General features: G+C 45.1%; 8 protein-coding genes across 8 annotated transcripts; all 8 read left to right on the top strand.

Annotated features, from left to right (window-relative positions):
* Window positions 1–22,083: 22,083 nt before the first annotated feature.
* On the top strand, window positions 22,084–26,486 carry LOC119231580 (keratin-associated protein 9-4-like; the record flags this gene model as incomplete). The annotated part of the gene is made up of 2 exons (XM_037493285.1): window positions 22,084–22,610; window positions 26,360–26,486. Coding segments are annotated over exons 1-2 (654 nt in total), but the record flags the coding sequence as incomplete, so codon positions are not given.
* A 7,258-nt stretch (window positions 26,487–33,744) lies between these two features.
* On the top strand, window positions 33,745–34,410 carry LOC119231579 (keratin-associated protein 4-1-like). The gene has a single exon (XM_037493284.1). It carries the CDS (start codon window positions 33,745–33,747, stop codon window positions 34,408–34,410), a length of 666 nt encoding a protein of 221 aa, XP_037349181.1.
* Window positions 34,411–43,714: 9,304 nt separating this feature from the next.
* On the top strand, window positions 43,715–44,371 carry LOC119230874 (keratin-associated protein 4-3-like). The gene is made up of 2 exons (XM_037492426.1): window positions 43,715–43,818; window positions 44,080–44,371. The coding sequence occupies exons 1-2, from the start codon at window positions 43,715–43,717 to the stop codon at window positions 44,369–44,371; spliced, it is 396 nt and encodes a 131-aa protein (XP_037348323.1).
* Window positions 44,372–48,096: 3,725 nt separating this feature from the next.
* On the top strand, window positions 48,097–48,767 carry LOC119230876 (keratin-associated protein 4-3-like). Its single transcript, XM_037492430.1, has 2 exons — window positions 48,097–48,344; window positions 48,398–48,767. The coding sequence occupies exons 1-2, from the start codon at window positions 48,097–48,099 to the stop codon at window positions 48,765–48,767; spliced, it is 618 nt and encodes a 205-aa protein (XP_037348327.1).
* A 3,831-nt stretch (window positions 48,768–52,598) lies between these two features.
* Window positions 52,599–53,222, top strand: LOC119230878 (keratin-associated protein 4-3-like). Its single transcript, XM_037492432.1, has 2 exons — window positions 52,599–52,776; window positions 52,891–53,222. Exons 1-2 carry the CDS (start codon window positions 52,599–52,601, stop codon window positions 53,220–53,222), a joined length of 510 nt encoding a protein of 169 aa, XP_037348329.1.
* A 5,138-nt stretch (window positions 53,223–58,360) lies between these two features.
* On the top strand, window positions 58,361–58,885 carry LOC119230877 (keratin-associated protein 4-3-like). The gene has a single exon (XM_037492431.1). It carries the CDS (start codon window positions 58,361–58,363, stop codon window positions 58,883–58,885), a length of 525 nt encoding a protein of 174 aa, XP_037348328.1.
* Window positions 58,886–61,595: 2,710 nt separating this feature from the next.
* LOC119230875 (keratin-associated protein 4-5-like) lies at window positions 61,596–62,219 on the top strand. The gene has a single exon (XM_037492427.1). The coding sequence runs from the start codon at window positions 61,596–61,598 to the stop codon at window positions 62,217–62,219; it is 624 nt and encodes a 207-aa protein (XP_037348324.1).
* Window positions 62,220–68,625: 6,406 nt separating this feature from the next.
* LOC119231578 (keratin-associated protein 4-11-like) lies at window positions 68,626–69,270 on the top strand. Its single transcript, XM_037493283.1, has 2 exons — window positions 68,626–68,786; window positions 68,904–69,270. The coding sequence occupies exons 1-2, from the start codon at window positions 68,626–68,628 to the stop codon at window positions 69,268–69,270; spliced, it is 528 nt and encodes a 175-aa protein (XP_037349180.1).
* The last annotated feature ends 467 nt before the right edge of the window (window positions 69,271–69,737 follow it).

Below are 69,737 nucleotides of genomic sequence, written 5' to 3'. Positions count from 1 at the left end.
CTCACCATATGCAGGGTTTTTTCCCCTTGGAAGATTCCTAGGTCATGGGTTATTCAAAGGCACACATGCTAATTGCATCATTTCTCAACTCCAACTTTTTCCTTACTTAGTTTTGTTAATAGCATTTATTAGGAGGACAAATTCACCTACATGGTGATATGTTTTGAGTGGAAATACTTAATGCCTTTTGACTGTCAGTAGGTACTAGGCCAAGGAGGCCTCACAAGAATGTTTGATTCATATGATACCTGTGACATTGTGAATTATAAGAAATACATGTTTGGTTTTGTTCAGGGTTATTGGATCACAGCTTTCTAAACTCTTGAAACATTCTAAATGTTGAGAGCAATAAATGAGTCTTTTGTTATGTTAATGAGCAAGGGTCAGGCTGGTTGCCTTGGAGTCACATGATTGGAGGGACCTCCAGTCTCTGGGGGTGGTGGTGGATAGAGAGGCTGCCAGTGGGGCTCTGTTACCGATGATCAATGATTTGACCACCATGTCCATGTGATGAAACCTCAATAAAACCCAAAAGAAGGGGGTCTGGAGAGCTGAGTTGATGAAAATGGCAGATGGGAGAAGAATGGTGCATGTGGAGAGAGCGTGGCCAGCCCTTCCCCTACACATCTCTTCCATCTGGCTGCTCTTGAGTTAAATTGTTTTAATAAACTTGTGATCTAGTAAGTAGACTGTTTGTCTGAGTTCTGTGAGTCACTCTAGAATATTTAATTTATCCCAAGGAAGGAGAGGGTCATAGGAACCTGATTCATAGTCAGTTGGTCAAAAGCTTGGCTAACAATCTAGGACTGTGACTGACATCTAAGGGTGGAGGTGGGCGGTGATGAGGGACTGAGTCCTCAACTTGGGAACACGATGCCATCTCCTGGCCGTAGAGAATTACTTGCTGTGGGGAAAAACCTTCATTCATTTGGGGACCAAAGGAAAGACTTCCAGGGAAGAAAGACTTAAGTAAGGAAGAAAAAAATGTAGATTTTCCCACTTACACTACCAAAGAGCAAATCTCTTTTGCTGTCTCTTTTTTGTGAGGACAAACTGGGCTATGGTGGGGGACTGTGGGTACCTTGGTGGTGTGCGCGATGTGGCAACATACATCTGAAGAGATGTGACCTACCATCTGAATTATATCCAGTGTTTCACCTAATGTTACCCCAATAAAAAAACCAATACAATAAAGTTCCTTAAAAAAGATTAGATTGGTTTACTAGATGCCATCATTTAGTTCACCTGCAATTCATCGCTTGAAAATATTTAGGATATGTGTCTTTACAGGTAACAAGATCAAGCAAATACAATAAATTAAAAAAATACTTTGGTGCAGATGAGTTAAGACAGGTTCAGATAGCATCTGAGGCAAGAAAATGCTCCCTGCACTCCTGAAAACTCTCAAATGTTGCCCTAACATGTAGGTACTGATTGCTGAGCTATGGGACACTGACTGGGGAAGAATTTTATAAACAGATGCTCTGCGTATATGTAAGAGAATATTCCTTCTATGGCTAAGAAGAAACTGAAGTGTACATCTAGTTGGATTTCAGACCCAGGAGTCTTTCTTGCTTGTCTTATACGAATGTAGGTGGTCTTAGGCAGGCACAGAGGTCCCAGTCTCCATCCGACTCTGTCCATATCAGCGAGAAACAGCACATTTGAGATTTTCCCATATGAACAATGGAGGGTGTGGGGCACAGAATGGGTCATGCTCGTGGCATGCAGCAAGGGTGTAAATCCTCACAGGGGGCATGCTCAACAATGAAACCAAGCACAACTCAGGACAAATAATGGCACAGGGCTTATTGAGGAACGCAGGTGAGATGCTCTGCATCTAGGGAGACAGGGAGGGTGATGCTGAAAGGAAGAAAGCAGAATACAAGCATCAGGAGAGCCTTGAAATAGAAAGCATGGCCGTGAAGACTATTTGATAGTTGTAGAAATCGATGTAAAAGTTAGGAGGATTGGTTTTTCTAAGTTCCTTAGAGGAGAAGGATGAAGATCTAGAATTCAGAGTCAAAGTAGAATCCATAATTCTGTATTGTGTGTGCAGGAAACTGGCGCAGGATCCAGGAACATATGGAAGAAGAAAACGAGGATGAAGTTCCCCTCACCCATCCAGCTGGCTTACAAAGTTTTAAACAGGGAGATGTGTGGGAGGAATTTGGTAATAGCATGTTGGCTTTCCACAACATTGGACAGTGAATTTGTGCCCCAAATAGCAAATGAATGTTGTGTTCTGCTGGTGGTTCATGGGCAAGGTGATCAGTGGTAGGAGGGACAGCAGGAGATGGTCCAGCAAGTGACCTGACAGCAGACTGGGCAGCAGCAAGGCTGGGAGCACCTAGACCCACCTCTGGACCTGTGGCAGGTGGCCCTGCGGCAGCTGGGCTGGCAGCAAGGGGAGCAGCACGGCATGGTGTCTGGGATGGAGGGTGGGTTCTACTGAGAGGTGATTTCCCCAGAATCTGATGATGACTTTCCTGTTCCGGGCCTAAAGTTTGAACCAATAAGCAGAACTGTCTTTGTTTTGTTTTCCATAGTTATTGGGGAAAATTGTAAAAGAGGAAGTTCTCTAAATGGTATGAGTCTTTGGAAACCAAGTGTTTAATGGGTTTCTTAATTGCGGGTAATTCCTAGAACTTTTTGCAGGCAGGAGGAAGTCATCTCATCGGCATGCTCCGGCTTGCTTGCCATCGGACACGGTGCAGCTCCCACTGGCCTGCAAGGCTCTGACAGGCTTCACTCTCCAGCTCTGTTCCTTGGTTGTGTATAGATTGGGGTGTCTCTGGGGAGGGGCATGATGCTGTGTCCAAGTGCGGAGCTGAATGCATGTGAGTCCAGGTCTGTGACCCACAAAGACCTGACAGAAGGGGTGCAGGCATCTTCTCTGTAGCTGCCTCCCTCCCCTGTATCCCAGCTCTCCCAAGGGTGCTGGGTATAGAATGTTTGCCAGCATCTCTTTATATGGCAAAGGAGAATTAGTGTAGATGGATAGCTATTCCTTTTTTAATATCTTAAATAAATTAAGATGTTATTATTTCTTCCTTGAATATATTGTGATTGGTAAGATATACCAGCTGAGCTGGTGTTCGGAGGCCAAGTCTCATACGGGTGCAGACAGGCTTCCCTGCACCAACCAGCAGGGAGCCTGAGAATTCAACTCGGGTCGGATGAATTCTGCCCCTATCTACCTGGAGATAAGATTTTTTGCAAGTTCACTGACAACGAGATGAGAAGAAAACTTCATATGCTTTGGAGGGGCTTTAGGTGATATTTAATGGGTTGGGGAACAAATCAAATATGAAAACATGTGGGTTGGCAGAGCCTGCTCGGTGGCAGTCTTGACTGTGGTGTAACTCAAAATTGGGTCCAGGACAGGAGCAAACAAAGCTGAGCCCCCTGCCGCTGAGCATTGTCGATTTAAAGACATGCCAGGCCCGAGCCTCCCTTCCCGGGGCTGGTTTTTGTTCCAGGCACTAAGAGGTCTGCTGACGACAGCCAATGCTTTTGAAAGACAACTTGCCAACTTACAATCTTTTTCCCCTTATTGAAAATACATAAGGACATTTTTGTCCCATTGTTTCACTCTGGAAATCCCATCCTCCTGTTCTTGCAAGATAAACAGAAACAGGGCACGGCCACATGACCGCAGGGCTGAAAAGCGAGGGCCAGACTGTCTGGTGGTTAAGGTCCTGTGTTCATATAAAAATCTTTATATTTTTCCATTTCTTTTCCTTTTTTAAATCTTTTTTTAATAGTTAGACATTTTTTACATCATTTGTCATTTTAAAACAATGTTTGCTCCCCTCCTTCCGCCCCAGCTGTAGTCCCCATAGAATTTCCTTCATCAATGCATCCGTGCACCATCACCACAACAAAACTATTCACTTAAAGGGCCTCCCTGGTGGTGCAAGGGGTTAAGTTCTCAGGCACTATGAAGCTATGACAAGCCACTGCAGCACCAGTTCAATCCCTGGCCAAGGAGCTACCCACATGACAAAGCAGACCTCTCCTGTTTCACCTGCTGCTCCTCTCAGCGGTGTATTTCAGTAGATCCGCCTGTTCTGCTCCCCACTCTGTCTCTGGTGAATCCTCTCACCCTCAATCCCCACCTCTGGCCTATACCCCAGTTCTTCTATGTGAAAATAAATAAAATCTTAAAAAAAATAACCCTCTCACTTAAAGATGCAGACTTTGCTACAGTATGCGGCCAAGCTGTCCAACCGCCATGAGTGACTGTGAAGTCAGAGCCTCGGTGTCATCTAATCTAGCAAAGATTATGTCTTCTAATATAAATAAATTCTATTTTTCTCCCATGGGGCCCATTCACTTGCATTACTCAGTCAGAGGGTCAGAGGGCGTCTCGTTGGCCACTGCCCATGGAGCTGTCTTCTCTCCCAGTCCTGTTCCCAGGAGGCCACCGCCAGCCCACTCAGTTACCTGCCTCCCTGGGATACAGGATGAGCCTTGGCTCCTGCACAGCCTGTCACTGCTTGGGGGTCATGAACTTAGAGGCAGACAAGTCTGTCAAGTTTCTTTTTGATTTGCCAACAAACTTCTTACATGTTAGAATCCAGTTGCGAGTTGCTTCCTAGATGTTTAAGAATGTCCTAATTGCCGTTTTAATCGAACACAATCCCTATGAAATATCTGGTGTTTTCCACTTTCAAAAACTAGAGGCTATCAATGAGCGCTGCAGGGGCTCTGAATTTAAGGGGGGAAGGGGAAGAGAACAGGGGTGCAAGAGATGCAGGTAGGGATAAAAAAAGACTTTTTACTAGTTGGTGCCATAGGACAGTTAAAATATGACTATAAATCCAAGGTGTTACTGGCTTGAGGATCAAAGAGTCCAGCAACCATTAAAAATCAAATCAAGCATTTTGATTGCCGCCCCCCTCATTCTGTTTGCATTATTTTGTGAACTGCTTTGAGATCAGTTATTGCCATTAACCAGGCTCTTCTGCTCATGTCTGTTTTAATTTTTACACACCTTACTCTCGGTGTAGTTGGAGCAGACAGCGGTGTGTACCTCTGGGATCCAGGGGGCGGGAACCCTGCTGTAGAATAGACCCCAAGTCCTATCCTTCATAGGGAGTCCTGGGGCAAGTTACTTAGTGTCCTCAAGCCTTGGCCCTAATTGGTTTCTTTTATAAATTTTTGTCTTCCTACTGTTACAGAGCAGTAGCTCTTTTGTACTGTAAGCAAAACTGTGTTACTCTGGTAAGTCTCCATCATGTTTCTTCTCTTCAGTATCACAACATCAGCACACATCTCTTATCCTTTCCACTCCAGAGGAGTGGAGTTTCTTGTTATGCTTGTCCTTGGGAAAACACTAGGGACCAGGGTCCTGATGGGTTCATGCCTTCTGCGCCCCTGCGTAAGCACAGCGACTGGGCCACAGGCCTGGGCGGGGAAGGGAAGGTGTGTGAATATATAGCTCATACACCTCTTTTTTTCATCTTTTGCTTTCACATGCCAATGGATAATAACAAGATAAATGTGATAAGGCCAAGTTATTTCTTTTCATGTGCAAAATATTGAGGACTGTTCAGTTGCTCTTTGATCTCTCCTTTAAGTAAAACAGTGCGGTAGACCGGCTGCTCCCTGGAAGCCAATGAAGTTGTTTACCAGTGGCGCAGGCTGGCGAGTTGGTGCACGTCCCTTTGTGAGCTGCATTTACTCTGCTTGAATGCGGCCACAGCAGGACCCCCTTGCAGACTTGTGTGAGGAGGAGATGCTGCATGCAAAGCATAGCATGCCATACAAACTCTAGCTCAGTAGATACTGATAAATCATCTCAAGGGCTCTCTGCTGCGAGGTACTGGGAAACCTGATGCTTAGCAGGCTGGGTTGCTTAGCAGGCTCTTCAGAGAACTGTGGACACAGGCTGGAAGGTGATAGTCTCCCCCCTCTGTCACCTTGACCAAGCAGGCACCTGGTCCTGAAAACTCCTTTTTATTTTGAGGCAGCAACATCCCACAAAGCCCAGGTGTTTGTGTTCTTGTGCTATTTTTCTTTGGAACATCTGCCCCCTCCCCTCACCACTACCCTCAGCCTGCTGTGGGTTTTGGAGGCGTGCAGGGGATCCTTGTTTTCTTGTTCCCCACATTCCTCTACTTGTGCCTAGAATAGTGCCTGGCATGTGAAAGCGATTTCCCCTGTCAAGTAGCCAGAGGCAGCGAAGTGCATCTTCCAGGTTAGTTCACTTGAGTATGATGTAAACCAAGATATCACTGAGAAAATAATAAGACCAGCTCTAAGCAAGAAAAGCTTCTCACCTAGAAGTTGCCCAAGTTTCGGCTCTGAGCACTGTGTGAGACTGTGAATCTAGGAAGGGATGATAGAAGTGAAATGCAATATGAATGCAATATGAACCCCCAACCTCATCAAGATAACGCAGTAGGAACAAACAAACAAAAATGTAGGAAAAGTTGCAAGGTAACCTAGGTTTTATTAGGAAAGATACAGGGAAGACTCCCTGTTATTAGCAAGATAATCACTGAGGATGGTTAAGGAAAAATCCATAGGTTTTTGTTTGATTTTTTTTTTTTTGATTGCCTATTGAAAAAGGGAGAAAATCACATTGCTATGACAACAAGGTCAAGACAGATAAAGAAAACCAGACAACTGCCCAACAGGTAAAAAGAAAATCAAAAAGTAGTCAAGTACAATCCATCAAACAGGCTTTCAAGACCATTCGCAAGAAGATGACCAATAGGGCACATGATGATGGCAAACCCTGGAGAGAAATTTTGTTGCAGCAGGCAGGTTGGTGGATGGAAGTTAGAAAGTAATGGGTGGTAGGTCTTCAGCAAGAGGATCAGCAGCAGGAAGGCTGACAACAGCTGGACACACAGCAAGGGCGGCAGCAGGGGGTGCAGCAGCAAGGTGGGGGGCAGCAAGGCTTGCAGCAGGGGGTGCAGCAACAAGGTGGGGGACAGCAAGGCTTGCAGCAGGGGGTGCAGCAGCAAGGTGGGGGACAGCAAGGCTTACAGCAGGGGGTGCAGCAGCAAGGTGGGGGACAGCAAGGCTTACAGCAGGGGATGCAGCAAGGCTTGCAGCAGGGGGTGCAGCAGCAAGGTGGGGGACAGCAAGGCTTGCAGCATGGGGTACAACAGCAAGGTGGGGGGCAGCAAGGCTTGCAGCATGGGGTGCAGCAGCACGGTGGGGGGCAGCAAGGCTTGCAGCAGGGGATGCAGCAAGGCTTGCAGCAGGGGGTACAACAGCAAGGTGGGGGGCAGCAAGACTTGCAGCAGGGGGTACAGCAGCAAGGTGGGGGGCAGCAAGGCTTACAGCAGGGGATGCAGCAAGGCTTGCAGCAGGGGGTGCAGCAGCAAGGTGGGGGGCAGCAAGGCTTACAGCAGGGGGTGCAGCAAGGCTTACAGCAGGGGGGGCAGCAAGGTGGGGGACAGCAAGGCTTGCAGCAGGGGGTGCAGCAGCAAGGTGGGGGCAGCAAGGCTTACAGCAGGGGGCACAGCAAGGCTTACAGCAGGGGGTGCAACAGCAAGGAGGGGGACAGCAAGGCTTACAGCAGGGGGTGCAGCAGCAAGGTGGGGGGCAGCAAGGCTTACAGCAGGGGATGCAGCAAGGCTTGCAGCAGGGGGTGCAGCAGCAAGGTGGGGGGCAGCAAGGCTTACAGCAGGGGGTGCAGCAAGGCTTACAGCAGGGGGGCAGCAAGGTGGGGGACAGCAAGGCTTACAGCAGGGGGTGCAGCAAGGCTTACAGCAGGGGGTGCAGCAGCAAGGTGGGGGACAGCAAGGCTTACAGCAGGGGGTGCAGCAAGGTGAGGGGCAACAAGGCTTACAGCATGGGGTGCAGCAGCAAGGTGGGGGACAGCAAGGCTTACAGCAGGGGGTGCAGCAGCAAGGTGTGGGGCAGCAAGGCTTGCAGCAGGGGGTGCAGCAGCAAGGTGGGGGGCAGCAAGGCTTGCAGCAGGTGGTCCTGCAACAGGTGGGCTGGCAGCAAGGGGAGCAGCAGGAGTGGGTCATGGTGTCAGGTGTGGAGTGTGGATTCCTGATCTGAGGTGAGTTTCCCAGAGTCTGATGAGGCCAACTTTTTCTGAGACTTTTATATGGTGGACCCCAAAATTTGAGCCAATGAGTAGAAGTTTTCCTTGTTGTTGTTTGTGTTGTTTTCCTTATCTGTGGGAAATGGTTCCATGAGGAAGTTGTTCCCTAAGTGTTCTGAATCTTTTGAAATTGTTCTTTGAGCAGTTAATTGTGGATAATTCATTAGGAATATCTAGAAATCATCCTTGGCATAATTCTGCTCCAGTAACATGTGACCATGTGATAGTGCCTATTGAATTGGGGTGAGCATAGCAGGTGTCTACCCCCAGTTATATTCCTTTGCCTGTACATATATAGGAAGTGTCCCTGAGCAGGGATGTTATGCTCTGCTCAAAATTATGTTTGTGACAGATCCAGTTGCATATTTAATAGTAATCATTGTCCATGTCCATTGATTTTGGTTATTCCTTTGTAAAAAGGGTCCACAGTTCATTTATGAAATCTGTATTCTGTTGTTAATAGATATCTCCCCCTTTTTAGGAACTTTTGTGAATAACGTTCTTATGAATATTTAGTCCACATCCTGGTCTACAGATTGTGCATTTCTGTGGAACATGTTCTCAGAGTGAAATTTGAATTATGAATTGTGCAGGTGGACAATATTAATAGAAATTTCAAGACAGTTTTCAAAAAAGTTGTAACAATTCATGTGTCTTTTTGTTCTTGCCTATGTGTCTTTTTGTTCTGTGTGTGCCATAGACATGTGGAGCACCTGCTCTCTGTGTAGATCTCAAGCTCACAATATAGTATTTAACTGTAGTCATTATACTATAATTCCATCCCAGAATTTATTCATCTTATAAAACGAAAGACTTGACCTGGTCCTGTGACCAGCATATCCTCATCCTCCCCGACTCCCATCCCCTGGAAACCAACATTCTACTCTGTTTCTATGGTTTCAATTTTAAAAAGGTTTTTCAAGATTCCATATAAGTGAAATCATGTGGTGTTTGTCTCTCTTGTCTGGCTGATTTCTATCAGCATAATGTCTTCTAGGTGGATCCATGTTGTTGAAAATGGCAGGATTTCCTTATTCCTTATAGTGCATAATCACATTTTCTTCATTCTCCAAACTAGTGATAGAAAATCAGGTTATTTCAAGATCTTGGCTATGGTAAATAACATTGCAGTGAACATGGGTGTGTGTGCAGATATCTCTTCAAGGTAGTGATTTCATGTACTCTGGGTATATACACAGGTGCCCAGGAGTGGACTGCTGGGTCATATGGTAGCTCTATTTCTTTTCTTTTTTTTAAAGATTTTACTTATTTTTGCATAGAAGAACTGGGGTGCAGGCCAAAGATGTGGGGTGAGAGGATTCACCAGAGACAGAGTGGAGAGTAGAACAGGTAGATCGCTGAAATACACTGCTGAGGGGAGGAGCAGGGGATCCAACTCAGGCTGTAGGGATGACAGCACTGTTAATCCCTACGCCACCAGGGAGGCCCCAGAGCTCTATTTCTATGAGCCGCCATGTTGTTTTCCATGGTGGCTGCGTCATTTTACATTTCCACCAACAGACCCTAAGCTCCATGTTCTCTACATCCTTGTCAGCTTTTGTTATAGTTTGGGTTTTTGATAAAAGTCATCCTAACCAGAGTGGGATGGCATCTTATGGTGGTTTGGATTCCCCTTTTTATGATTACTGATGTTGAGTTCTTTATCTACCGGTTGTCACTTTGTATGTCATCTTTGGAAAAATGTCTTTTCAGAGACTTTGCCCATATTTCAATTTAAGAAAAATTTTAAAATGTGTTACTGAGTTGTGTAAGGTCTTTATACATTTTGAATGTTAATCCCTTATCACATAGGCGGTTTCCATTGGTTCCCTTTCATGTTGCAGGAGGAGCTTGGGCCGGGCAGAAGCTTGGGTTTGAGGCAGTCCCTCTTGTTGATCTTTGCTTTTGTTTTCTGTCCTTTTGGTGTCATATCCAAAAAAATCATTGCCAAGACCAACATCAAGGGCTTTTTTCCTTCTGTGTTTGCTTCTAGTTTTATGATTCTCAGTCTTAAAGTTAAGTATTCAATCCATTTTCACTGACACTCTTTGTATATTCTGAATACTAGCCTTTGTTGAGGGTGTATTTTACTGATGCCATTGCAGATGTGACTTCCCTTTCCCTCTCTTAATGATTGTTTTCTGTTTATAAACACAGATATTTAACTTTAACCAGTAAAACCAATCAATCTTTTTAGGTATCTTGTTTATCAAAGATGTGCCTACCCTAAGATCACATAGATATTATCCTATAGCTCATTCTAGAAATGTTCTTGTCTTACTCCTTAAATTTATGTGTACAGTGTACCTAGAATTGATTTGCATCTGTTTTGACATGGGGGTCAAGTTTCATTTTTACCCCCCACCCCAACCCCAGGTGGATATCCAATTATCCCTGCACTATTAATTGAAAAGATCAGTCTTCTGCCCATGATCTGCTGTGCCAACTTTGCTTTAATTAAGTGATGTCTGATGAGTGACTCTTTCTGTTCTGGGTCAACCAGGCCCATGGGGAGAAAAGAGGCACCAAAAGCTAACTTTTTTCCCTTTAATGTTCTTTCTTTCTCAGATCTTTCTTCATAATTCTTTATGGTCTTGGTAGCACACATTACATAATAAAGAATTACTTTATATTTTTAAATTCATGAAAATATTTTGTTGTTGTCATCAATTGGATCACTGTAATAAAACATCTAGTAATCTGTCTCTGATATTTAACTTTTACCGTTTGAACAGAGTAGATAAGACAGGCAAGGGAGGAAGAGAAGACTGAAAGGAAAGCACCTTAACAAAGTACATGGCCAACCCTTTTTCAAAAGCTCCTCCCTTTCCATTTTGGGTTCTAACTCATTCCATAAACTTGTACAACTGAAGTACATTCAGGGGATGGGATCAGGCCACTGTGTCTTCTTCTGCAAATTGTGAAAGTTGCTTATTCATTCATTTACTTAACAAATATTTGAGTTGACCACTACATGCCAAGGACTAAGATGTTCAATAATGAAAAAAACAACAAAACCTGAAATATTGTGCAAGAAATATCTAGCTTTCTTTCAAGAAAATATCATCACAATTGTGAACATAGGATCGAGAAGTTGACAAGGATTCATAACCTAGTTCTATCACTTACTGCCTTTGTGATGTCAACAATTCCACTTCCTCTACTATAATACAAGATAATTTTATCCAGTGTGATGGATAAAGAAGCCTTATGATGGTCTTGATTTGCATTTCCCCGATGACTGGCCAGAACAAACATTGCTTCATTTGTTTATCTGCATACGTGTTTATCTACTATGAAGTTTCTAGTTGGTTGTTTTTCTAAAAATTCATTTTTAATTGGATTTCATGTGCTTTCAAAACAAATGATCTGCATCAGTGTTTTCCCCTGGATACCAACGCTTTATGTGTTTCTAAAACCACCCCAACTTTGCAATTTGTTTTTTTCATTTTTATTAGCATGTCTTTCCTGAACATAAGTTCTATATCATCAAATTTGGCATTTTTTTCCTATTAGATATAGCTGATTTTTCTTGGCTATGAAGTCTTCTGCTACTTTAAAGTCTAAAAGATAATCATCTGTATTTTGTTCTAAGAGCCCTAAAATTTTAAATTTAACTGTAAGTCCTTAATCCAGTCAGATTTGATTTTATATCTGTGTAATAATGGCTCAATGTCATCATTTTCCAGCTCCACTCATTGATTATTCTCTGCTAATCCATAGCTAGGTATTTTTTTCATTCACAATATTATTTAAGTTTGTCTTTTCTTTTTTTCTGATCAGTATTATAAGAAGTTCATCAGCTTTAAAAATGATTGCCCAGAAACAAACTTTTGATTTTGTTGATCTTTATTTTATATTTGTTATCTGTTTCATAGATTTCCATTCTCGCTTATATTTTCTCTTCTCTTCTTTTTGTTAATTTATGTCCTTTCTCTAAATTTTTTATATTAATAATATGTTCATTAATTTTACAGTTTTCTTCTTAGCATAGTTAAGGACTATACATTTCTTTCAAAATAACTTTTATCACCTCTCACAAATTTTGACATGCACTGTTTCAATCTTTCAATATCTTAGCTGTTTTAATTATGTTATAAAATCTTTAATGTTGGTATTCCAAGTCTGTAATTCTTTCTCCAGTGCTATCCAGTCTAGGATTTGTTATCTCTAGCTATTATTTATATCACATTTATCATTCGACTTAAAAAATTAAATATATCTTTCAGGCAAAGAAAAGTGAAAAACATTTCCATTTTATAACATAAGAGAAAACTGAGGTTTGGAAGTTGTGCCAACCATTTAACCACCTTCACTATACCCAGGAGGATAAGGCAGCAAAAGGAGATAAATAGTTTCTGAAATGAAAGACCCAGTTTTCAGATGGATTCAGGTTTCTGTGCTGCTTCCTGGAGAGGGCTTTCAGATTTCAACTCTCAAAACCTTTTACGAAGTACAGAATTGGGAAGTTAATCAGGTTAGCAAAGTTAGGAAGAGCTGGCCATCAATTTGCAAATGCTCTCATAGCCTAAGCTGGCAGAAGATACTAATGCAGCAAGGAAAGAATGTCGGCCTCTCTGTAAACAGTCTTAGAATCTTCACTATCTCATTTCTACAATTTCAAAGTGTACTGCATGTGGAATGTTCTGGAAATATTTTTATGCACCTAGTAGGAGGAAACATACTCTTCTCTTTGTTTCTTAATTGCCTCCCACAATTCCCAAATAAGTTAATTCCAGATACATCAAACTTGTTGGTGTCGGTGGAATAAAGGAATGACACCTCAAGATGTCCATATCTGAATCCCAAAAACCTCTAAATATGTTATCTGAAATGACCAAAAGTCCTTTGTAGTTGTAAGTTAAGGATCTTGAGAGGGGAATATTAACCTGTATTATCTGGATGTGTTCAGCATAATCATAAGCGTCCTTATGAGGAAAAGAAGTAGGGAGTTGATGATTGATGACCCGGAGTTATGTGTGGCCACGAACCTAAGAATATGACAGGCTCAGGAAGCTGGTAAAGCAAGTAGTGGATTTTCCCCTAGAGCCTCCAGAAAGACCGTGAACACCTTGAATTTAGCACAGGAAGACATCTGACCTTCAGAACTGCAAGACACTAATTTTTTTAAAGTCACAATGTTTTAAGTCACAATGTTTGTGATAATTGGTTACAGCCACAAGCTAGTACTTCCTTCCTGTCCTTCCGTGATTGAACTTGACATTGATGTGGCTTCCATAATGACCTTCCTTGGAGATCTCTCATACTCCTATGTTACTGCAGAGTTTGGGCTTAGAGTCCAATATTTCTTCTCTTTTAAACACACACACAAAACCTAAGTGTGCTGTTTCTGAAAGCTGTGTCATACAGAGATTTCCAAGGAGCAATTCTCTTAACAACCAAATCTGTCTACTTTGAGAAGGGTTGACTAAAACAAGCCCAATTATCCCAAGTCAAGCCAGGCATTTCCCACAATTTATTATGTTTCAGCAGAATTCTCATCTCAGGCTTTGCTTTACATTCAGCTCAGGTCTCAGAAAGGACTTGTCACAAGTCACTGATGGGAAGTGGTGATGAAGAAAGTGAGTCACACAAAACTCTGGCCATGTCAGATTGTCAGCTCTGAATGAAAGCAGTAAGGGCCCAGGAGACTTGTTAAGAAGGATCTCCAGCACTGATTTTCTATTTACTTTTCAGATTACTCTTAGTTTTAGGATGGGCAAAAGAGTTACCTAAACAAAATTAGAAGCATCATAAGTGATGCTTATATGTGCATCATAAGTGATGCATTATATGTGATGGTAAATTAAGCTAAAACATAAAACTTACTTGTGGATCTTCATGAGGCAATGCTGTAAATACCTTCCTTCCTCAGGTACCCCATGCCATTCAGCCACGCCATGAGGCGTGTCTGGTTTGGGTGTCGGGGTGAGTGTCTAACAGTGTGGTGCCCTTTATGAAGCTGACCTCATCCAAGCCTGGGGTGGGACCAGCTATACCAGTGGCCTAGACTCTACATTGGTCCTGGGAGGAGCACTCCATGTGGGCTTAGCCTGGAGTCCCACCTTACTGTCTTATTGCAGGGATTAGGTTACCATGATTGAAGATATTTTTTTTTTTCTTCAGAAGAACATGCATGCAGCCTTTTAGTAAGGGAAAGCCAGTAAAGAGAAATCAACTTTTGGAGCAAGACAAAGCACCCAAGTAAATGCTGATCGTGTTGCAATATGGCAAGCACTGCACTGGATGCTCCTGTGTGCAGTGTCTTCTTTTCATTGGCAAGATCCATTGCAAAATTTATGCATAGTAGATGCTTTCAATGTTGAGTTCTTTGAACTCCCTATTCCACTTCTTTAAACAAAGAGTTTAACAAAACAAACTTGTGGCTGATGATCTCTTTTTCTAGGTAGGTCTGCCGGTGCCAACTCCAGTTTTGGTCACAGCTGGATTGTTGGAATCTCTACAGACTATCCAGAATGAGTGCATCTGGGAAGACCACCCTCCTGCTGGCCCTCTGCCCTGCCAGGCCTACTGGAGGACTTCTGTACTTCCCAAGGAGATTCCTCTGATCACTGATATTTTTTTTTCTTCCCAGTAACAGACCAGCCCTCATATCACCGAATGCTTGATCTCGCTATTTTCTTTCTCAGAAGATCAGGTTTTCCCTTTGTAGCTCCACCCTCAACCTGCCATGCCCCCTAAGGATGCTTACTCCTTTCTCAGTTTCTTCCCCACTTTCCTGCTGGATCCAGAAACTGAGGCTCTGATCTTCTGTTTATTGGTGTTCCTGTCCCCAAACTCAGGGTCCTGTTTTATTCCTTGAGGTGGTCCAGGGACTGTACATGGGTGAAAGGCACATGTGCCCGCTGCACTGTTACCTGGCTCCAATGATGGATTGTCACTTGATCTACTCAATAGTGTCTTGACCTGGAAACAAGTTGTTTCCAAGTTTGGGTGCAAGTAAAATTTGACTGTGCTTCACAGAGTGTGACTTAATCCCTTATTGCTATTTGTCTAGATTCCCAGAAGGAGGACGTCCAAGAATGTCATTTTCATGACACTAACAGATGTTTCTAGATGAGCCTCCCACACCAAAGTCCCAGGTCTGTCTAGAAGCACAGTCGATGTCCAAGTACTTCAAGGAGATGATTGCACCAGTGGCTGAAAAGAGATAAGCCCCATCATTTACTGGGGCTCTTAAGATGTGAAGACTGGTACCCCAAGCATGGAGAATGGATTTGGGAAGAGTTTTTCTAACAAAAGGTGATTTGCAGATAAAAGGCGTGGGTGTTTCTCCTGCTCATCTGCCCAGGACTCAGTAAGCTGTGAATGTAAGTGCTAGAATCCAACAGCCTGGGCCCCTGGGCCCGATTCTGTCCATCCTGACCTATAAGACAGTGTGTAGATCATTTTACTCATCTGATTCTCCCAGCTTTAGGGTTATTGGAGGACTTGAGCTGACAGTGTGAAATGCAACACAATCATAGAAACAAAACACAGCTCTAAGTAGCATTATGGCAAAGACTTTATTAGGAAAAAAATAGGTAGTGAGTGTCCTTTCAGGCAGGGAGACAACACAACATTGCCATGAAAGACTCACACAAGGAGGATTAAGTTGATGGATATATTGATGCAAAATGATTGAGATGCATCATTTAAGACCCTAAAAAACAATTGTGTTTTTCTTTTCTTTTTTTATGTCTAACTTCCTTAGAGTGTCAAGGTGAGACGGCAGCTGTGGGGAATGACACGGCTGACCAGCATCCAACTCAAGGAAGAAGAACATCAGTGAAGAAGACTGAGCTTGGTGAGCAACATCTGCGAACAAGATGAGCATGTCTGGTGACTGTGTGTGTTATCAGCAGGGAAAGGGGAGAGAGTGTGCCACAAAAACAGTAGTTCTGAGGGTGAGAGGTTACTCCACCTAGGTAGTGGGTCTGTGGCAGAAGGATCAGCAGCAGCAAGGCTGGCAGCAGCTGGACGCACAGCAAGGGCGGCAGCAGGGGGAGCAGCAGCTGGTCACACAAGTTGGTGTGCAGCAGGTGGTCCTACAGCAGGTAGTCTGACAGCAAGGCAGGGGGCAGCAAGGCTTGCAGCAGGGGGTGCAGCAACAAGGTGGAGGACAGCAAGGCTTACAGCAGGGGGTGCAGCAGCAAGGTGGGGGACAGCAAGGCTTACAGCAGGGGGTGCAGCAGCAAGGTGGGGGGCAGCAAGGCTTACAGCAGGGGGTGCAGCAGCAAGGTGGGGGGCAGCAAGGCTTACAGCAGGGGGTGCAGCAGCAAGGTGGGGGGCAGCAAGGCTTGCAGCAGGGGGTGCAGCAGCAAGGTGGGGGACAGCAAGGCTTGCAGCAGGGGGTGCAGCAGCAAGGTGGGGGGCAAAGGCTTGCAGCAGGGGGTGCAGCAGCAAGGTGGGGGGCAGCAAGGCTTGCAGCAGGGGGTGCAGCAGCAAGGTGGGGGGCAGCAAGGCTTACAGCAGGGGTGCAGCAGCAAGGTGGGGGGCAGCAAGGCTTGCAGCAGGGGGTGCAGCAGCAAGGTGGGGGACAGCAAGGCTTACAGCATGGGGTGCAGCAGCAAGGTGGGGGACAGCAAGGCTTACAGCAGGGGGTGCAGCAGCAAGGTGGGGGGCAGCAAGGCTTGCAGCATGGGGTGCAGCAGCAAGGTGGGGGGCAGCAAGGCTTGCAGCAGGTGGTCGTGCAGCAGGTGGTCCTGCAGCAGCTGGGCTGGCAGCAAGGGGAGCAGCAGCTCATGGTGTCTGGAGTGGAAGGTGGGTTCCTGTTCACAGGTGAGTTTCCAGAATGTGATGCTGATGATTTTTCTTCTAGGGCTTTTATACACTGGACCCCCAAAGTTTGGACCAATGAGCAGGACTTTTCTTGTTATTGTTTATGTTAATTTCTCTATTCCTAAGGAAGTGACCAAGGAAGAAGTTGTTCCCCACGGGTTGTGAATTATCTGCAGATAATTGATTTGTTGGCTTTCCTGATTTGTACGGAGCTATTTCCCTGAAGTGAGAATCAGCTGTCTTCATTCCTACATCAGTTCTGCACCCTTGTCACATTGAGTGTTGCATCTGGTCACCTAAGAGTCACCTTAACTTGGTGAGAGGTCAGAACATCATCCATCTCCCTCTGGCCCCCTTGGTGCTACCTATTTTTCAAGAGAGACTCCTCCAGTGGGGGATGGCATTGATAAGTCCCAGTGATGAATCAAAGACAAGTCAGGGAGCTTCTGACTCATTTGTGACCCCAAAAGGGTCCGAGAGGCTTCTCCCCATGTTCCCAGAGCAGGCTCTTGGCCCCTTGGTGTGGGAATTAGAGACCAACTGGCCCTGTGAGCCTCACCGTCATGACTTCAGTGCAGACTATTTTGTGTTGAGAGCTTTGAGGCCTCGAAGGCCAGGAGAAGCTTGTCTTGGCCTAAGTCCTTCCCTTCCCCAATCCAGAAGATGCTATCCTGCCCTAAGTTTTTACCCTTGTCTTAACCAAAGAGCAATCACTGCTTCTCCTTTTATGACCTAGAAAAGAGTAGTTTGGGGGCTCATCCAGATAAGCTTTTATCAGCAATTTTATCAACGCGTTTCCTCTCAGAATCTCGTATTTACTGAGGTTAACGATGAGGTGACCCCCATTTAGGGCCTGTCAAGTGACATCTCATCCCTCTCCTGGATGCCTCAGGTCCCTAAGTGCAGGAAAAGCATCCCTGTGTTTGCTCCATTGTTCTTTGGAACAACTTACAACCACATTGGTTATTAAATTGATTGTTTGCCTTTGCTAACCTGCTTGAGGCTGATTTGATTTTCTTTTTTTCTCTTATGCCCGGACACCTTCCTCCTATAAACAATCACGGAAGCTGGGAAATACATAAGACCACACTTTGCAGGTCGGGACAATAGTGGAAGCAAGCACAGAGCAGGTTTTCTGCCTCAGTGGCTTTTTCAGGCTTTAATATTCTTTCCACACTAATTGATGTCGTGCTAACCTGCAGGCTGGCAAGGCCGGGAGGCTGGAAGGCTGGCAGGCCTCCAAGCCCCCAGAGAATCTTTCCTCTTTCTCTCTGGGCTCTCTCTGGTGTTTTCTCCCTCTTGCAGCCATCACTCGTCCTCTAGTGGCCGTGCTGTAGCCATTTTGCTGCTGAGTGCTGCCGCCTTTATAACCTCAGTCTCCAGGCTCAGGTGTGCCCACTTATGCATGCCCACACCATACTCCACGTGTCCACCATCAGGCATGCGTACCCTGTGCCCATGTTCCCAAGTGCCTCCTGCATTCAAAGCCATAGGTGATAGCCACAGAGGCCAGAGGCGTATAAGCCTGAGCAACTCACTTACCTTGCAGACAATAATCACCTTTGGGATGTGATCCTTGTAGAACAGAGACAAATGCAGTGAATCCCAGTTTATCTCAGATTCCCCCCTTGATTTGTTTCCCAAATTACAGTGGAAAAAGGACTAAGCAAGAAGACAGAGATAGAAGGGGGTGGGAGCCTGGGGGTGTTATACAGATGTATTCTTTCAGCTTGGAATGTGAAATTTGATCATCAAATTTCCTTGAGTTTCTTAATTTCTACTTGATGTTATCAGTCATTTCTTTTAAAATAACACTTCTTTTGTTTCATTCAGGAAATATGGATTTACCTTAGGACCTGAAAGTCATCAACATTAATTATGTAGTAAGGGTTTTAATATTTTGCTTTGATTTTCAAGTTATGAGTCCTTCTGGAATTGGCTTTTTTGTGTATCAGGTGTTACTGGAGTCATGTTTATCTTTTCCACGTGGCTATTTTTTTGCCAGCTTTGATTAGGAACATTCTGCTCTATTCCTAGATGTGTCTTAATTTTCGTCCAGAATATTACTTATTTGTGGTTTTATCTTTTCCTTGGTCAATCCTGCCAGTGGCTTATCAAGTTTGTTAGGTTTACTTTTTAAAAGAAAGAAAATTTTGGCTTTGTTAGTCTTCTTTGTTATATGTTATGATTTTGTTGAATCATACTTTATGCTTTTTTTTGCTAATTCAATTTTTCTTTTTCTAAATTACCAAGATGGACACTTCATTCACTCATTTTGAGGTTTTCTACTGGTCTATTAAGTATTTCAACCTATAAATTTTAGTCTACACCATTTTTTTCAAATCCCACAGGTTTTGATATGTAGTATTTTCATTGTCACTCAGCTACACATTTTCTCCTTTGCATTATGAAGTCCATGGTTTTGATCTTTCAAACCTCCAAATTGTATTGTCAGCAGTTTATCTCATATTGGGATATTTTAATGACCATGTGTCCTACTAGTCATTTTGTGCCTAATTTTATTCTTGGTTCTTTCTCTTTCCCTAACCATAGATTTGGTTTTTGATTCATTTTTAATTTCAAAATATAGACCTAGAGAAAAGTTGCAAAATAATACAAAGGATTCCCATACGCTTTTATTCAGATTCCCTCAATGTTAATATTTTGCCATGTTTCTTAACATTTCTCTACACTTCTTTTCTTGAATCATTTAAGAGTAAATTACAGGTATAATTTAATCTCACCTTATCACTATTTCATTATCTCTAAGAATTCAGTGTGTTTCTTTAATTACACAGGCCAATTATCAAAGCCAGGATCTGAACACTGATGCAATATTATTATCTCTTATTAATGTTTTCTTATATTTGTTTATGTTGCTATAACTTCCCTTATTGCTTTTAATGACTTATTATATTTAGTTAAAATCCAGTTGAAGACTTCCTGACCAGAAAGATGTTTTCTATATTCTTCCAATTGCAACTAAAACTCCTTGAACATTAAACACAAAACATACAAAGACCCTGAAAGGTGGCGAGAAGAAGGAAGACTGACTAGGGCCTGAGGAATGATAAGGTGATAAATTACTCAGATTTTCCTTTTGTCACATGTATCCTAGACTTGAACTGGAGAAGCCAACAACCCAGAAACTCTGAATGAAAAACTTAACATACAAGTATCACAAAGATATGTAATCAGATGGAAAAAAGATCAATAAAGGCCAATATTAAAATTTAGTGCTAGACTATTTAGAATAGCTAAGCTTTGGAAACAACCCAAATGCCCAAAAATAGATGACATAGATGACTGGATCAAGAAGATGTGGTACATATACACAATGGAATATTGCTCAGCAATCAAAAAGATAAACACATGCAATTTGCAGCAACATGAATAAGGCTGGAAGGGATCATGCTCAGCGAAATAAGCCAGAAAGAAAAAGAAAAATACTGGATGGTCTCACTCATAGCAGGAATCTAGAAAACTTAAATAAGGGACCAGGAAAAAGAATAACTATAAGAAAGAAAATATCAAAATCAACAAACAACTATGAACCAGAGACACTCTATGGAGAAGTGGGGGGTGGGGAAGGAGGGATTGGGGTCAAAATAAGGGGGTTGTAATTGTATGGGGAAAATAAAAATAAAATTAAAAAAAATATTAAGTGCTACAATAACCTGACAAATTTTAAATTCTTGCTGGAAATACTTCAATGAACAATTATTAATACACTTTAAAAAAAGAAAAACAGCATCAGCAAAGAAATAGATGCTACAAAAAAGAACTAAATGTAAATTTTAGAACTGAAAAATACAATAAATAGTTCAAGCAAATATACAGAAGACAGGAAAAATGAGAAACTTCAAGTACAAATGATTTATATAAGACAATTAAAGGAGATTGGGTTTTAAAAATGACCCAACTGTTATCTATAAGGAACTCACTTTAAATAAAGTTATATAGGTCAACTAAAGGTGACAGAAAGAGATTTATAATGCATACATTTATAAAAGGAAAGCAGGAGTAACTATATTAATATTAAATGAAATATATTTCAGAGCAAATAAAATTGCCAGACACAGAGAGGATCTTTATAAAGTGATAGAAGTGTCAGCTCATCAAGAAAACATTGCATTCTAGCATGTATATGCCTCATCTACAGAGATGCCAAATGTGAAGCAAAACCCCATAGAATTAAAGAGATAAAATCCACAATTAAAGTTAAAGACTTCAATATCCCCTTTCTCAACAATTGATAGAGCAAGTAGACAGAAAAAGAACAAAAACATCCAAGAACTCAGTACTACCAAGAACCGAGAAGATCTGATCAGCATTTATAGAACAGCCCCCCAAAACAGCTGCATACAAATCCATCTCAAGTGCCCATGGATTACTTGGGTATCCTAAGTCATTATTCAGAAAAAAACCTTTTGGTTGTGATTTAACTTTTCATAGTTATATCTGTAAGAAGAAATACGCCAATAAAGAAAACGAAAGAAATCTCTATGTTCTTTCTTTTTTTTTTTTTTAAAGATTTATTTATTTTTATACAATAACTGGGGTACAGGCCAGATGTGCATGAGGGTGAGAGGATTCACCAGAGACAGAATGGGGAACAGAACAGGCAGACCAACTGAAATACACTGCTGAGGGGAGCAGCAGGCGAGACAGGAGAGGTCTGCTTTGCCATGTGGGATTCTCGCCAGCCGGACGGGATCGAACTGGTGCTGCAGAGGCTGCGGACAGCTTCACAGTGTGGCGCTCAATCGCCTGTGCCACCAGGGAGGTCCTATGTTATTTCTTATATAAATTATATATAATTAGGAGCAGCCAAGGGGTGGAGCTGAAGAGGAAGAGTGCTCTGACCTGCCCACCACGTCTGCGGGCAAGATCACATGACCAGATCATGTCACATGACCAGATTATATCACATGACCAGAAATGCTTCTGGTGATGATGTGCTTCTCATTTGAGGAAAAGTTTCCTCACTAGTGCTCCAAATTAAGAAAAAGTTCACCCACTAATTTATAATGTCTTAAAACACTAAAGAAGAACTTCCTCTTGGGCATTCCACAATGACTACAAAAACATTGTAAACAAGGGAAGTCCTGCTTATTGGTGTAAATCTGGGGGTCCCATGTATAAAAGCCCTAGAATAAGAGGTTCATCATCACATTCTGGGAAACTCACCTGTGAACAGGAACCCACCATCTACCCCTGCCACCATGAGCTGCTGCTCCCCTTGCTGCCAGCCCAGCTGCTGCAGGACCACCTGCTGCACGACCACCTGCTGCCGGCCCAGCTGCTGCACCCCCTGCTGTGCCCCCTGCTGCACCCCCTGCTGCAAGCCTTGCTGTCCCCCACCTTGCTGCTCCCCCTGCTGCAGGCCCAGCTGCTGTGCCCCCTGCTGCTCCCCCTGCTGCAAGCCTTGCTGTCCCCCACCTTGCTGCTGCACCCCCTGCTGTAAGCCTTGCTGCCCCCCACCTTGCTGCACCCCCTGCTGCAAGCCTTGCTGCCCCCCACCTTGCTGCACCCCCTGCTGCAAGCCTTGCTGCCCCCCACCTTGCTGCTCCCCCTGCTGTAAGCCTTGCTGTCCCCCACCTTGCTGCTCCCCCTGCTGCTCCCCCTGCTGCCGCCCCAGCTGCTGCTCCCCCTGTGGCCAGCCTGCCTGCTGTACTCCTGTGTACTGCCACAGAACTTGCTACCAACCCACCTGCTGCCGTCTGGTTGGGTGCCTCCCAGAGAGCCTGGGGTGCCCCTGTGGTCAGCCTTGCGGCTGCTGATCACCTCACCCAACAGCCACTCTCTGTACATGACTCCTGTTAACTGATTTGTTGTTTGGGGGCATTATTGCTTCCAAACTGTGATGGCAGCCAACATGCTTTCCCCATGACGCTGCCTCTCACCCTGTGTAAAAGCTGTGAAGGGGCAGAGAGCCTGAGGGGCAGGGAGGACCCCCCTGATCTCTCCCCTCTGTCTTGTGCATCACGTGCTGCTTCATGATCCCCGACGTGGGAGCTGGCCTTGGTGAGACTCTGAGGTCAGGATCACCCACTCCCCCTCAGTGACCAGGAAAGCAGACCTCACAGCTTTTTCATAGGCTTTGCAGCTGATCAATAATTGTCACAATTCTATTTTCTTTATCAACGTGCTCATGGTTCAACCTGCTTTCTTCCTTTCATCATCACCTTGAGTTGTTTCATAGGTGAGAGGCAGGGAGTCTCACCTGAGAGGCAATATATGCTTCTTAATAAATTCTATACCAGTTTCATCTCACATTGTTTGGTTTTATTGTGGGTATGCCAATCTGGTAACATATACACATGGGATACCACATTCCTGATCCAACCTGAGTTGCCAAAGAGCCCACCAGGAATTAATTTCCACATTTTTAAAAAGATTTATTTATTTATGATTATAAGAACTGGGGTACAGTCCAGAGGTGAGGGAGGTGAGAGGATTCACCAGAGACAGAGTGGGGAACAGAACAGGCAGACTGACTGAAATGCACTGCTGAGGGGAGCAGCGGGCGAGACAGGATTGGTCTGCTGCACCATGTGGGTAGCTCCCTGCCCCGGCATTGAACTCACACTGCAGAGGCTGTGGACAGCTTCATAGCGCTGCACTCAACCCCTTGCATCACCAGGGAGGCCCTATTTTCCACATTTTTTAAAAAGAAAATTTCATGTGTAATGACCTGGAAATAATAATGGGCAGATCTAGGTCCAGGGCTGGAGTTTTTGCCTCTGCTCAAGGCTTTCCACGTGAAAGCCAGTAGGGATGAGACTGAGTACTGAGCGCTGCAGGTGGCCCACTACCACAGCAGAGGGAATAACCCCTCGTGCATCATGCCTAGTGAGCACCAACTACCTGCCAGGGCAGCAGGGGCTGCCTTTAGAGCCCTAGTGAATGCGGGAGCCATCCCGGCTCAGGCGCTGCTCATCCACCCCTGCAGTTTATCGCACTGATACATTCCAGCCTCCACTCAGTCCTCACAGGTCTCGCCTGTGGGAACCTGCCTCTCAGGATCCTGCATACAAAAACCTAAATTGCCTCTTTCTCCTGAGTGTCTATGGACACGTGGGGATTTAGTGATCCCTGCCAAAATATGGACTATATATTGTACTCCCCCAAATTTATGGCAACTTGTCCCCCTGATGAAAGTGATTTCATAAGAATAAATTGAGATGAAAGCTGGGGATTGAGAAACGCAAGAGGCTGGTGTGGCTCTGGGCAACCCGTGGCCTCTGAGTCATCTCAGGAGCAAAGCAGCTTCCTATGCTGCCTGAGGTAAAGATGAAACACCTGAGGGAAATTAGAACCCCTGAATCTACGGAGATCACAAGGAAGCAAGAGAGGAAAGTGGAAAACCCCGTGCTTTCTCAGGACTCGTGTTGGGGGGATTTTAATGGGGATTTTAATGAACAGGCTGCGGTTACAGCTGCTGCAACAAAGTGCAACCTACATTCCTACCCCATCCTTTGCCAACGACCTACATCCCTTTACCGTCGCCCAGGAACTCACAGCAGTCAGACAGCCGGCTGCTGAGGCAAGGGTCTGATGACTGTGTCCGGTCAGCCTGTGGTTGCTGCCCCTGCTCCTTAGAGGCCAGCACAGGTGTGGACACAACACGTGATCTTCGGTGAATCCCGTGAGTTCCAGAGGGAGCTGCCCCCACCTCTCTGTGATTTTATCCCTCCCTGAGGAGTAACTGCTTTCCCCGATGGTCCACAGACACCAGTCCACATGAAAGGGTGACAACTAGAGAAAGCCTCGCCAAGGAGTACGGAGAAGTCTAGTTAGTGTGATGGAAAGAATGCACAGAAAAGACAGAAAGCTGCCGACTTCCTGGTGAGATATCACAGGCCGTCTCCTGAGGCCTGAGGGCCACTGCGCCCATGGAAACTCAAAGCCCATAAGATAAAAGGCCGCTGAAATGAAATGACCGTCATCTGTCCATGATGTGCCCGTGCCTGTGAAATCTGCAATAAAAATGTCTTCACGAACTATTCAGATATAAGGGAACTTGGTTAGAAGGTCATACATCACGGATTGCTTTCTCTAGAAGTGTTAATAGATTAAAATTAAGTAACATACAATAGCATACAAAATAAAAGACAACAATATATTTAAAGAAAGATGGTCAAGACATCCAGAGAAGAGAGACTAAAACTTCAACCAAGCAATTCTGCTCCCAGGCACATGTCCACGGAAATGAGTCCCAGGTAAACAAACAACCCGGACAAAAACGTTCTCAGCAGCCCTGTGTGCAAAGCCCCAAACTGCGGAAAACCTGCTTTTTATTAAAGGAAAACCAGCAAATAGATTGCACGATATTCAGTCAGGGACGGATTATAGAGCAACAACGATGAATTATCCTCAAATAAGGACATTCATGAATCTCACATCGGAGCAAGGAGAAGCCAGCTCCACTCTTTTCAGAAATGTAAAGTTCAAGCAAACCCCACACTGCCCCTCGGGCTGTACGTCAGGCGTGGTTAGCTGTCCTTGGGGACCAGGTGGAGTTTGGGGAACTGGGGCTGATGTCTGTGTCACAAGCTGTAGCAGCGACTCGGGTGTGTTCACTGTGGGTGACCCAGGATGGACATTGATAGTGGCGTGTTCTAACACGTGACACCCCAAAGATGAGGTAAAGCCAACAGCACCTCAACTACTCCAAGTCCTCCACTAAAAGGAGAGAGAAAAGGGGTGGCCCGGAGAGGGCGGGGGAGAGGGCATGACAGGAGGTCCCCATGCTCAGCTACTGTGGGGAGACCAGGCAGCTCTGGGGTCACCAGCTCGTCCAGCTTTGTCAGAGTTGCCCAGTTCCAGCACTGAGCACCCCACGCAGGCACAGCCCTCTGCCTGGACAAACCAGGACAACAGGACGCCTGGGCCTGGACTGGTGGCATTTCTGAGCCCCCCGGGCACTGCCTCCGCTTCCACCCGCCGAGGTGGCTCTGTCGGCACATGGGAGAGACTGGATCAACCACCTCTCCCGGGCATCCTTGGGGATCTGGGACACGAGAGGGGAGGCAGCTACAGAGACAGAGGCCTGTGCCCCTTCCCTAGGCCTTGGTGCTCACACACCTGGACTCCCCTGCATTCAGCTCCTCACCCTGGACACAGCGTCACGCCCCTCCCCAGGGACACCCCCTCTCCACACCAGGCAGGAACAAGCTGCAGAGGAACACCCACTCTGGCCACCCCAGGCCAGCAGGAGCCAAGTCACATGACCACCATGATCAAAGAGGACAGAGCAGTGATGGCACCTGCTTCCTCTGTGACTCCTCTCAATTAGCTCACATCAGACACCAATTTCCTAGAGATTCAAGCATTTGGGGAATAACTTCCTCCTCACAATTGCCTGAGAAATTCCATTGTTTATAAACAACAACAAGGGCAGCCCTGCTTATTGGTGTAAATCTGAGGGTCCCCGTGTATAAAAGGCCCAGGACAGGAGGGTCCTCATCAGATTCTGGGAAACTCACTTGTGAACAGGCACCCACCGTCCACCCCTGCCACCATGAGCTGCTGCTCCCCTTGCTGCCAGCCCAGCTGCTGCAGGACCACCTGCTGCCGGCCCAGCTGCTGCACCCCCTGCTGTGCCCCCTGCTGCCAGCCCAGCTGCTGTGCCCCCTGCTGTCCCCCCTGCTGCTCCCCCTGCTGCCGCCCCAGCTGCTGCTCCCCCTGTGGCCAGCCCGCCTCCTGTACCCCCGTGTACTGCCACAGAACCTGGTACCTGCCCACCTGCTGCTGCCTGCCTGGGTGCCTCCCAGAGAGCTTGGGGTGCCCCTGTGGCCAGCCTTGCGGCTGCTGATCACCTGGCCAATGAACTGCGTGTGCAACAGAATAGCCGCCTTATCCCCTCCTCATCACTGCTAGGATGAACTTACTCTCTATGTCGCTGAAAGGCAGCCTGCTATCACCACCTCTTTTTTCCTCATTATTCACCTGCCTTTTAACAATTTATGAACCAGCTTGACAGCAGGAAGACCCACCTCTGTGCATTCTGGACATGAGTTTAAAATCTGTTTTGATTCTGAAGTTAGGATTTTTACTGTTCCCTCTACGTAACTGAGTAAACAAATCCTCATACCTGTCTCTTGCATTTCTGCTACAGAGCAACCATCTCCATCATCATGCTTGCTTTTCCATGTGCTCTTGGTTCTCATACACTGCTGTCTGCTTTTTATGACCGCTCTGTTTTCTTCTTGGCTGCCTGGACTTTTATCTGTATTTAAAAATAAACCCTGTGTCAGCATTTACTCTGCGTTGCTTTGTTTTATTGTTCAGCATTCCCCGATGTAGGGTCCGAGCTACTCATGCTACACATTCATTCTCCATCTGGGTCTCGAGACAGCATCGGTAATTTACACCCTCCACGTTTCAGATGAGAACAGTTCACTCTGTATCGTCATGTGCAAAATGGGCAGACTCAGATGGAGACTGGTCTTCAGTTCCCAGTCCAGGGCACTGAAAGAATCATCACATGTCACACCCTAGTGACTTGTTTCAGTAAGGGGAGCAGAAGCCACACTTAGGAGCTCTTGGGAATGCAGGGCAACTCTCTTTGCCTCAAACTCTGCTCAGCCCCTTATTTGATGCAGTTTATTTCCAGCAAATACTTCCGAAGACCCTTTGTCCTCAGAAGAGAGGGCCCTTTCCGGGGCTTGTCCTTTGGTAAAATGTATATCAAGTTCTCAAAGGACCTTTTTCTGCCGGGACCTTTTTCTGCCGGGTACAGACAAGAAGGAATAAAGCCATTCCCTATTACGGGAATACATAGACCCTCTTTTGTGCTACCCAACTTTAAGCCAACTTTCTTTAGTGCAGAGTGGTTAGTTTTCCTGAAGGTGCTACATTTCTGTAGCAGTGTGATGGCAATACTTTCTATTGAGGTTGGCGCCTAAGGATTTTTCATTTCTATGAAAGTTGTTAAGCTGGCTTAACAACTATGTTCGTCATTTCTACCCCCACCTCCAGTTTCTTGTCTCATGATGCCTTCATCCCCAATTTTTTTACTTCAAGTCTCCATCACTTCCCTCACACTCCTCCACCCTTTATAAGATCTGCGGATGTCCCCCCCATTCAGAGATCCCAGGTGTTTTGGGGTACTGATCCTGCCAACTCCTTTTATGGCTATCTCGAATAAAACTCCTTCAATGTAAAGATAATTCTTAGTCTGACTTTGTGAACTTGTGCTGAAGACCCGGTCTGCTCGTTTACAGCCTCAGCCCAATCAACCAGATTTTCGCTGCTTGCCGTGGACAGCAGTCCTCAGCCCACTTTTCAGTCCACACAAAATTCATGGCTGCACAGACCACTTATGGCTCTCTGGCGCCTTTATGCAGTGACTGGACTGTGATACATTTGAGAATTGGTATAAACATTCATCCGGTTCGCTTCTGCCAAGGGATTGAAGAGCCAGTGATATTACACACAGTAGAAGTTTATAATCTTACTTCTAGGTAACTTAGGGTATTAGCAGACAGGATGAGGGGCAGCCCAAGGCCCCCAAGCTTGCCTGGTCTAAATGGGCTCAGTCATCTGCCTCATAAAGACAAACATACTTTTAGTGCATAAGACCTTCTGGTGGGGACCTTAGGAAAGGGGCAGAAGGGGCCGGGCAAGTCTGGAAGGAAAAAAAGCAAAGTACAGTCAAGATAAAGGCTGCCATTGTCAGCCTCCCCAATGGTCTCTTGCCTTCCATGTCCCCCAAACCCCAGGTACATATGCGAGGCTACACAACTCTGGCTCCACAAGCCTCCTCCAGTTCTCCCAGTGTTCCTCTTTGCTCTCCCCAGTCCCTTCTATTGGTCCTTTCAGCTTCCCCTGCTGTTCAGCTCCAGCCTTCCCTAGGTGGAGCAGACACCCTGGACCTCCCCTTTCTGTGCAGATCACAGGGTTTCAAAGATTAAATGCATAGCTGAGGGGAGCAGGTCTGTCTCCAACAATGTTTCATCCATTTTTGAACAGATAAGTATAAAGTATTTCACAAAGCTCAGCAATTTGGTTACAACATTCTCCTTGGATTCTCGGTAGTGGGGAGAAATATTGGGGTGAAGTTGGAGGCACCGGGGTGAAAGAATTCACCCAAGACAGGGTGGAGAACAAAAAGGCAGATTTGTTGAAATACCCTGTAAGAGAGCAGGGGGCAAGATGAGAGAGGTCTGCATTCAAAGTAGGATTTGAGGCTCCCTTTTATTAACTGTTTTTGCAGCTTTTTTCACTTGGGGTTCTAGTTTGGGTCAGTTATTTGTTAGGATGTCTGGTCTTGGGCATTGACCTTTGACACAGAGACTTGACCTGGCCCTGCTTCTGCATTTCTGGTCAAGGTGATTGGGTCTTTGGTCTGGTTCCCATAGCAACCTTATCATTGCCTTTTATCTATTCATGTCTCCAAACCCGCCTGCTGGGCAAGGAGTGGGGGCTTAGTTTGTAACATCACTAATGATGCCAGGACAGTATGAGAAGTGATGAATTACCTGGATAAACCTCATAATCATAATGTAAAGAGAAATTAGCCAATTCTATATCATTTAATTCTACATTATTTAATTTATAGAAACTTTAAAAGCATCCAAAACCAACTATCAAACACAGTTAAAAGTCAACAGAAAGGGCCTCCCCAGTGGTGCAGCGGTTGAGCGCTGGGTTGCGAAGCTGCCCGCAGACTCTGAAGCGCCAGTTCAATCCCCGGCTGCTCCCCGGCCACTGGAGGAGGGTCCCACATGGCGCGCAGACCTCTCCTGCCGCCCGCTGCTCCCCTCAGCAGTGTACTTCGGTCCTTCTGCCTGCTCTGCTCTCTGCTCTGGCTCTGGTGAATTCTTTCACCCTCGTGCACTTCTGACTGCACCCAGTGCTTGTACAAATAAATAAAATAAATCTTTAAAAAAAAAAAGTCAACAGAAAGATTACTTTTGGGAATGAGTGAGAAGATTTGAAGGGCATGAATATAAGTTCTATGTAACCTGATAAGAGTGACTTGTGTTGGTGACAGATTGCACTAGTGATGGATCAGAACCCAGGGAAGGTAGAGGAGCTCCCTTCACTGACAGACACGCTAAGGCAGTCTCTATATAAGACATGGGAAGAATATTTGGGAAGAATTTTGCAGACAAAAAAGGGTTCTGTATGGGGGGCGCGCTGTGTGGGGATTGGCTCTCCTTGTGTCAATTACTAGTTGTATGGAAAATTGTTTTCTCATCACTGAAATATGATGACTGTATGATAATCTTTGATCTGCCCAACCTGTAAGGTCATTGTGAGTCTTGAATGAGAAAAAATATAAAATGCAACTCAAAAGAAAGACTTCATAAGGAAAGAACTGTAAATAAACAAACCAAAAAGATACTAGAGGATGCAGGGCAATTTAGATTTTATTAGGAAAGAACAGGTAGGGAGACCATTCGAATTGGTTAAGAAAGAGTTTAGTGACCTAACAGAAGTTACTAAATATAAGGCATCGATCTAAAAAGACAATCAATAGTGATCCTTTCAGGGAATTAAATATATAGTCATGAGAATTTCAGTGTCATACAAAAGAAAAGGTGCTGATTGCAATCTTGAAGCTGGGACCATGAATCCATGTTCCCTGTGTGTGGGTGACCAGCATTGTTTCACTGGCTGATGGAAATGAAGAATACTGTCAGTGGACTGCATCTCCTTGGTGCACTCATAAACAATGCACAAAGAAGATGATCACAAAGTTCTGAGTTAGCATGTTTTTTCTCAGCAGAGTTTTAAGGAAGAAGTTTCCTGAAGGAATGGGAATGTCGGCAAAATGGTCAAAGAAATATGTATCCAGTAGGTGGTGGGTCTGCAGCAAGTGGATCAACAGCAGCTAGGCCGGCAGCAGGGGGTACAGCAGCAAGGTGGGGGGCAGCAAGGCTTGCAGCAGGGGGTACAGCAGCAAGGTGGGGGGCAGCATGGCTTGCAGCAGGGGGTGCAGCAGCAGGGTGGGGGGCAGCATGGCTTGCAGCAGGGGGTGCAGCAGCAAGGTGGGGGACAGCAAGGCTTGCAGCAGGGGGTGCAGCAGCAAGGTGGGGGGCAGCAAGGCTTGCAGCAGGGGTGCAGCAGCAAGGTGGGGGGCAGCAAGGCTTACAGCAGGGGGTACAACAGCAAGGTGGGGGGCAGCAAGGCTTGCAGCAGGGGGTGCAGCAGCAAGGTGGGGGGCAGCAAGGCTTACAGCAGGGGTGCAGCAGCAAGGTGGGGGCAGCAAGGCTTACAGCAGGGGTACAACAGCAAGGTGGGGGGCAGCAAGGCTTGCAGCAGGGGGTGCAGCAGCAAGGTGGGGGGCAGCAAGGCTTACAGCAGGGGGTACAGCAGCAAGGTGGGGGGCAGCAAGGCTTGCAGCAGGGGGTACAGCAGCAAGGTGGGGGGCAGCAAGGCTTACAACATGGGGTGCAGCAGCAAGGTGGGGGACAGCATGGCTTGCAGCAAGGGGTGCAGCAAGGTGGGGGGCAGCAAGGCTTGCAGCAGGGGGTGCAACAGCAGCTGGGGCGGCAGCAAGGCTGGCAGCAGCTGGTCACACAGGTTGGCTTGCAGCAAGTGGTTGTGCAGCAGGTGGTCCTGCAGCAGGTGGGCTGGCAGCAAGGGGAGCAGCAGGTGTGGGTCATGGTGTCAGAGGTGGCGGATGGGTTTCTGAGTAGAGACAAATTTCCCAGAATCTGAAATCAAGTTCTCTACCAGATCTTTTATACAGAGGTCTCCAAATTTTGGACCAATGAACAGAATTTTCCTGGTTATTATTTAGGACTTTTTTTTTTATCACTCAAATAGAATTACCCAAGAAGGAAGTGTTCCATAAGTATTAAAAATTTCCTGAAAATAAAAGATAGGATTATTCATTTAATTAAGAGATAACCCGTAAGACGTTCAGAACTGGAAATGACAATCAACATCAATAGCTTCATTAACCATGAATCATCTTTTTAAAGAATGAGTATGTCCTAGGGTCACCTGCAAGTTCAAACTAATTTGGAGAAGAGGTCAGAGTCTGTAATCACCTACTTGTTTCTCCTTCAGTGCTCATTATATCGGGCTAGACCTCTGGAGATGGAATCTGTGTTGGTGGAGCCCAGGTGATGAATCCAAATCATATTTTAACACGTTTTTTATTAAAACTGTGTTTTAGCAAGTTTTCATCTGTATCACATAAAATTCAATGATAGATAATTATATTAGCACCTAAGAGATCCGCTAGGGTACTCATTTCCTGCAACTGGGGACAGAGATTGACTATAATTGACATAATCTTTTCCATACTGAGCTCCAAATATGTTGGCAGATCTGATAACAAACTTGCTTTAGGGATGCTGTATCTGCCCTTCTTCCTGAATAATTCAGTCTAGAAGAAAAGAAGGTATCTGAACAGGATAGGAATGATTTGCATTGCCTTAAAACTGACTATTCATTTAAAAAAATTAGGGACTCCCTGGAGGCCCAGGCAGTTGAGCGTCGCACTGTGAAGCTGTCCACAACCCCTGCAGTGCCAGTTTGATCCCGGCCGGCTAGCGAGAATCCCACATGGTGAAGCTGACCTCTCCTGTCTCGCCTGCTGCTCCCCTCAGCAGTGTATTTCGTCAGTCTGCCTGTTCTGTTCCCTGCTCTCTCTCTGGTGAATCCTCTCACTCTCCCGCACATCTGGCTTGTACCCCCGTTCTTGTATAAAATAAATAAATAAATCTTTTTAAAAAAGGTATACACATTTAAAATTTTCATATATACTGTTAAATTACTCTATAAAAATGTTGCCCTAATTTAGACCCTTGCCATATGTGTCTAGAAAGTCTGTTTCCTTATAAACTCATCAATTTATTAAAGTTTTCAATTAAATATTTTGTATTTACCATCTCAAATTACTCATGGTTGTATGTCCAGTGTCTTGGGCAGGACCTGGCATGCCAGGTGTTCAATAGATGGTTTGATGAAAGGACAATAGATGGTGTTCAATAGATAGTTTGATGAAAGGATAAGTGTTCAATAGATGGTTCAATAGATGGTTTCAATAGATGGCTTGATGGTGTTCAATAGATGGTTACAATAGGTGTTCAATAGATGGTTTGATGAAAGGATAAGTTATGCAATTAAAAAATTTAAATTGTAAGTGAGGAGAACATCTTTCAAAAGTTTAAATATCTGTCCTTTTCAGTGAAATGACTGTTCTTTTTAGTGAAAATAAATTTGGTGACTTTTTCCCATTGGGCTACACGATTTATCTGTGCATAAGCAAAATTAGCTCCTTTTCTCTTACATTGGGTAAGGTATTTGTTACTTATGCCCAGTTTTCACTTTAGCTATTTGGCTTTAATTTTTTAAACAATCAGGCATTTAAATTTTTATGGTCCTCCCCCTATAGCCAATAAGTATTTTCTTTAAAAACCTACCCCACTTCAAATGTTTTAAGGAAAAAAATCCCTTTCTTCTAGTACTTTTAGTTTATTTTTCTCAAGTCTTAAAAAAACAAGGCACACTGTCCCACTTGAGTACATCCAAAACCTCATGGATGACTCAGAGAATGTTGAGCTCAATGAGGCATCACATGACACCAATCTGAAGAGGAAGATGAAGAGTCTTTGAAGTTAGATGATACACATAGGAAAGAAGACAAGAGGTGACTCAGGAAAAAAAGGGACTGAATTAGATGAACCCTAACACAGGAAAAGGAAAAACATGCATTCTGTCCAAACTTCAATAGATTCTCTCACAATTAACTTGATAATTGCCTAATTATGAAGAGAAACAATAACAGGGAAACAGCCATTACATGGTGACAGTAGCACCTCATTTGGGTATAAAAGAGGACATGGGATACAGAGACTCCCACATTTGGGAACCTCACTCTCCTGTAAACTCTCCCAGAACCTCCACCCTCTGACACCATGATGAACTCCTGTTATGACTCTGTCTGCTCTGACCAGGGTTGTGGCCAAGACTTCTACGAAGCAGCTAGCTGTGGCCCAATCTGCTGCCAAACTACTTGTCGGTCCGGCTGCTGCCGTCCTGTCTGCTGTCAGACCACCTGCCGTCCCAGCTGTGGCGTGCCCAGCTGTGGTGGGTCCAGCTGTGGTGGGTCCGGCTGCTTCCGCCCAGTCTCCTGTCAGACCATTTGCCGTCCCAGCTGTGGTGGATCCAGCTGTGGTGTGTCTAGCTGTGGTGGGTCCAGCTGTGTCCGCCCAGTCTCCTGTCAGATCACCTGCCGTCCCAGCTGTGGTGGGTCCAGCTGTGGTGGGTCCAGCTGCTTCCGCCCTGTCTCCTGTCAGACCACCTGCCGCCCTAGCTGTGGTGGGTCCAGTTGTGGTGTGCCCAGCTGTGGTGGGTCCAGCTGTGTCCGCCCAGTCTCCTGTCAGATCACCTGCCGTCCCAGCTGTGGTGTGCCCAGCTGTGGTGGGTCCAGCTGTGGTGGATCCAGCTGCTTCCGCCCTGTCTCCTGTCAGACCACCTGCCGCCCTAGCTGTGGTGGGTCCAGTTGTGGTGTGTCCACCTGTGGCTGCCCTGTCCTGCAGACTACCTGCTTTGGTACATCTTGCTCTCGTCCCAGCTGTTAAACCTCATATCTGACGAACAACCATGAACCAGCTACCATCACATCATGTGGAGATGCCATTCATTCGATCTTTTCCATGTTTTAAATGACCACCAACTTTATTATGCTGCAACACCCCTGAGGCCATGATGAAAGGACACCCTCCTACATTAAATAGTCCTTATGTCCTGGATCTTCTCCCTGAATTCAGGCTTCAGAGACATAATGAAGTTGGATGAGTCCCCAAGTCCCCAACTATTATGCTTGTCTCGACCTTCACAACCACACGTGAATTATCTCTCAATAAATACATCTTGATATCAGAAAATTTTGCAGTCTTCAATTATTTTTGAGTGTTTATTATTATTTTCCATCATTATTTCTCTCAAAGGGATTCTTAGATTTCTACGGTTAGGAAGGAAAACTGACTTTTCAAATATCACTTAACGCCTGTATTGAAGAAAGGATCCTACCTATATATATATAAAAAATAAACTCACTTACCAAGAATTTTATTTTTTTGTAACTTTTAAAAAAATTGAGGTCACAGGGCCTCCCCTGGTGGCGCAATGGTTGAGTGCTGGGTTGCAAAGCTGCCCGCAGCCTCTGCAGAGCCAGTTCGATCCCCGGCCACCGGCGAGGATCCCACATGGTGTGAAGACCTCTCCTGCTGCCCGCTGCTCCCCTCAGCAGTGTATTTTGTCAGTCTGCCTGTTCTTTTTTTTTTTTTTTTAAATATTTATTTATTTATTTATACAAGCACTGGGTACAGTCAGAAGCGTGGGAAGGTGAGAGAATTCACCAGAGTCAGAGCAGAGAGCAGAGCAGGCAGACTGACGAAGTACACCGCTGAGGGGAGCAGCGGGCCTCAGGAGAGGTCTGCACGCCATGTGGGACCCTCACCCGGTGGCTGGGGATCGAACCAGCGTTGCAGAGGCTGCGGGCATCTTTGCAACCCAGCGTTCAACTGCTGTGCCACTGGGGAGGCCCAGGTCTGCCTGTTCTGTTCCTGGTTCTGGTGAATTCTCTCACCCTCCCGTGCTTCTGACTGTACCCAGTGCTTGTATAAATAAATAAATAAATCTTAAAAAAAATTGAGGTCACATTGATTTATATCATCATGTACAATTTAGGGGTATAGGTTTACACCTTTTTAAATGCTTCCTATTCAGTCCATGAAATAATCAGACAGCTGGCATGTTTATTGAACTGTTGGGCTGGGGGAACTTTTCAAGACATGCAAGGCATAGTTGCGCCCTACAAGGAGTGCACCATCCAATTTTAGAGTTAAATGAATGGTCTAAGTTGGATAGAGTATACTGGGTAGTATTGATCAGAAAGGGAAATACTTGTCCTGGAGAAGAGAAATAGAGAAGGAATACTTTTTATAACTAGAATAAGTTCAGTAAATTTAGGGAAAATGTGGGGGTCACAAACCTATGAAACAAAGAGGAAGAGGGGCACAACAGGGAAGTGTTTAAGTTTTGTGATGACAAGAGTGATGAGTCAAAAAATTTGTTGCCTTTGAAAAAATATGCTAGAGACAGTTCTCTTGGCCTCTCCCTGACCTCCTTCATGTTAATGATGCTGTACTGAAAGGGTCATAAGCAAATGAGGAGGCCATTAGTCAGAGCATGTGGTGGAGCATGTGGGCATAAGTAAGCACCCACTCTGGGGAAGGTCTAGGGAGGACCTGGGGAAGCGTAGACAAGGATGGGTCATTAGGGGGAGCACTTAGGTCACACTTGACAGCTGGATGCACCTGCAATCTTGAGATATCCTGAGATATTGCGGATCTCATGTGCTTCAAGCAGATTTGTTTGCATCAGACAAGCCAACCATGGTTTCCTGCAGCCACATCACTTCACTTGTCCTGTCTGATGTCACTTGTAATGAAAAGATATTTGAGTAGGAGCAAAATAAACAAGGTAACTGAACTGTACAATTACTAAGAGTGGCACCAGCAGAACATCACAGATACACCAAGATGAGGAAATCATATCCTCTGTAGCAATGATAATAATTGTGAGGATCCTTAGACATGAGGGGAGTGTAATCAGCAGTGGTGGGCGAAGTCCTAAGCCATGGTATCTACCCCGACTCCATTCAGTTCAAGTTTCAGTTTTTACCTAACATTCCACCAGGACAAGTGAGTTTAGGGTTCATGGTCATAACCAGCGCAGTCCGATATGAGGACAGCTATCTCATTGCTACTCTGTTCCTTTACAACCACATTTTTCCTGTTGGAAGTACAAATCAATCTCAATTTTCCATGGGGGGGGGGTTTCATTTCACAACCAAATAATATCCAAAAGTTAAGGATATTAACTTCGTTCTAAACATACTTCAGTTTAAAAAAAACAAACAGTCAAATTTAAACATCCCTTTCAGATATCAATTGAGCAATCTGGCATTATTAGCATCGTAAATAATGTTGCATCCTTAAACACAGTCCTTTATGATTAGTAATTTATCTTAAGGCAATAATTGTTCTTTTTGAGGCTGAAGCTAGTCAAAACACGCTAGTACAAGCACACACATTTGTTTCAAATAATAAGGACAGAAACCTTTAAGGCAACTTCAGTACATCTGCAAGTTTGTTCCTTTATCTCTAACAGTTTTAGAGCATATAAAAAGAGCTCCAAAATTTTTGCTTCATTTTTATTTTAATTCTATTATACCTTATGTCAATTGCATCAATCAAGAGACAAAACACCTCTAGCACCACACCAACCATCTCTGTTGTCCTTTATGGATACTTCTTCTCCCTCCACTCCCATCACCTTCACCTCTGGCAAATTGCTGATCTGTTTCCCAGGTCTATAAATCTGTCATTACAAGATTTTTAATAAGTGGAACCATGCACCTTTGGGGGACTGCTGTTTTTCACTCAACATAATTTACGTTTGAGTCATCCAGGTTGTAAGTACATCAGTAGTTTCCTCTCTTTTACTGCTGAGAGATAGTTCATAGTATGACTGTGTCATTGTTTAACCCTTCTGGATTGTTCTTTAAAAAAAAACAAACAAATAGGATAGCTAGCTAGGCTCATAAAAGAAAGAAGAGAGAAAACTCAAATAAGATAAAAAACGAAAGAGGAAAAGTTATAAGTGACATCTCAGAAATTCAGAGGGTTAGAAGAACAGATGTATGTTAGTCACTTCAATTATCCAGAAAGATGGACAAATTCTTCGAAACCTACAATCATCCAGGACTGAAAAGGGCAGAAATAAAACACTTGAACAGACAAATTACAAACAAGGAAACTGAAACAGTAATCAAAATTCTTCCAAAAATTAAAAATCCAGGAACAGACAGCTTCACCATTGAGGTCTACCAAAGCTTCAAAGACGAGCTAATACCCACTCTGCTCAAACTCTTTCAAAAAGTTGAGAAAGTGATTTATGTTTTATGAGAAAGTGAAACATTCTGTAAAGCCAACATTACCCTAATACCAAAACCAAAAACAATACACACGAAAAGGAAAATGACAGGCCAGTTTCCCTAATGAACATAGATGCAAAAATCCTCAACAAATCTTAGCAAACCAAATTCAACAATGCACTAAAAGGATTGTGTAATGTGATGTTATCCAGTCAGCATCTGCACGGGGCAGCTCTTGTGAGGTACTAGCTTTGGAGCTTGGGAAAAGTGCTGGTAAAATAATGAGAAACACATCAGGAGCATGCTCCCAGATTGGTGGAAGATAGAACCTAAGGGAAGGGTGTTTGGGGGAAGATACCAGGAGGGGTTTGCTGGAGGAGGCAATGACCCCTCCACCTTAGAAAACAAGTAGTAGGTTCATGACAGTGTTTGGGACAGAGAGGGGCACTCTTTCTTTTTTTTAAAGATTTATTTAATTTTATACAAGAACCGGGGTACAGGTCAGATGCGCAGGAAGGTGAGAAGATTCACCAGAGACAGAGTGGGGAGCAGAACTGACAGACTGACTGATACACACTGCTGAGGGAAGCAGCAGGCATGACAGGAGAGGTCTGCTCGCCATGTGGGTTGCTCGAGGTCGGCGGGGATTGAACTGGCACTGCAGAGGTTGCAGACAGCTTCACAGCGCTGCGCTCAACCACCTGTGCCACCAGGGAGGCCAGAGAGGGGCACTTTTAAACTTTGCAGAATAGATGGATAAGTGACAATCTAGGGCACTCAGGATTCCGTTTGATAAATTCTAACAGATGTAACAAACACCTTTTAAGATTTCTTTCAAGATTTCTGACCAGCATAAAACTTGGTTGTAACATGAGCCTTATGAGTCACTTTTAGAGCCCAAACCAATCTCTAATGAGCCTGTCCACACTGTCCACACTGTGCACATTGAAGACTATGGGATCATTGACTCACTTTTGCTCTTAGGAAAGTGATTCCATTCTCAGGGCATTATCATTCCTGGGAGGGTTATGCATTGGGGCAATCACCCATTACCTGGCTGATGTATTACCTGAACCACCAGAACAGGATTAGGACAATGCCCTGAATGTCTCCTACACCTTTTAAATCTCTTGCTATGATATTCACACAATAAAATCTTATTATCTTGGACACATCCCATTTGGGACATGTATAGACTAATTTTCCCTGGCCTATACCCACATGAAATTTGGCATCTTTCATGAAATGAATGTTTGTGAGGCAAATTGAGAAGGTAAATATAATTACAGGAGATATATTTAACTCAGTGTGGACCTACTTAGCACTAATTACAAGTGAATCATATTCTGAACCGACACCTTGAACCTACCACTTAGAGGCATTTTTTAGCAATGATTCTTAATGATGCTTTAAGTGTGCTAGAAAACAGCTAAAGGGCATTTTTTTTAATCATTTATTTCTTATTTTTTCTCACCATCCCTTATATAGCCCCTTCCTCCTCCCTCTCCCCCACTTAGGACCCTCACTTCGTCTATTAAAGTCCACTAGTTTTTATTTTATTTAATCATCATTTACAGTTATGTAAATGTGTACCGTTTGTCTCTGTCACTCTAATTTACTTTACTACTCATAATTCCCTCAAATGCCTTCCATTTTGATGTAAATGACAAAGACAAATGAATAGTGTTCCCTAAACATGGATATACCACATCTTCTAGATCCACTGTTGATGATGGGTATTTAGGTTGCTTCTATGTCTTACTTATAATAAATCATGCTTCAGTAGAGTATATAGGTTTTTGAGTTGATGGTTCCATATTCTTTGGATAGATACCCAAGAGTGGGATTGCTGAGTCATACTGTGTTTCCATTTTTCGTTTTTTAAGGTAAACCCAGATCATTTTCCATAATTGCTGCATCCATTTACATTCCCACTGACCATGTAACAGGGATCCTCTTTCTCCACATCCTCTCCAGCACTGTCATTGGGGGTCATTTTAGTATGTGCAATTTTCATAGTTATGAGATGATATCTTGTGGTTTTAACCTACATCTCTTTTATTGTTAGCAACAATGAACATTTTTCTATGATTCTTTTGGTCTTCTGGATATCCTTTTTAGTACATTGTCTGTGCAGATCTGCTGCCCATTTATTACCCATTTATTCACCTATTGTTGAATTGCATACTTTTTTAAGTACTTCTTAGATACTAATCCCTTTTCAGTTGTGTAATATGTGAATATTTCCTCCCTTTCAGTAGGTTGTCTTTTTAATCTGCTTATATTTTTCTTTCACTATGTAATAGCTATTAATTTGAGGTAATCCCAATTGTTTATTTTTGCTTTTATTTCCCTTGCCGTAGACATCCAGTCTCCAAAAATACCTCCAACATTGTTGTTATGAAATATATTCGTAATGTTTTCTTCTATATAAATTTTATTGTTGTAGATCTTATGTCTAAATAAGTAATTCATTATGAATTTATTTTTGTGCATGGAGTTAGACAGAGATTGATTCCTCTTCATTGATTTCATGTGACCTTCTGGTTTTCCCAGGACCATTTGTTAAAGACATTCTCCTTCCCCCATTATATTGTCATGGCTCCTTTATCATGAATTAAATATTGATATGTTGGTGGTCTTTTATGGTTCCATATAAATTTCATTGTTTTTGTTCAATTTCTTTGAAGAATATTTTTATTTCCATGGGGACTGCATCAAATGTATATATCACTTTTGGTAGGATAGTCATTTATATTGATTCTCCTCATTCCCAAGCACGGAATGTCTTTATATATCATGTCACTACCTAAATCCTTCAATAACATCTTGTAGTTCTCATTGTATAAGTCCTTCATCTTCTTGGATAGGTTATAATTCCAAGGTATTTGCTGTCTTCCTCTGGGTCAGTACTAAGATAATGTTGACATCATAAAATGCATGAGGGAGCATTCCCTCTTGAGTTTTAGAAACAATTTGGACAAGATAAGCTTTTGCTTTAGGGAAGGGAAGAGTTTTATTGTTTCAATTTCCATGCCTGTGATTGGTTCATTCAACTCTGTAACTGTTGTCTAAGATATGCTGTAGATGAGCAAAGGAGAGAGCAGAGATATTAGTCAAGAGATGATTACTTCAGGGCCTCCTCTGGTGGCACAGCAATTGAGCCCTGGGCTGCGAAGCTGCCTGAAGCCTCTGCAGTGCAGGTTCGTTCCCTGGCCCCAGGCGAGGGTCCCACATGGCGCACAGACCTCTCCTGCCCATTGCCTGCTGCTCTCCTCAGCAGTGTACTTCATCAGTCTGCCTGTTCTGCTCTCCGCTCTGGTGAATTCTCTCACCCTCCCGTGCTTCTGACTGTACCCAGAGCTTGTATAAATATATAAATAAATCTTTTAAAAAAATAAGAGATGATTATTTCATTAGACAAGTGAGAGTAAAGAGTTACTTGGAGAAAGGCTGTGACAGTGGAGGCAGAGGAAAGTGAATGTACTGGGAAAGTTGTTGAGACCTAGTTGAAACTTATTGATGATCCAGACATGCAAAGTGAGAGAAGGGATTAATCATAGTTCACCTAGAATTTTTAAGTAGCAACTGAACCTGTGAAGTGCAATTTCCTGATATGAAGAAGACTGAGGGAGGAATAACTCTGGAGGGAGAGGGGAAGTAAGAGTTCTGTTTTACTATGTCAACTTGGACTTGGATAATATTCACCCAAAAGTAGGAGTCTGTGACTCAGTGGAAAAGTCAGGATATAGGTAAAAGTGTGTTGTTCTTGCCCATTAAGAGATTGGATGAAATCACACAGGGAGAGTGTGTAGAAAAATGGAGGACAAAAAGGGTAAAAGTTAGAGCCATGGTAGTTGCTCAGCAGTTAAAGGTCACAGGACAAGAAGAAAGGATAGTCTAGCAATTTAAAGTGGGATTACTGGATACCAGACATGTCATTTTTATGATAGTAAATTTTGCTGTTTCATTCTCCAAAGAGTGGCATCAATTTATGATTTTATTGTATCTATAAGCCTTCTGGTTTCTACATATCACCATCCAGTCCTGCCTAACTATGACCAGTCTTATTGTTGTTTTTGTTTTTAACCAATATGTTAAGAGAAAACAGGTTTTGATAGCTTGATAGCTGTAGGTTGTATTTTCTAATTACAGTGAATTTGAACATGTTTTCTCATGTCAATTAGCTATGATCCTCTCTGGAGTCTACTGTCCACCCCAACCTGATCCACTGCTGCCAAGTCCACATGTGCCTCTTGTTCATTCTTTACATTGTCCAGGGGCTGCGGCTCCATCTCTAACCTTGACATTTCATTCTGGAGTTTGAAAGTCTAGCCAGGCACCAGGGTTGCCTCAGAAACTATAAAGAATGCAGAAAGGAAGTCAAGTTCCTTCATAGACCTCCTGAGTGGGACTGAAGGTACAACTGACACCAAGAGAGAAGCATGCCGCTTTGTAGGGCTCCACGGCTCCCTCTCATTGACAGCAAACCTTCTGGGGAGCTGTGACTTCCTGTCTGTGGAACAGTTCAGAGGCAGAGCAGTTTAGGGGGTACTTACTTGTTGAAAGTTCTCCCGTGAAACATACCAGTGGGCAGTGTTGGGGTTGTGAATCAGCACTCCAGAGGATGAGTAAGATTCAGAATATCTAAAAGCCAATAATTAAAGGTCATCTACTAATCAGAATGGACATCCAGGGCTAAGGGTGGGCTTCACCTTAGAGTAGGAACTTGAAGCCCTCTCTGGTGTTCTTGGGTTATTGGCTTTTACTTTTTCTTGCTGGACCTCAGGGAAGAGGTATTGAGGGAGGCATTGGGGAGATCAGGGTAGAGGTGGTTTATCAACAGAACTTCAATATCTTAACAGCCAGTAGAGCAAGACTGAGCACATGCTGACCTGGAATCTCCCCCAACCCCCAGTCTCAGTGGGCCATGGTAGAGATCACTAAGTAGTGTCAAAGCAAGACAATGCTTTCTTTAAATTTTTTTCTGTGTTTTACAAAAGAAAAACAAGTCATCAAAGAAAAAGTACAAGGCAAAAGTGTTAAAAAATTAAAATTTCCATAAGCCCATCAACCAGAGGTAATGACTATTTATATGGAAATTACATTAATATCTTTAAACATAATTTCTACAAAATTGACATTACAAAGTATATTCTTTTTGTACATAAATATACATATTTTCAGTCATGTAAGCAACATTACCAATTCCAGTAGTGATACTTGAAGGGTTACATCCATTTCAGATACATGCTTGTCCCAAATAGTCTTATTTTCAAGATAAAGAGATGGGAGAAGAACACAGCTGGATGCCCTGGGGGTTCTCTTGTCTGTGCCCAAATTTCTGCTTACAACTGACCACACTGGTGGATTTTACTTTGCCTTTCCATTCTTCAATCTACCCTTCTGAGATTTCCTTGGATCTGGATTGGACCATACAAAATCTTTTGTCATTAGGGAATGTTGTAAAAATTGTGCATTTGGTAGGACCCACAGATAGAGAGGAGAGACACAAGACTGCTTCATGTTAAATTTCAAATGACAACTGCTTTATGAAAGAAGCTGCAGTGTCTATAAGCATAGATTATGCCAAAAGGACGGATAGGAAGAGTTTCAGGAGGAATGAGTAAGAGTCAGCACATGTAGTTTATATATTTCACAGGCATCTGAGCAAAAATGAGGCATACAAAGGAGGAAGTCAAGAGGTGACACAAGAAATGTCAATGGGAAAAACCCTAATCTACCAGGAAAAGAAAACAAAGTTCTGCCTCCAGTTTGGAAAAATAATTGCCTAATTTATCAATTGCTTCCTAACTAAGGTAAACAATAAGAAGGAAGAGCTCATTCAGCATGGTATAAAAGGAACATGGAACAAGAAGATTTCCAGATTCAATATATACACTCTCCTGGAAACCCACCCAGCACCTCCACGCTCTGACACCATGGTCAACTCCTGTTGTGGCTCCGTCTGCTCTGAGCAGGGCTGTGGCCAGGCCTCCTCCCAGGAGACCTGCTGCGCCCCTTGCTGCCAGCCCACCTGCTGCCAGCCCCCCTGCTGCACGACCACCTGCTGCAGGCCCAGCTGCTGCACTCCCTGCTGCTCCCCCTGTTGCAAGCCTTGCTGCCCCCCACCTTGCTGCTCCCCCTGCTGCAAGCCTTGCTGCCCCCCACCTTGCTGCTCCCCCTGCTGCAGGCCTTGCTGCCCCCCACCTTGCTGCTCCCCCTGCTGCAGGCCTTGCTGCCCCCCACCTTGCTGCTCCCCCTGCTGCAGGCCTTGCTGCCCCCCACCTTGCTGCTCCCCCTGTAGCTCCCCTTGCTGCCGCCCCAGCTGCTGCATCTCCAGCTGCTGCCGCCCCTCCTGCTGTGGCTCCAGCTCTAGCTGCTGTGGCTCCAGCTGCTGCCGCCCTGCCTGCTGTATTTCTAGCTGCTGCCGCCCAGTCTGCTGCCGCCCCAGCTGCTGCATCTCCAGCTGCTGCCGCCCCTCATGCTGCATCTCCAGCTGCTGCCGCCCCTCATGCTGCATCTCCAGCTGCTGCCGCCCCACCTGCTGTGGCTCCAGCTGCTGCCGCCCCTGCTGCTCTGCTGGTTCTTGCTGCTGAGTGTCCTGCTCTGGACCCAGACCCTTCTTGACCACCCTTCAGTCTAGAAAGTGAGAAGCTAAATCAACAGACACATGGCACCTGGTGTCATGAGTTTACAAATAGACCCACGGACTGATGTGCAAACCTCGGGTCTCCAAATATTACTCGTTCTCTTTGTAACACATCTCATCACTAGTGAATCAGAAGTGATAGTCAAATTTGGCTATCAAATTGCTTTAGAATTACTCATTCTGATTCAAAATAGAGGAGTATTCAAATGTTCCCCTTCTAGATTTTTTCTATGTAATCCATTTAAAAGTAGAATTGCTTGATATTCTCTAATAAAACTTTATAGCATCCAAAGACATTGAATTGCTCATCTCTCCTTATCTCTTATTATAAAATATTCAATGTGTACAGTAGTGCATGTCCTCAGGGATCCCTACAACAAAAAATTAAAGTGGTGTTCACGCATGAAATGCGTATCAGAAAAGAATTTAGTCTCAGAGTAGAAATGAGAAAAGGTGAAAGGGGAAGATCTTTGAAATTAGAAGGTGAAACTTGAGAGCCATGGATTAAAACTGCTATGAAAAATTTAAAGGTTCCCAAAGAATTGATAGTAACCAATAAATAGAGGCAATTCTGCACAGGGGGTAGCCTGTGACTTGGGGTTCAGACTTTAGCCAGATTTCTGATTGTAGTGATCTTGAACATTTTACTTAAGCTTGCCATCTGGATTTTTTTTTCTTTTTTGAAAAAACCACACTGGGCACCTTTCAATATTGTTATACATCACTAGTCGAATTAGGTATAGGACAATGGTGGCACTTTAGAAATCATTACAGAGAGGAAGGATTACTAATTAAATGGCATAGGACAGCTAGGTCCTTGTATGAAGAATGGAAGGAAGGAGATGCTATTTCATCCATTAAACCAAACAAATTTCATTTGCATGAAAAAGTCAACATGAAGGACATTGGACAAGAGCTCAAAGAATTGAAGAGAGATTTCCAAACATAATCTTAGCTTATTCTAAATAATATACACACATGCACACACATAAATATATACACACATGTAGAGAAACACGCAACCCATGAGGTTTTAAAAATCCCATTAAACAAATAAATTAAAATAAATACAAATGCTCCCCAGTGGTTAATCAGTAGACACCAGTCATCAGATTCCACATGGATGTTTTTTCCCAAAATGTGAGGTCTTATGGAAATTTTGGAGCTGCTTTCTTAAACCATTACGGGGCTCCCGAGGGCCTGTGTCCCCATAGTAACTCAGAAATGGCTTTTGTTTGCCCACCTGCTGTGACACAGTGAGGCGCAGGAACTTGTCATGTCAACAAAGCGCCTCGTCTGGCCCATCAGCGTTATGCCCACACCGTCTCAGACACAGGCCAGCTCCACACAGTCTGGTCCAGGCCCAGGCTGCTGTCTCGCTCCTGTGTCAACCTGGATCAGCCCAGGGCAGGAGCAGAAACTGCTCAGAACAAAAAGGCACCACCAGGAGCTCGGCTTGTGGCCTTATGGCAGAGAAACCCCCAACTTCCCCCATCCAGGGTCTCCTGTGGGTTCCTGAGGTTTCTCAGCAGCCCTGGCTTCCCCACACCCTGCACTGACATCCCATTCAGCACCATCCCCACGGGGCAGAGATGAGCTCCTGCTTCTCTGTGAGCCCCTCCCGGGCAAGCCCGCAGCCTGGGCCAGGCTCCCTCACAGCCCTCCGGCGGGGCAGGGTGTCTGCACCCAGCTCTCTCGTCTTTAGACTCAACTCCCCAAGATTTGCCATCTGCTCCTGATGGGTCATGATGGCACCAACCAGGCAATTTTACTTGTAAGGTACCCAGCTGACCTCCATTTATCTCATGAACCCCTGAATTAAAAGCATTTTCCTGGTGTGTTCTCAATGCTCAAAGATGCCTCCTCTTCATTTTTCAGTAACACACTTCCATAACAGCTATCCATATCCTGTCTCACTGTTGAAAATAAAGACCTAAGGAGTAAAATCTGATCAATAACTTGAAAAACCAATCAGGGGATGACACACCATCATCAGAGCCATTGATTCAACAGAGACAACAAGATGCTGGTAATAATTTAATAATTAGAGTAAAAGATAAGGACACTGGACAGTCTAACGGGCTGGGAAGTAAGTCTTGAAAACAGAGGATTTGAGTTGATATGCCCTGTAAAACCCACAACAACAAGAATCAGCACCTGCCAAACAGAGAGCTGTGGTCTTGAACCTTCTGAAACAGCTTCTCTCTCTCTCTCTCTCTCTCTCTCTCTCTCTCTCTCTCTCTCTCTCTCTCTCTCTGCAGCCACTTCCCCCCAAACCTCTAAACTAAACTTTAGAGAATTGCTTCTGGAGAAAATGAGTTATCATCTCATACCTCTGAGTCTGACAAAGACAGAACAAGATAACCTGTGTTGGCAAGAAGGTGAGAAATTAGAACTCTGGTACCTGTGGTGGGAAAGCAAACTGGAGCAGTCACTGTGGAAAAGGTATGGGTGTGCCTTAAAAAATTAAAAACTGTGCTCTAACCCAGCACCCCAGTTTTGGGCACACAGCTGAAAGACTTGAAACACAGATCTTGAAAAGAAACTACTGCCATGGTGATTGTAGGGTTATCCACAACAGTCAAGATATGCAACCTACCCAAACGCTTGCTGACAGGCAAGCAGATAATATATTACAATGGGATACTGTTCAGTGATGAACAAGAAAAAGTCCCACCATTTGCAACACCAGGGAGAGACCTACAAGACAAGAAGCTGAGTAATGGAAGTTAGCTACTGATGGGCTAACACTGCAGGAGTCCATGTGTAGGTAGTGTCTGGAATAGACAAATTCACTGAAGCAAAAAATAAAATGACAGTTTTCAGGGGAGGGTGGTATGGGTAATTGTTGTCCAATAGGTATAAATTGGCAGCATGTGAATGAATGACTTTAGAGGTCTTTCTGTGCAACATTGCTAACCAGCTAGCAGTGCAGGGCGGCAAGTTCACACATGTTAAGCCTGAGGTCTCAGGCTAAGGCTATGATATGTTCCAATTCATCAAAACGAAAATATGAAGGTCAATTTTTTACATATTAAGTATACCTCAATAAAGTGAAATAAACATCAAAATTTCACAGTTTAGTTTTCCTCCTTTCAATAATTGTTTCCCACCAGAAGTCTAGAATACGAGTCATGGTTCACAGTGGGGAAGGAATGTTTCCTCCAAGTCTCCTCAACCTGGTGCCAGCGCCCTGGGGCACGTTCGATCCTCCTCTGCCTGCCTGACTCACAGAATGAGCCATGAGGCTGAAATGCAGTTTTGTGCCGCTGGACACCAACATGATGATGGATTCACATTCTTTATCCCGAGAGTGGACACGACACCGTCAAGCCTGACTCGCGCACATGCCACCAGGAGCTGCCACCCCAGGGCAGCTTTCCTTGAGGAGAGAAAGCCAAACCACAGGGAGCAGATGGAGCTGGAGGGTGACTCCTGACACTTTGGGGAAGGGATCATGTTTTCTCTCCTCCTTGACACGTTTGGCCAGGAAGACAAACTAACTTCTTTTGCTAATTGCCAGTTAATTAGGACAGACAATGACAAGGCAGGGAGCTGCATCTGAGCACAGCAGCCTCTTTGCAGGGTATAAAAGGTGACCCAGGCCAGGAGACTCCAAACCTTCCTAGCACCTTCCTGAAAACTCTCCTAGATCCTCCACCATCTGACACCATGGTCCACTCTCGCTGTGGCTCTGTGTGCTCCAAGCAGAGCTGTGAAGAGTCCTGCTGCTGTCGGCCCCAGTGCTGCCAGTCTGTGTGCTGCCGGCCCAGCTGCTGCATCTCCAGCTGCTGCCGCCCCAGCTGTGGCTCCAGCTGTTGCAGGCCCAGCTGCTGCATCTCCAGCTGCTGCCGCCCCAACTGTGTTTCCAGCTGTTGCAGGCCCAGCTGCTGCATCTCCAGCTGCTGCCGCCCAGCTGTGTTTCCAGCTGTTGCAGGCCCAGCTGCTGCATCTCCAGCTGCTGCCGCCCCAGCTGTGTTTCCAGCTGTTGCAGGCCCAGCTGCTGCATCTCCAGCTGCTGCCGCCCCAGCTGTGTTTCCAGCTGTTGCAGGCCCAGCTGCTGCATCTCCAGCTGCTGCCGCCCCAGCTGTGTTTCCAGCTGTTGCAGGCCCAGCTGCTGCATCTCCAGCTGCTGCCGCCCCAGTTGTGTTTCCAGCTGCTGCAGGCCCACTTGCTGCATCTCCAGTTGCTGCCGCCCTAGCTGTGGTTCCAGCTGTTGCAGGCCCAGCTGCTCCATCTCTAGCTGCTACCAGACCACCTGCTGCAAGACCACCTGCTGCAGACCCAGCTGCTGTGTGTCCAGCTGTTGCCGCCCAGCCTGCTCCAGTGCTTCTTGCTGCTAAGTGCCCTGATTTGCACCCAATGTTTTTTGTGAACCAATTTTCTTGATGTTGGACAACTGTGATCTTAAACTGGGTTTGACACCTGAATATATTGCTTCCCCCACATGTTGCTATTTCTCCCTAATGACAACCAAATTTGAATATTCTCTGAAATCTGTCAGCTAACATGTCATCCCAGCTGATATATTTGTTCCCTGCCACAATTTCTCATGTACTAGTATTCTTCTTCTGAAATGAAACTTAATATTCTAGGCATGCAAATATAAGAGCATCTTGACTCAATATTGCTTTCTTGACTTGTCATCCTTTCTTGTCAACTGTTCTGTTCTTCCTGCAGGAAGATTAGATACAGAGGGTGAGGCCAGGGCATCACCTTCATCCCTCAGCTCTCCTGTTCTAAGTAGGAAGATGGCTTCTTCTTACCTTCTTATTGAAGTTAACATTGGTTTATAACACTATAGGTTGCAGGTGTACAGTTTCTTATTTCTTCAGTGTATAATTCACACCACACTCACCACCAAATGTCTAGTCACCATCCACCACCAAGCACTTCCCCCACCTCCCCTCTGGTACCTACCATTCTTTTGTCAGAGGGACAATGGAGTCTTTTCTTTTTTAAAGATTTATTATTTATGTATGCATACAAGAGCTGGGGTACAGGCCAGAGATGCGGGGTGGAGGGGTGAGAGGATTCACCAAAGACAGAGCGGGGAACAGAACAGGAAGATTGATGAAATACATTGCTGAGGGGAGAAGTGGGAGAGAGGAGAGGTCTGCTTCACCACGTGGGTTGCTCCCTGGCCGGCCGGGGACCGAACTCATGCTTCAGAGGCTGCGGATTGCTTCATAGTGTGGTGCTTAGCCTCTTGAGCCACCAGGGAGGCCCGGGACTAGGATTCTTACACATGGAGTCTGAGTAAGGGATTCGGATGAAGGAGCAAGATCTGGGTGGACAGGAAGTGAGGAGCTGATACCTCCAGGAACAGCACTCAACCAGTAGGCAAGAGTCAGTGGATGAGCACCCTAGCTTTTTCCATTTTGGCAGGGCATGTTGTGTTAGTATCTGGGTGTCCTCATGGGATTGAACCCAGCTACCCTCAGGAGTAATCAGCTCATTAAAATGTTCTATTTTGGTTTCTATTCCCCTCAGGTTCTTGACAATTCTTTTAGGATCATCTCCCAAGTAATTCTTGCTCTGACACCTCTATATTTTCAGTTTGCTTCTGAGCACACCCTACCCAAGACACCAGAATTACCAATCTCACACTCAGTGCCCACCTGACATTAGTATTTTTTATTCCCAGGAGATTCCAATATGAGTCAACTTGGGAACCCACATTTTGAGCTGGTCTTATTCGGATTTCTCCACCAGGGACACACCACTCTATCATGAGAATGTATCTGCCTTTACAACTGTTGCATATGATTTTCTTAATCTCTTTGAATTTGTACAGAAAATGTACACTAGTTATCAAGCACTCTTTTTTCATGTTGTTATTTTCCCTCAGGATCTTATATCTGAGACAATGAAATGGAAATCTCTCCCCTAGGGGAAATATACTTGTTGAAATATTTCATGTCCTTCAGATCTACAAACACAAGCCTAGAAAATAAACTATAAATCAAACTTTTACCAAGCAAGATACTATGATAAAAATATCACCAGGGGCTTGAATTTAAATGACCTTAATGATGACATTGAAGGATGTAGACAGGGGACATCCAACTCGTCTTGAATTTGACCTTCAATGCTAAGGTCCTGAGAACACTCTTAGTCCTTCCTGGACAGACAGGGATGGTGGTTGCTGCCCCATGAAACTGGGAAGAGTCTAAACAAAGGCTTGGTCCTCACAGAATATCTCTGACTATGCCAGCCTCATGGGCATCACGTTAGTCACCTCACAGACACGTGTCAACTAAAGATGTTGGGCAGAAAGTCAGTCATACTCTTGCCACCTGTTTGAAGTTCTAGGTCAAAGCTAATCTATAAAAAACAATCTTTTAATCACTGGTTGCCTGTGTGGTGACAGTGCTCACTGCGGTGACGTGTGTGTCCTCGCTGGCTGGTGGGTTTGTTCTCTGTCGTAGCAGGTGTGGGTTGCCTGGGTGTGTCCATTGACCAGACGTAGCCAAGTGCCACACTGAGGATCTGTGCATTTGAAGATGTGTGTGTCTTACCTGAAATGTGAAATAAGTCATGAAAATAATTAAAAATAGCAAATAGTAATTATTGCTTAAGAATAAATGTATGGGCTTGCCAAATTGTGATGCTGACTAATTTGCCTTCAGGATATTCTTTTAGTGGAATTACACGGCTCTGAGATCCTGTGATGTTGCTCTACCGCATGGCATTACAGTTGGGTGTCTCTGTGTGTGAGTGTGTTTGGTCTTCCTGTGAACTGCAAATTCCCCAAGAGGAGACTCTAAATCACATTTGTAACCCCAAGAGCTGGAAACACGTATCTCCAGATAACCAGCTCACACAATTACTTCATGAGCGAGGCAGGAACTTGACACAGGCACTTCTTCAAAGCCTGTGTGAACAGACTAAAGCAGCAGGTCTCCACATGTGTACCTGGGCCCCTCAGCATGAAGGTGATGTGGACACTTGCTAGAAATGCAGACCTTCAAGCACCCCTGCCCCTAATCAGAAACTCAAGGTGGAGCCCCAGGACTTTCAGCCACTCTCTGGATGACTCCCATGTACTTTCCAAAGGGACATTCACTAAGTTGAACAAATGGTACCGATAAGTAATTGAATAAATCAAATATCATTTAAGTAAGTTTGAATTTACTAATATCCATTCACATTTCAAATCAAAACTTGTGCTGTATTTTTCCAGCTTTGGAGGTAAGTTGTCAAGAGAGGCACATTTTGATAATTGATCATATTTTTGCTTCATTGAGAGAATATTTTTATTATGGAAGTGGAATAAAGATGAGATTATACCTTTCAGAAGGGAAGAACGAATCTGGAGAGAAAACATACATGTATAGACACCAAAATAGCCAATTCAGAAACCATGGCAAGCTGTAGTAACAGGAACCATGTTGATAGATTATCCACCAGGGTTTAGGATATTGATGATCCAACCTTTGAAACATCTAACCATCCTGTGGTTCAGAGACCATCAAGTCCAAACAGAGTGGTCCCCTCTCTCATTGCTCAAAATAAGCTCTTTTCCTCTTGTCTGAGCCACAATCCACTCAAAGAAAAGTGATGCTTTCCCCTTTAGTCACTGGAGCAAAGGCATAGGCATGAATATGACTGTCCAAATCCTATCCTGCTGGGGATACAGCAGGGGGAAAGTCAGACCCGTCATTTCAAAGGCCACTACACAGGACAGCCTGTGAAGACAATGATGAGAATGTGGCCAGAAGATGCCAGAAGGTGTGAAGGAGGAGGATATCAAACTGGAGAGTATTTATCACATCCGGATAAGAAACTTTATTTCCTAAAATTTATAATCTGTAAATATTGGGTCCTAATCCCATCCTGATAGGAGACACAGGAGGGGGAGAGCAGGAAGCTGTCTGTGCAGGAAGAGAGTGGTTGAAAGGATGACTGCAGGTGTGAATCAGGGGGAAAAGCACATCCCATGGAATTTCTCTTATTTGGAAAAGAAATTTTGTTTCCCACCACATTAAATATTAAAAGGATAAAGGTGAGTGGGATCAGATAATGACTTAAGTGTTAGGTAAACATAAACAAGGAAAAGGTGCAGGCAACACATCGGTTTAGCAGTATATAAGAGGCCACAATGCCAGGAGACTTCCAAACTCAACCTCACTCTCCTGGAAACCCACCCAGAACCTCCCCCCTCTGACACCATGGTCAACTCCTGTTGTGGCTCCGTCTGCTCTGAGCAGGGCTCTGGCCAGGGCTCCTCCCAGGAGACCTGCTGTGCCCCTTGCTGCCAGCCCACCTGCTGCCGGACCACCTGCTGCACAACCACCTGCTGCAGGCCCAGCTGCTGCACTCCCTGCTGCTCCCCCTGCTGCAAGCCTTGCTGCCCCCCACCTTGCTGCTCCCCCTGCTGCAAGCCTTGCTGCCCCCCACCTTGCTGCTCCCCCTGCTGCAAGCCTTGCTGCCCCCCACCTTGCTGCTCCCCCTGCTGCTCCCCCTGCTGCAGGCCTTGCTGCCCCCCACCTTGCTGCTCCCCCTGCTGCAGGCCTTGCTGCCCCCCACCTTGCTGTTCTCCCTGCTGCTCCCCTTGCTGCCGCCCCAGCTGCTGCATCTCCAGCTGCTGCCGCCCCTCCTGCTGTGGCTCCAGCTCTAGCTGCTGTGGCTCCAGCTGCTGCCGCCCTGCCTGCTGTATTTCTAGCTGCTGCAGACCCTCCTGCTGCCGCCCAGTCTGCTGCCGTCCTAGCTGCTGCATCTCCAGCTGCTGCCGCCCCATTTGCTGTGGCTCCAGCTGTTGCCGCCCTTGCTGTTCTGCTGGTTCTTGCTGCTGAGTGTTCCACTCTGGACCCAGACCCTCCTTGTTGCCCCCAGTCCAGAAAGAGAGCAGCTAAATCAACAGACACATGCATGGCACCCTGGTGTCATGAGTTTACAAACCTCAGGTCCCCAAATTATTACTCATTCTCTTTTGTAACACTTCTCATCACTAGTGAATCAGAAGTAATTTGGTTATCAAATTGCTTTAAAATTCCTAATTCTGATTCCAAATAGAGAAGTATTCAAATAGTCCCCTTCTAGATCTTTCCCTGTGTAATCATTTTCTCTGTAACCCATTTTCATGTGGAATGGTTTGATATTCTCCAATAAAAATTTTTAGCATTCAAAATATTAAGTTGCTTATCTCTCATCATTTCTCATTCATGAAATGTGCAGTGCACACGGCACTCTTCTGTACAACACAGCAGTGCTTGTCCTTGGGAAAAACCCTACACCATCACCAGCACCAAGAAAATGAAATTAACTCAAATGAAATTTGTATTCAGACCAGGATTCAGTCTCACAGCAGAACTGAGATGAGGTTGAAAGGGAGGCATCTTTAAATCTAATATGTCTAACATGGATTAATATTGATTCCCAAAAAGGAGTCCCAAAAGCCATAAACCATACTTGAGTTAAACCAATTTACATATAGACTTAGGATGGAACTATAGAATGGAACAAGTCAGGACTAGGATGAAATCAACTTGTTCAAAATTCTGAGTAAACCACCTGCCAACAGGGCTTCTGCGCATTTTACTTAAACTCTTTCTCCCGAGGCTTGATTTTCCCTAAAGATCACAACCAACCTATCAAGGATGCCACATTGAGTAATCACCATGGGTCACCATGTCTCATGTTACACCTTTATACCGTTCCCGCTCATCACCCATAATCACTGCCTAACACTACTCTGTTGTTCTGGCTGTAATTTTATTTCAAGCCTGTTCTACAAGTGGAATCTCACAAAATCTAACCTTTGGTGATTGGCTTTTTTGCACTCAGCTTTATGTCCTTGGGATCATGCCAGTTTTCTGTGTATCAGTAACTTGCTCCTTTTATGGCTGAGTAGTATTCCACAGTTGTGGAAGTGCCAAAGTGGTTTATTTATCACTTCACCCGTTGGAGGATTTGGATTGTTTTTTGTCCTTATTTTTTGTTTATTTAGTATTCATTCATTCATTCATTCATTCATTTTTTTTATAGGAAAGAATTTATTGAGGCTCCTACTTACAGGCAAACATGATTACTTTTCAGTTGCAAGACAAGCTGTCTTGACTGAGTAAATTTGTCCATGTGTTCTATCTCTTGTTCCTTATGGCTTTTAAAATTCCATAAAAAAACATTGGATAGTCTTCTTGGACAAATACTTTTAATATTTCTTATAAGAAAATTAGGTTTTCCTTGGAGAATCTTAGTGTCTTTTTTATAAGCACTCATTTTTTATAATCATTTGTTTTTATAATCATCAATTAAATTTGGATAGGCAGATAGAGACAAAGAAGGTAAAATCTGCTCCAGGTGCATAAAAGCAGGTTCTGTTAATTTCTGTGGAATATGTATTTACGCTCAACATTCAGGAGATTTCATTTCATTTAGCAATAACCTGGGAACATAGTTTTTTTTTTTGGTAATGATAAATATTTATTTATTTATTTGTTTGTTTATTTATTTTAATAATAAATTTTATTTTTATATTCCCCATACAGTTGCAACCCCCCCTTTCTGATCCCAATCCCTCCCCTCCCACCCCCCACCCCCCAAAAGTGTCTCTGTTTCATAGTTTTTTGTTGATTCTGATTTTCACTTTCTTATAGTTATTCATTTTCCTGGTCCCTTATTTAAGTTTTCTAGATTCCTGCTATGAGTGAGACCATCCGGTATTTTTCTTTTTCTTTCTGGCTTATTTCGCTGAGCATGATCCCTTCCAGCGCCATCCATGTTGCTGCAAATTGCATGTGTTTATCTTTTTTGAATGCTGAGTAATATTCCATGGTGTATATGTACCACATCTTCTTGATCCAGTCATCTATTTTTGGGCATTTGGGCTGTTTCCAAAGCTTAGCTATTGTAAATAGTGCTGCTATAAACATAGGGGTGCAGGTGTTCTTTGGAATTGATGTTTCTGTGTCCTTTGGGTAAATACCTAGGAGTGGAATTGCTGGATCATATGGAAGCTCTATGTTTAGTAGGTCCAGAAATCTCCACACAGCTCTCCATAGTGGTTGGACCAGTTTGCACTCCCACCAACAGTGCAGAAGAGTTCCTTTTTCTCCACACCCTCGCCAACATTCGTTGTTGCTAGTTTTTTTTAATATGTGCTATTCTCACTAGTGTAAGATGGTATCTCATGGTAGTTTTGATTTGCATTTAACCTGGGAACATAGTTTTAATGATGCATAATGTTCCAAGGGACTAGATCACTTTCCTAAGTAATTTTAACTCAAGATTATTATTTAGGCATTTGTTATATGTTTTATTTTGAATATAAGCCTTTTTAGAAAAACACAAAAGAACATATATATTCTATAACAAAATATTTATTTATTTTTAAAGATTTATTTATTTATATATACAAGAACTGGGGTATAGGCCCGATTCACAAGAGGGTGAGAGGATTCACCAGAGACAGAGCGGAGAACAGAACAGGCAGACTGACTGAAATACACTGCTGAGGCGAGCAGCGGGTGGGACAGGAGAGGTCTGCCATGCCATGTGGGACCCTCCTCGCTGGCTGGCCGGGATCAAACTGGTACTGCAGAGGCTTCGGACAGCTCCACAGTACTGCGCTCAACCGCCTGCGCCACCAGGGGAGGCCCCACATGAATACTTTAAAAATGTGAAACTACATGACTACATCTGAGAGCAGCTAAAATCCTAGGGTAAACTTGAACTTAGGTAGGAGGAAGGCAGGAGAACCATGAATGGAAAAGAAAATTGGAAAAATAGTAAACTATATGCATTTTGGAAGAATGGAAAGTCAGGGATATCCAGACACTGGGGGTGCCACTGAGCAGAGATGGGAAACAGACCTAAAAGATAATAAGAAGTAAGTGTGGGATAAATGGCCGTAAAAGTCACAATGGAAATGAATACCTTTAAAAGGGATTAGGACAGCTAGAACCCTAGTGTCAGGAGTTTACAAACAGACCCACGGACTGATGTGCAAACCTCGGGTCTCCAAATTATTACTCATTCTCTTTTGTAACACATGGCATTACTAGTGAATCAGAAGTGACAGGAAAATGTGGTTATCAAATTGCTTTAAAATTCCTAATTCTGATTCCGAATAGAGGAATAGTCAAATGGTTCCCTTCTAGATCATTCCCTATGTAATAATTTTCTCTGTAACCCATCCAGCACTGTCCCCACCGGAAGTAAAAATAAAAGGAGAGGACAAGAAAGAAAGGAAGGAGCTACTACAGCATCCATTAAATCGAAACAAATTTCATGCACAGGAAAAACTCAATATAAATGAAATTGTGAAAGTACTGGAAGAACTCAAGAGGGATGTCCAGACATAATCTTAGCATATTTTAAAACACACGCACACTAGTGAACAACAACAAAAAAAAACAATTTAGATAAATAGATATGATTTCACAGATTCATTTCTACGCCCCAATCATAAAAGTGTCTCACCAGCAACTCCTGTCTCCAAATACAAGCCCTTAAGGAAACTCAGGGTTGCAGTGATTATCTGTGAGTGGTTCTCTGCTGCGTTTGAAATTGCTTTTTGTTCGCGCATCTGCTGTGGCAAGGAAGAGACACAGGACCTTGCCAACAAAGCGCTGCGTCTGGCCTGTCCGCGTTATGCCAGCACAGGCTCAGACACAGGCCAGCTCCACGCGGGCCAGTCCGGGCCCAGGCTGCTGTCTCGCTGCTGTGTCAACCTGGATCAGGCCAGGTTAGGAGCAGAAACTGCTCAGAACAAAAAGGCATCACCAGGAGCTCTCTCATGCCCCTATGTGGCCCCAGGGCAGAGGAGCCCCCAAGTCCTCCCATGCAAGCTTCTCCAGGGGGTTCCTGAGGTTTCTCAGCAGCCCTGGCCTCCTCACACCCTGCAATGACATCCCATCCAGCACCATCCCCGTGGGACAGTGATGAGCTCCTGCTTCTCTGTGAGCCCCTCCCAGGCCAGCCCTCAGCCTGGGCCAGGCTCCCTCACAGCCCTCCCCAAGGGCAGGGTGTCTACGCCCAGCTCTCTCGTCTTCAGACTCAGTTTCCCAAGATGCGCCATCTGCTCCTGATGGATCGTGACGGCACCAACCCGGCAATTTTACTTGTAAGGTACCCAGACATTTATCTCATGCAGCCCTGACCTAGAGCCCCCCAGGTAGTTCTGTTGCTCAGAGAAGAGTGGAATGGCCCCCTTGTCCTTTGTCAGTTCCTCTCTCTCATGCCAGCATCCTGGGTAGGTATTTTGGACATATTTATTACCCAAATTGTAGTTATGATCTCATGGGTGTGTGTGAACTTCCCAACTCATCAAAACATACAGGTTCAACAACGCCAAATGTTTGCAAATTGGGCATACTTTACTACAGCAGGAAAAGAGCCAACATCAAACTTTACAACTTAGTTTTCCTCTTTAAAAGTGACTTGTTTCCCATCACAGAGTAGAAAAAGCGCATCATGTTTCCTCCAAGTTTCCTCTTCCTGGTGCCAGCGCCCTGGGGCACGTTCGATCCTCCTCTGCCTGCCTGACTCACAGAATGAGCCATGAGGCTGAAATGCAGTTTTGTGCCGCTGGACACCAACATGATGATGGATTCACATTCTTTATCCTGAGAGTGGACACGACACTGTCAAGCCTGACTCGTGCACGTGCCACCAGGAGCAGCCACCCCAGGGCAGCTTTCTTTGAGGAGAGAAAGCCAAACCACAGCGGGTGGGCAGAACTGGAGGGTGACTCCTGACGCTTCAGGGAAGGGATCATGTTTTCTGTATTCCTTGACACTTTGACCAGGAAGACAAACTGGCCTCCTTTGCTAATTGCCAGTTAATGAGGTCAGACAATGGCGAGGCAGAGAACTGCATCTGAGGACAGCAGTCCCTTTGCAGGGTATAAAAGGTGACCCAGGGCCAGGAGACTCCAAACCTTCCTAGCACCTTCCTGAAAACTCTCCCAGATCATCCATCCTCTGACACCATGGTCCACTCTTCCTGTGGCTCTGTGTGCTCCAAGCAGAGATGTGAAGAGTCCTGCTGCTGTCGGCCCCAGTGCTGCCAGTCTGTGTGCTGCCGGCCCAGCTGCTGCATCTCCAGCTGCTGCCGCCCCAGTTGTGTTTCTAGCTGCTGCCAGCCCAGCTGCTGCATCTCCAGCTGCTGCCGCCCCAGCTGTGTCTCCAGCTGCTGCAGGCCCAGCTGCTGCATCTCCAGCTGCTGCCGCCCCAGCTGTGTTTCCAGCTGTTGCAGGCCCAGCTGCTGCATCTCCAGCTGCTGCCGCCCCAGCTGTGTTTCCAGCTGTTGCAGGCCCAGCTGCCGCATCTCCAGCTGCTGTTGCCCCAGCTGTGGCTCCAGCTGTGGCTCCAGCTGTTGCAGGCCCACCTGCTGCATCTATTGCTGCTGCCAACCCACCTGCTGCAAGGCTACTTGCTGCCAGACCACCTGCTACAGACCCAGCTGTGTGTCCATCTGCTGCCGCCCAGCCTGTTCCATCGCTTCCTGCTGCTGAGTGCCTGACCTACACCCCATTTTCATCACTCAATGCTGATATCCTCCCACCTGAACCAATGTGTGACACCAATACTATAAATGCAATTCCGACTCATCTTACACTCAGCTTGGTCTCAAACATCCTGCCTGACCCACATTACTATTTCTTTCTCAAATGAAACAAAATTGACTTTTTTTTATATCAACCGACATGCCATCCCAATTGATATATTTGTTCCCTGCCCCATTTTCTCACATGGAGATATTCCTACATATTAAATAAATCTTAATTTCCAGACAGAAAAATATAAGCACCTTGTGTCTCATTACTTCCCTTTTGATTTGCCACATTTGTCATCTCTACCTGTCGATTGTCAGTTGTTCTTCCTGCAGTTAAGAGTAGATATAGCTTGAGGTCCGGTTTCCACCTCTGTCCCTTAACTCCTTTTTCTAGGAGGGAAGTTGATGTCTTACAGCTGGGACTCTGGGACTCCTGCTGGGGACTCTTCTGGTGAGGGAGTGAACTCAGGGCAGTACAGCCCTGGAGGAGCTTATGCACCAGGTCCAACACTCCACCAGCGGAGGGAGCTGGTGGGCAAACACCCCAATGTGTCACCTGGAGCAAGGGTGTGTGCCCATCTCCGGAAATCCTCTTGGGATTGAACCTCGCTGCCCTCAGAAGTAATCTCCTCATTAAATTGTTCTGTGCTTACTTCACCTTTCTCAGGTTTCTTACAGCTCTAAGATTATATTCAAAATAAACTATTTGCTCTCAAGCCTTAACTTTTGGCTCTGGTCCTGAGGGCACCTACCCAAATGTGAGCATCAGTGCCCTTCAAGAATCCTTCATAATATACTAGTGGTCACCAGTTTCTCGGTGAGCTCTTGAATTTACTATACTGAGAGGCAAGATCCTTTGAATATTTGGCTGTTTTTTCTCACATGTGTCACACATTGCATTTGGAGCAGTATCTCTACGTGCTTCCAAATCACTATAGATACAGGTCAGGACACACGCCCACTGCCCATGTTGGCACCTCTCATCCGAGGGGAGCTGTGTGAAGGGCAGACCCCTCGAAGTTGTAGGCCTTTTACTGGGATTCACTGAACGCGGAGCCTAAACTGGGACACAGTGGAGGGCGGGTGAGGACAGCTCTCAGGGAGATGTCAGGAAGAACCTGAGGGAAGCAGGAAAGATGAGAGAAGAAGCTGAGCCCAGGTGGGTCTTCAGGTGATTTGTATCCTCTTGAGGCCACAGAGCAGGGTACGAATGGTACTTCAGCCGCTCCCCACCTAGAGAAAAGGCAGGTGGGCTTTTTTGCCCTATGTCAGCTGCACTCTCTGAGGACCCTGCTAGTGGCTAGAGGGGGCAGAGAGGATAGGAACCTCTGGGTGTGGCAGCTCCTAGAGGCTGAGAACAATTACCTGGAGAACAGAGTGAGTCCCTAGGTGTCTGCACTCACTCTTGTGTGGGCGTGAGGGCATTTATGGCTAAAGGGATCAGGTGAATATCATATAGTCCACCCCTGGCATTTCTCAGGTGGTCTTATTTCTCGGCAGCCCATGCCAACTACATGGTTCACAATGTCTAGATAAATTTAGTAGAGGAGGGTTGTCCCCATGACAAGGGAAATTAAACAAATAACAATGGGGTTACTTCTAATACAGAGGCAGAAAGTATACAGAGGAGAAAGTATAAGTAAGTTAAAATCACATCCTTCATAGTTGTCATTCTTTATAGAAATAGAACAACAACAACAAAAAGCCATCAAATTATTTGATCAGCCAGAACAATCCTGAGGAAAAAGAATAATTATGGGAGTATCACACTCTCTGACTTCAAGATGTACTACAAAGCCTCAGTAATCAAAACAGTATAGTATGGGAACAATACACAAATCTAGGGAATAGAACCCAGAGCCAGAAATAAATGACACATATGGACAACTAATTTATGACAAAGTTACAAAGAGCATAAAATAGGGAAAGGAAAGTCTCTTCAGTAAATGGGGTTGGAAAAATTGGAAAGTCACATGCACAAGGAAAAATTTTTAATATGAATGGGATAAGGAGTAAAAATGATGCTACCTCAAGCAGAGTCAGGACCGTTCTGTAGATACAGAATCCAAACATGTAAATGAGCCAAGTAACCGCGTAAGAAATGGAGGGATTGGTAAGAACTATGTAAATAAATTTCCTGTCAGAGTTTAACATTTGAAATGTCCAAGGAAACCAGTTCCAGTGGTGGAAAGAAAGCAGGGTCATATTCACAGAGGACTGTCCCTTTCCTCATTGCTCAAAAGTGACCCTCAAATAGATCTTTTCATCTTGTCCTACACAGATGGGATTTCTTCCTCATTGGTCATTGCAACAAATGAACCAGAAATATGATGGTCCTAATCCCATCCTGATAGGAGACATAGGAGGGGGAGAGCAGGAAGCTGTCTGTGCAGGAAGAGAGTGGTTGAGAGGATGCTTACAGGTTTGAATCAGGGGGAAAAGCACAACCCATGGAATTTCCCTCATTTGGAAAAGAAATTTTGTTTCCCGCCACATTAAAGGATAAATGTGAGTGGGATCAGATAATGACAAAAGTGTTAGGTAAACAAGGAAAAGTTGCCAGCAACACATCTGGTTTGGCAGTATATAAGAAGCCGCGATGCCAGGAGACTTCCAAACTCAACCTCACTCTCCTGGAAATCCACCCAGAACCTCCCCCCTCTGACACCATGGTCAACTCCTGTCGTGGCTCCGTCTGCTCTGAGCAGGGCTGTGGCCAGGGCTCCTCCCAGGAGACCTGCTGTGCCCCTTGCTGCCAGCCCAGCTGCTGCCAGACCACCTGCTGCACAACCACCTGCTGCAGGCCCAGCTGCTGTACTCCCTGCTGCTCTCCCTGCTGCAAGCCTTGCTGCCCCCCACCTTGCTGCTCCCCCTGCTGCAAGCCTTGCTGCCCCCCACCTTGCTGCTCCCCCTGCTGCAAGCCTTGCTGCCCCCCAACTTGCTGCTCCCCCTGCTGCAGGCCTTGCTGCCCCCCACCTTGCTGCTCCCCCTGCTGCTCCCCCTGCTGCAGGCCTTGCTGCCCCCCACCTTGCTGTTCCCCCTGCTGCTCCCCTTGCTGCCGCCCCAGCTGCTGCATCTCCAGCTGCTGCCGCCCCTCCTGTTGTGGCTCTAGCTCCAGCTGCTGTGGCTCCAGCTGTTGCCGCCCTGCTTGCTGTATTTCTAGCTGCTGCCGCCCCTGCTGCTGCCGCCCAGTCTGCTGCCGCCCCAGCTGCTGCATCTCCAGCTGCTGCCGGCCCTCCTGCTGTGGCTCCAGCTGTTGCCGCCCCTGCTGCTCTGCTGGTTCTTGCTGCTGAGTGTCTGGCTCTGGATCTAGACCCTCTTTTCCCACCCTTCAATCTGGAAAGAGAGCAGCTAAATCAACAGACACACGGCACACTGGTGTTATGAGTTTAGACAGACCCATGGACTGATGTGCAAACCTCCGGTCTCTACTTTATTACTCGTTGTCTTTTGTAACACATCTCATTACTAGTGAATCTGAAGTGATAGTCAAATTTGGTTATCAAATTGCTTTAAAATTCCTAATTCTGATTCAAAATAGAGGAGTATTCAAATGTTCCCCTTCTAGATTTTTCCCTATGTAATCATTTTCTCTGTAACCCATTTTTCATGTGGAATGGCTTGGTATTCTCCAATAAAAATTATTAGCATTCAAAAGTATTAAGTTGCTTATCTCTCATTATTTCTCATTCATGAAATGTGCAGTGCACATGGCACTCTTCTGTACAACACAGCAGTGCCTGTCCTTAGGAAAAATCCTACTTCACCATCACCACCAATAAAATGAAATTAGCACCAATGAAATTTGTATTCAGACCAGGATTCAGTCTCACAGCAGAACTGAGATGAGGTTGAAAGGGAGGCATCTTTAAATCTAATATGTCTAACATGGATCAACATTGGTTCCCAAAAAGGAGTCCAAAAAGCCATAAACCATGAATTAACTTCAACCAATTTACATATAGACAACTCGGGATAGGATGGAATCAGAGTTTGTTCTGAATTCTGAGTGTACACCTGCCAAGGGTGTCCGAAGAATCAGAATAGATGTTGATAGAGGATTGGGTCACCACCTCCAGCATGGTCAAAGAATGTAGTGTTTAAGTTTCGGTCTGTGCATTTTACCTAAATTCTTTTTTTAAAAAGATTTATTTATTTATTTTATACAAGCACTGGGTACAGTCAGACGTGTGGGAGGGTGAGAGAAATCACCAGAGCCAGAGCAGGGAACAGAACAGGCAGACTGACGAAATACACTGCTGAGGGGAGCAGCGGGCATGGCAGGAGAGGTCAGCTGCGCCATATGGGATCCTGCTGGCAGCGGGGATTGAACTGGCAGAGGCTGCGGGCAGCTTCGCAGGCCAGCACTCAACTGCTGCGCCACCAGGGGAGGCCCCTACCTAAATTCTTTCTGCTTTTCTCTAAAGATCACAACAGTCACCTATCAAGGATGCCACACATGAGGAATCACCAGGGCTGCAAAGGAAAGCCACACTGATATATCACCTTGCTCTGTTATGATGGCAATTATTTAATATTAAATGATAAAATAGGTAACAGGTACCAATGAGAACATGGAGGAAAGGAACCCTGGTGCCCTGTTGGTGAGAACATGAATTAGTCCAGCTAATAGGAAAATAGTATGGGTTCCTCCAGAAATAAAATAGAGCTATCATTGGGTCCAGCAATCCCACTTCTGGTTGTATTTATGCTAAGTGACTGAAATCAGGTTCTCAAAGAGGTACCTGCCTTTCCATGTTTATCACACCATTATTTCAATAACGCACTATAGGAAATAGGAGTCTATCAAAAGAGGAATGGAAAGGAAAATATGGTGTATATAGAAAGTGGAAGCTATGCAGCCTTAAAAAAAGAAGGAAATTCTGCTCTTTGCAACAACGTGAGGGAACCCGCAAGGACATTAGGGTAAGTCAAATAAGCCAGACACAGAAAAATTAAATGCTGAATGACCTCCCTGATGTGTGGATCCCAAAATAATCAAACTCACTGAAGCAGTGTGTAGAGTGCTCAGTGCCAGGGGCAGAGAGACAAGGAAATGGGGAGATGTTGGTCAAAGGTGCAAAGTTTCATTCTGCAGGTGGAGTAAGCTCTGGAGATAACCATGCAGCGGGGTGATGAAGGCTGGCAATATGATTTTGTGTACTTAAAATTTCCTAAGAGGGTATGTTTTATTTTGTGTTCTTACAATTAATAAAAAAAGATTTTTTTTTAATTTCAAGCCAGATTATGAATTTTCCGATTTATTTTCAGATCTTCAAGAATCTCCTCATTTCTCAAGTAAAAATTTGAAGGGGGAAAATCAATAAAGAATCAGTGGTATAAAGGAACATGGTCAACAAGACATGTTCCCTTTTCACTATAATTCACCTCATTTGATAGTCTACTTTGAAATAACCATAGATTCATTGGAAATTGGAAAACAGAAAGTACAGCACAGTTCCGTGTGTCCCCCGGCCCACACCTCATGGTTACATCTTATAAATCACAGTTTATAGCAAGGCTAAAAAATTGAGTGCAATTCCTCCTTCAACCCCTGATTTCTGCATTAATGTGTTCCAGCAGGAAGACATGCTGCATTTTGAATACTCACCAGGCATTAACTGTATTGGGGTTCCAATTTACCTGAGTAATCAACTCTGTACCCCTTTGGGTCATTATTGCTACATATGCTTGGTGGGGTGTTATTCCCTAGAAGGTGACCTCCTCTTATCTGGGTATGGTGCTTTAGATCTTAGAACTGGCTCGGTCCAGATATTGAGTAAGGTATGAAGACGTTCCATTGGGATCACTGACCTCAGTCAAGAGTTCATTCTCTTTTTTAAAAAACTGTTTGATGTAACATTGGTTTCCAACTCTGCAAGTGATTCAGAGGTACAGGATCACACCTCTTCAGATGTCCGTCACCACACCACACCCCCCACCAAGGTACCCACACTGTAGCCCACTGGGTTATTCCTAAGTTCTTCCAAACACACACACACACACACACACACGTGCAAGTACCATTGTTGGCTGCCTATATCTTGTTCTGAGGGTCACCAGGCTTTCTAATCTATATGGGCGGGTGTTGGTCACACAACTTTGCCCCAGTTGCCAAACCTGGAGCCCATCAATCATCATGCTCACCTTACCTCTCCTAGGTAACTGTTTCTGCAGCCTCTGCTAGTTGATGTCTTATGACCCCATCACTCCTAAGCAGCGCATTTCTGTGCCAGTATGCCCCACCCTCTGCTCTGACTGTACAGATGAGGCATTACTGACTTTCTCAGTGATGCTGCTATTACCTGTTCATCCCTCATTCCCTTAGTTAACAGGTTGTGCCGGTCCCAGGGAGCATTTAGTCATCTGGGTTTCCTGTGCTTATGACTAGATCCTCCAAGCACATCCACTTATCTCACTGTTTGATCTGTGAGATACCAGATTAAGTTGTACCTGTTCTCCATTGTTTTGTAATGTTACCTCACACTTAGCAGCTCAAAGCAACACAACTTAATTATTTCAGAGCTCCGGGTCCCTGGGTTTTCTGGTTCTTAGTTTTTCACAAGACTGCAGCCAAGGTGTTAGCTTCACTGGGGTCTCCTCTGAAGGTTCATCTGGGGAAGGCTCCACCTCTAGTTCACACCTGAGGTTGTTGAGAGGGTTCAGTCCTCAGGGGCATTGCGGTGAAAGCCTCATTCCTTGATGGTGGTGAGGGAGGCTGTGCTCACATCTGAATCATAAAGATCTCTGGGCCTCCCCAGTGGTGCAGCGGGTTGAGCACCACGCTGTGAAGCTCTCCGCAGCCTCTGCAGCACAGGTTCGATTCCTGGCCGGCGAGGGAGAAACCCACATGTCTCCTGTCTCGACCACTGCTCCCCTCAGCACTGTCTTCGGTCCGTCTGCCTGTTCTGCTCCCCACTCTGTCTCTGGTGAATCCTCTCATCCTCCCGTGCCTCTGACCTGTACCCCAGTTCTTGTATAAATAAATAAAATCTTTAAAAAAATGAATCATAAAGATCTCACCCATGTAGCTGGCTCCATCAAAGGCAGTGTGAGACAGAACTGAAATCTCAGGCTTCCATCACTCAATCACTTGATGTTTCCTTACACTGTTAGCTGCAAGTGCCCACGGAGAGGGAATCACACACAAAGAAGAACAAGAGGTAGAAATCCTGGGCCTAAGCAAGTTATCGTGGTGAAAGATTACAAGGGGTTTGGTCTTTAAATGGTCCTAAGTATGGATTATGCAGGATGTCTCAGATGGTGATCCACTCGTTCTTGTGTGCTTGCGACCTACCTGAAGTTAACCCTGAAATGCTGAGTGCTGTGGACTCTCTCCACCCTAGGAAACAGGGATGGTGGTTGCCATCCCATGGAATTACTGGGGAGAGTTTAAACAAAGGCTTGGTCCTCACAGAACAGCTCTGACCACGCCAGCCTCACAGGCATCACATCAGCCACCTCATAGGCACGTGTCAACTAAAGGTGTCAGGCAGAAAGTCAGTCACACTCTTGCCACCTGTTTGAAGTTCTAGGTCAAAGCTACTCTATAAAAACATAATCTTTTAAACACTGGTTTAAAGTCTGTGTGGTGACGGTGCTCACTGCGGTGACGTGTGTGTCCTCACTGGCTGGTGGGTTTGTTCTCTGTCGTAGCAGGTGTGGGTTGCCTGGGTGTGTCCATTGGCCAGACGTAGCCAAGCGCCACACTGAGGATCTGTGCATTTGAAGGTGTGTGTGTCTTACCTGAAATGTGAAATAAGTCATGAAAATAATTAAAAATAGCAAATAGTAATTATTACTTATGAATAAATGTATGGGCTTGCCAAATTGTGACGCTAATTTGCCTTAAGTACAAATCTTTACAGTGCTATGTCGTGTAATCAGTAGTTGAAATCCTCTAATGTTACTCTACCACAATCTATATGGTTGTGTGTGTATTTGTGTGCTGCATGCTCACACACATGAGTTTGGTCTTCCTGCAGACTGCAAATTCCCCAAGAGGAGACTCTAAGTCACATTTGTAACCCCAAGAGCTGGCAACATGTGTCTTCAGAAAACCCACTCACACAATTACTTCATTAACGAGGCAGGCACTTGACACAGATCCTTCTTCAAAACCCATGTGAACAGATTAAGGCAGCGGGTCTCCATATGTGTACCTGGGCCCCTCAGCATAAAGGTGATATGGACAATTGCTAGAAATGCAGACCCTCGAGCCCCACCCCCCTATCAGAAACTCAGGGTGGAGCCCCAACTATTTTCTCATGTATTTTTGAATCAGATCCTCACTAATAGAGGATAAATAAAAATCCTTTTAAAAGTTTGATTTTATCAAAACATTCACATTTCAAATTGAAAATGTGTGCTGAGTATTTCCCATCTTTGGAGGTAAGTTCTAAAGAGAGGCACACTCTGATTATTCAACTTTTGTTTTTGTTTCATCAAGAAATGAATGAGAGGGCCCTCTCTGGTGGCACAAGGGGTTAAAGTATCAATGCTATCTATCAAGCTATCGCCAGCCACTGCAGCATGAGTTTGATCCCTGGCCAGGGAGCTGACCCACATGGCACAGCAAACCTTTCCCATCTCGCCCTCTGCTCCCCTCAGCAGTGTATTTCAGTAGATCTGCCTGTTCTGCTCCCCACTCTGTCTCTGGTGTGTCCTCTCACCTCCCCACACCTCTGGCCTACACCCCAGTTCTTGTATGCATAAATAAATAAATCTTAAAAAAAAAAAAAGAACAGTGAGATTGGTAATAACAGAAACTGTGTAGATAAACTGCCTAACAGGGCTTTAAGAACATGACGCAGGGCCTCCCCGGTGGCGTAGTGGTTGAGGGCTGGGTTGCGAAGCTGCCCGCAGCCTCTGCAGCGCCAGTTCGATTCCCGGATGCTCCCCGGCCACCGGAGGAGGGTCCCACATGGTGCGCAGACCTCTCCTGCCACCCGCTGCTCCCCTCAGCAGTGTACTTCGGTCCTTCTGCCTGCTCTGCTCCCCGCTCTGGCTCTGGTGAATTCTCTCACCCTCCCGCGCTTCTGACTGTATCCAGTGCTTGTATAAATAAATAAATAAATCTTAAAAAAAAAAAAAAAAAGAACATAATCCAAAGATTGAAATATCCAAGGAAACCAACTCTAGTGGTGGAAATGACAGCAAGGTCACACTCACAGAGGACCATCTCCTTCCTCATTGCTCAAAAGCGACCCACGAAATCAAATCTTTTCCACTTGTCCCAGCCACAACCCACACTATGCAGAAGGGATTCCTTCCCCATTGGTCATTGAAACAAAGGCACAGCCAGATTTGTCCCTATCCCAAGCTGGTGGGAACATTAAGGGAGGGTAGGAAATGTCGTTCCAAAAGTTAAATATCTTCTGACGCTCTCTGAGAAGGATGATGATGAGAGAGGGGTCTACAAGATGCCAGAGGGTATGAATCAGCAGGAAAAGCAGATTGGAGAGTGTTTATCACATCTGAAAAAGTGTGTTTGTTTCCAACAAGTTTTAGCCCTTAAATTAACATACATTCTTGTGTAATCTGATAATTATCTGAAGAGTAGGTAAACAAAAACAAGGAAAACAGAAAGATGATACACCCTCCCCAGACAGTATATAAGGGCTCTGGCACAAGGAGACTTTCAAACTCTTATATCTCACTCTCCTGGAAACCCACCCAGCACCTCCACCCTCTGACACCATGGTCAACTCCTGTCGTGGCTCCCTCTGCTCTGAGCAGGGCTGTGGCCAGGCCTCCTCCCAGGAGACCTGCTGCGCCCCTTGCTGCCAGCCCACCTGCTGCCGCACCACCTGCTGTGCGACCACCTGCTGCCAGCCCAGCTGCTGCTCCCCCTGCTGCAAGCCTTGCTGCCCCCCACCTTGCTGCTCCCCCTGCTGCAAGCCTTGCTGCCCCCCACCTTGCTGCTCCCCCTGCTGCAAGCCTTGCTGTCCCCCACCTTGCTGCTCCCCCTGCTGTAGGCCTTGCTGCCCCCCACCTTGCTGCTCCCCCTGCTGCTCCCCTTGCTGCCGCCCCAGCTGCTGTATCTCCAGCTGCTGCCGCCCCTGCTGTGGCTCTAGCTCCAGCTGCTGTGGCTCCAGCTGCTGCCGCCCACCCTGCTGCATCTCCAGCTGCTGCCGCCCCTGCTGTGGCTCCAGCTCTAGCTGCTGTGGCTCCAGCTGCTGCCAGCCCTGCTGCCGCCCCTGCTGCCGCCCCTGCTGCTGCCTGCGCCCCGTCTGTGGCCAGGTCTGCTGCCAAACCACTTGCTACCAACCCACCTGTGTCATCTCCACCTGCCCCCGCCCCACGTGCTGCGCTACACCCTGTCCCTCTGCCTGTAATCTGTGATGGCCTCACAGATCCATAGAGTGCATTGCTCCCATCAGGCACTAGGAAATGGACTCCTTAGCTGCCAACTCCTCTTCTGATGTGGCATGCATTTCCTCTGGGAAATGGCAGATGAAAACACTTGTCAAATAATTTGATCCCAGGCCAAAGGCTTCAAATGCAGACCAGCAAAATCTTCATTCTGAGTATACACTGATTGTGATGGCCTCACTTAACATTGTTTCCCCATGTTCTTAATAAACAGCCACTTCCCTTGATATTGATCTGATTTGCAATGATTTGTGTGTGTGTGTGTTTTCTATTGTGTGCATGTGCACGTCTTATCATGTCACACCATGGAAGTGCTTCAAATGCGGGGATCTGTTGGCACTGAGGTCCCACTTGTCATTTATTGTATTTTAAGTTTTACCATTTACGACATGGGGAACGTTCCCCCCATGCTGCCTCAGTTTTTTTGTGAAATGGGT

The sequence above is a fragment of the Talpa occidentalis genome, unplaced genomic scaffold (genome assembly GCF_014898055.3).
Source record: "Talpa occidentalis isolate TD23 unplaced genomic scaffold, MPIMG_talOcc4v2.1 talOcc4.7, whole genome shotgun sequence".
Classification (NCBI taxonomy): domain Eukaryota; kingdom Metazoa; phylum Chordata; class Mammalia; order Eulipotyphla; family Talpidae; genus Talpa; species Talpa occidentalis.
This window is presented reverse-complemented; position numbering and strand designations above follow the sequence as displayed.

Coding starts and splice junctions, on each gene's coding strand:
- LOC119231579 (XM_037493284.1), top strand. CDS start 33,745: ATGATGAACTCCTGTTATGACTCTGTCTGCTCTGACCAGGGTTGTGGC.
- LOC119230874 (XM_037492426.1), top strand. CDS start 43,715: ATGGTCAACTCCTGTTGTGGCTCCGTCTGCTCTGAGCAGGGCTGTGGC. Junction 43,819..44,079: donor TGCCAGCCCACCTGCTGCCA/GCCCCCCTGCTG, acceptor CTCCCCCTGTAG/CTCCCCTTGCTGCCGCCCCA.
- LOC119230876 (XM_037492430.1), top strand. CDS start 48,097: ATGGTCCACTCTCGCTGTGGCTCTGTGTGCTCCAAGCAGAGCTGTGAA. Junction 48,345..48,397: donor AGCTGCTGCCGCCCAGCTGT/GTTTCCAGCTGT, acceptor CTGCCGCCCCAG/CTGTGTTTCCAGCTGTTGCA.
- LOC119230878 (XM_037492432.1), top strand. CDS start 52,599: ATGGTCAACTCCTGTTGTGGCTCCGTCTGCTCTGAGCAGGGCTCTGGC. Junction 52,777..52,890: donor CTCCCCCTGCTGCAAGCCTT/GCTGCCCCCCAC, acceptor CCTGCTGCTCCC/CCTGCTGCAGGCCTTGCTGC.
- LOC119230877 (XM_037492431.1), top strand. CDS start 58,361: ATGGTCCACTCTTCCTGTGGCTCTGTGTGCTCCAAGCAGAGATGTGAA.
- LOC119230875 (XM_037492427.1), top strand. CDS start 61,596: ATGGTCAACTCCTGTCGTGGCTCCGTCTGCTCTGAGCAGGGCTGTGGC.
- LOC119231578 (XM_037493283.1), top strand. CDS start 68,626: ATGGTCAACTCCTGTCGTGGCTCCCTCTGCTCTGAGCAGGGCTGTGGC. Junction 68,787..68,903: donor TGCTGCTCCCCCTGCTGCAA/GCCTTGCTGCCC, acceptor CCCCTGCTGTAG/GCCTTGCTGCCCCCCACCTT.